This window comes from Coregonus lavaretus (genome assembly GCF_964263955.1).
Source record: "Coregonus lavaretus genome assembly, chromosome: 20".
Lineage (NCBI taxonomy): Eukaryota > Metazoa > Chordata > Actinopteri > Salmoniformes > Salmonidae > Coregonus > Coregonus lavaretus.
The window spans coordinates 40,438,838-40,499,785 of NC_140007.1; the positions used below are offsets into that span (position 1 = coordinate 40,438,838).

General features: G+C 43.6%; 3 protein-coding genes across 9 annotated transcripts in view; 1 reads left to right on the top strand and 2 right to left on the bottom strand.

Moving 5' to 3' along the window:
• Positions 1 to 11,198, bottom strand: part of LOC311147733 (rho-related GTP-binding protein Rho6) — a gene marked incomplete at its 5' end in the record, with an annotated part of 13,638 nt that extends 2,440 nt beyond the window's left edge. The window contains 4 exons of the mRNA XM_084184503.1: positions 188 to 322; positions 2,237 to 2,346; positions 10,483 to 10,570; positions 11,079 to 11,198. Coding sequence (XP_084040629.1) covers positions 188 to 322; positions 2,237 to 2,346; positions 10,483 to 10,570; positions 11,079 to 11,198 — 453 coding nt within the window. The remainder of the gene's footprint in view (positions 1 to 187; positions 323 to 2,236; positions 2,347 to 10,482; positions 10,571 to 11,078) is intronic.
• A 15,087-nt stretch (positions 11,199 to 26,285) lies between these two features.
• Positions 26,286 to 44,275, bottom strand: LOC311147729 (putative E3 ubiquitin-protein ligase DTX3). Of its 4 annotated transcripts, none has more exons than XM_084184492.1 (7): positions 43,788 to 44,275; positions 43,567 to 43,608; positions 41,742 to 41,932; positions 30,672 to 31,323; positions 30,298 to 30,511; positions 29,602 to 29,819; positions 26,286 to 29,259 (listed from the first exon to the last, which is right to left on the bottom strand). In XM_084184492.1, the coding sequence occupies exons 3-7, from the start codon at positions 41,764 to 41,766 to the stop codon at positions 29,184 to 29,186; spliced, it is 1,185 nt and encodes a 394-aa protein (XP_084040618.1). In that variant the 5' UTR covers positions 41,767 to 41,932; positions 43,567 to 43,608; positions 43,788 to 44,275; the 3' UTR covers positions 26,286 to 29,183. The 4 variants fall into 4 exon arrangements, with proteins under 4 accessions (XP_084040618.1, XP_084040620.1, XP_084040619.1 ...); XM_084184494.1 differs by having other exon boundaries at positions 41,455 to 41,932; XM_084184493.1 differs by lacking the exon at positions 41,742 to 41,932.
• A 1,661-nt stretch (positions 44,276 to 45,936) lies between these two features.
• On the top strand, positions 45,937 to 59,342 carry LOC311147730 (nascent polypeptide-associated complex subunit alpha-like). 4 transcript variants are annotated; one of them, XM_084184496.1, is made up of 9 exons: positions 45,937 to 46,000; positions 46,759 to 46,821; positions 48,622 to 49,110; positions 52,904 to 52,983; positions 53,729 to 53,806; positions 54,283 to 54,429; positions 54,734 to 54,865; positions 58,845 to 58,967; positions 59,155 to 59,342. In XM_084184496.1, the coding sequence occupies exons 2-9, from the start codon at positions 46,761 to 46,763 to the stop codon at positions 59,167 to 59,169; spliced, it is 1,125 nt and encodes a 374-aa protein (XP_084040622.1). In that variant the 5' UTR covers positions 45,937 to 46,000; positions 46,759 to 46,760; the 3' UTR covers positions 59,170 to 59,342. The 4 variants fall into 4 exon arrangements, with proteins under 4 accessions (XP_084040622.1, XP_084040623.1, XP_084040624.1 ...); XM_084184497.1 differs by having other exon boundaries at positions 45,956 to 46,000; positions 46,734 to 46,821; XM_084184498.1 differs by lacking the exon at positions 48,622 to 49,110 and having other exon boundaries at positions 45,960 to 46,000.
• The last annotated feature ends 1,606 nt before the right edge of the window (positions 59,343 to 60,948 follow it).

The following is a 60,948-nucleotide window of genomic DNA, read 5'->3' on the forward strand; positions in this document are numbered from 1 at the left end:
AAATGTATTTCCATCAGTGAAGAGGCTAAAAAGCTGATGTTTCGCAATGGATTTTTTCTCTTCTTCTCCCGGACAATTGGCCGACGGCAAATTTTTGCCAATTTATCGGCAAAAAAAAAAATTATATGCGGACAAAAGCCGTCTCTTACTGGCTAACGAAAACCCTGGCATGTCATCTCAGTCTCACCTGTTCATGGGTGATGGGGACCTGTTTCTGATTGGACAGCTCCATCAGGGTGCAGACATCTGTGCGCAGGTCGGTCTTACAGCCAATGAGAAGGATGCGTGTGCTTGGGCAGAAATCTACAATCTCTGTCTTCCACTGGAGAGACAACATAGCAGATATTTACCCACATGATAATGATGATGTGGGTAAATATCTCATAATAATGATAATGAACAATTCACGATTTGGGGTAGTTTACCAAATTACAAACGTAGTTTGCCTTATAAATACTTAGATAAATAGTCTAAGAACCTGGTAAATCACATAGCTACAGTGGCTTGCGAAAGTATTCACCCCCCTTGGCATTTTTCCAATTTTTTTGCCTTACAACCTGGAATTAAAATAGATTTTTTGGGGGGGTTTGTATCATTTGATTTACACAACATGCCTACCACTTTGAAGATGCAACATATTTTCTATTGTGAAACAAACAAGAAATAAGACAAAAAAACTGAAAACTTGAGCGTGCATAACTATCCCCCCCCCCCCCCCCCCCCACACCACAAGTCAATACTTTGTAGAGCCACCTTTTCCAGCAATTACAGCTGCAAGTCTCTTGGGGTATGTCTCTATAAGTTTGGCACATCTAGCCACTGGGATTTTTGCCCATTCTTCAAGGCAAAACTGCTCCAGCTCCTTCAAGCTGGATGGGTTCTGCTGGTGTATAGCAATCTTTAAGTCATACCATAGATTCTCAATTGGATTGAGTTCTGGGCTTTGACTAGGCCATTCCAAGACATTTACATTTTTCCCCTTAAGCCACTCGAGTGTTGCTTTAGCAGTATGCTTAGGGTCATTGTCCTGCTGGAAGGTGAACCTCCGTCCCAGTCTCAAATCTCTGGAAGACACCAAACGTGTTTGCTTATTTTTTTCTTTAAGCAATGGCTTTTTTCTGGCCACTCTTCCGTAAAGCCCAGCTCTGTGGAGTGTACGGCTTAAAGTGGTCCTATGGACAGATCCTCCAATCTCCGCTGTGGAGTTTTGCAGCTCCTTCAGGGTTATCTTTGGTCTCTTTGTTGCCTCTCTGATTAATGCCCTCCTTGGCTGGTCCGTGAGTTTTGGTGGGCGGCCCTCTCTTGGCAGGTTTGTTGTGGTGCCATATTCTTTCCATTTTGTAATAATGGATTTAATGGTGCTCCGTGGGATGTTCAAAGTTTCAAATAAAAAAAATTAACCCAACCCTGATCTGTACTTCTCCACAACTTTGTCCCTGACCTGTTCAGAGAGCTCCTTGGTCTTCAGTGGTCCTCTGTAGCTCAGCTGGTAGAGCACGGCACTTGAAACGCCAAGGTAGTGGGTTCGATCCCCGGGACCACCCATACACAAAAATGTATGCACGCATGACTGTAAGTCGCTTTGGATAAAAGTGTCTGCTAAATGGCATATTATTATTATTATTCAGGGTGCCGCTTGCTTGGTGGTGCCCCTTGCTTAGTGGTGTTGCAGACTCTGGGGCCTTTCAGAACAGGTGTATATATACTGAGATCATGTGACACTTAGATTGTACCCAGGTGGACTTTATTTAACTAATTATGTGACTTCTGAAGGTAATTGGTTGCAACAGATCTTATTTAGGGGCTTAATAGCAAAGGGGGTGAATACATACGCACGCACAACTTTTCCGTTATTTATTCTTTAGAATTTTTTGAAACAAGTTATTTCACTTCACCAATTTGGACTATTTTGTGTACGTCCATTACATGAAATCCAAATAAAAATCCATTCAAATTACAGGTTGTAATGCAACAAAATAGGAAGTACGCTAAGAGGGATGAATACTTTTGCAAGGCACTCTATAAACTAGAAAGCAACAATATGTTGCCTAGTCTCTGTTTTGAATAGCCCGTTTTGAAAAGCCCAATAAAAGCAAGATGATTTGAGCCTGATGGCTGGAGACATATGATGGCTGGATAGATAGAATCTCTGAGGACTTGCAGACCGTTATGAATACTGTTTAGAGAGAGAGAAATAGAGAGACAGACAGATAAAGTGAGAGATGGGGGCCATTACCTTCTTGAGCCCACAGTCGAAGGTGTCCGGGCGGCTGATGTCGAAACAGAGGAGCACTGCGTCAGAGTCACTGTAACAGAGAGGCCTAACGTTCTCATAGTAGGGAGAACCTAGAGGAGAGGAGAGACACTTGTTAACAGATGTCCAGAACAACATTCAGATGCAATAAAGGGAAGAACGTATAGTAAAACACAATAGTTTGGTCTAACACCCTCACCAAATACTGTCCAGGGTAAATTATAGTACACATCAGACATAAAGGAGACATCATATCCAAGAAGAAACAACATGTATTTGAGCGCAGTAGAGACAGAGAGAGTGAGAGAGACAGAGAGAGAGAGACATAGACATAGAGGGAGAGACAGAAAGAGAGGACAGAGACCAGGGATAATTTCTGAGGGGTATCACTTCTCATGCTGAGCTGAGCTGTGCTTTGCTGTCCCTTTCCCCTCTCCTCTCCTCTCCTCTCCTCTCCTCTCCTCTCCTCTCCTCTCCTCTCCTCTCCTCTCCTCTCCTCTCCTCTCCTCTCCTCTCTTCTCTTCTCTTCTCTTCTCTTCTCTTCTCTTCTCTTCTCTTCTCTTCTCTTCTCTTCTCTTCGCTTCTCTTCTCTTCTCTTCTCTTCTCTTCTCTTCTCTTCTCTTCTCTTCTCTTCTCTTCTCTTCTCTTCTCTTCTCTTCTCTTCTCTTCTCTTCTCTTCTCTTCTCTTCTCTTCTCTTCTCTTCTCTTCTCTTCTCTCCTCTTCTATCCTATCCTCCTCTCCCGTATTTGTGTTTCAGAGTGGGAGAAGATGACAATCAAGACACTAAATCCACATTTATCTTTTTATCAGTGGATTAAACAAGTGGAACAGAACGGTGAGGCTGGTTGGGGCAGCAGAGCAGGCAGACGCTCCCACTCATGTGCTCGGAATACTCAAGCAACACCCCCCTCTCTCTCCCCCTCGCCCCTCTCACCCCCTCTACACACCCCCTCGTCTTCCCTCCACTCAGCACAGTGTAATACCTCCGATCCCTCTACCGTTACCACAGCAACAGCCTTGGAATCCTCCATCTGCATCAAGCGTTCCTCCCACCCCTCCCTAAAGGCTGGCTGCAACTGCCAATCAATCATTTTACACACTGCTGCCCTACTGCCCACCTACCTACCTAGCTACCGCTCTACACAATTCTCTATTAAAACAATGTTGGGGGGGGCGCACACACATGCATGAAAACGCACGCAAACACGTATGCAGGCACACTCAGTCACACACGCACACAGCCTCATGCACACAGTCTCAAACACACAGTCACAGACACACAGTCACAAACACACAGTCACAGACACAAAGTCACAAACACACAGTCACAGACACACAGTCACAAACACACACCTTGGTTACCTGAGTCTCCTCTCACTCTCATTTATTGATTATATTTGGCCTTAGTGGAAGGTGATTCTCATATCTTCATCTAATTATAAATAAGAGGCTTAGAGGGATAATCATGTTACTGCTGATTAAAAATAACTTCCAATGGGTCTCTAATGGGTACAATCTATCTATCTTTCCCGTTATGGTTATGTACACCATATACACTGAGTATACCAAACATTAAGAACACCTTCCTAATATTGAGTTGCACCCCCCCTTTTGCCCTCAGAACAGCCTTGATTCGTCGGCGCATGGACTCTACAAGGTGTCGAAAGCGTTCCACAGGGATGCTGGCCCATGTTGACTCCAATGCTTCCCACAGTTGTGTCAAGTTGGCTGGATGTCCTTTGGGTAGTGGACCATTCTTGATAAACACAGGAAACTGTTGAGCGTTAAAAACCCAGCAGCGTTGCTGATCTTGACACAAACTGGTGCACCTGCCACCTACTACCATACCCTGTTCAAAGGCACTTAAATATTTTGTCTTGCCCATTCACCCTCTGAATGGCACATATACACAATCCATGTCTTAATTGTCTCAAGGCTTACAAATCCTTCTTTAACCTGTCTCCTCCCCTTCATCTATACTGATTGAAGTGGATTTAACAAGTGACATCAATAAGGGATCATAGCTTTCACCTGGATTCACCTGGTCAGTGTATGTCATGGAAAGAGCAGGTGTTCTTAATGTTTTGTACACTCAGTGTATACCACACTAGCCGACAACGTCACCATTCATTACATATTACATAACCAAGCTAATTGATTTACAATGTAATGTACAGAACAACACAGGAAAAAGGTACTGTACCACCGCCTCCAAAACAAAACAACATGTGTGTCTGCATATAGATCAGGAAATAAATAGCCAAGGATTCTCCACATTATCAAAGGGTCAGATTGAATGAACCAGCTGCTGTGTGGAATAATGACAAGCTGTGGTAGAATATCTGAGTAGTTCCATGTTCTGAATGTCAACAGAGAAGTTACTGTACAGGAACAATAGGACTATCTTTGTTGCATCAGGATGCACGTCTGTCTGGATCTATGCATTTAGAAAAGACAGCTTTCATCCTAAAGGTGTATTGTCAGCTCACTCCTGGCCAATGAGTGATGGAGAGAGCATGTAGTCTGAGCTACCTGTCCTGAACAATATCAAACAGATTCAAACATCATCTAGTGGACCTGGATCATCTACAGGAAACACAGTCAGTCTATCAACCCTATGTTAGGATGATATGACATTATGGCATTATCACATTATGGCATTATTACATTATGGCATTATCACATTATGGCATTGTGGCATTATACAATTATTACATTATGGCATTACTACATTATGAAATTATTACATTATCAGTCCTATATTTAAGCAATAAGGCACAAGGGGGTGTGGTATATGGCCAATATACCATGTGTAAGGGCTGTTCTTAAGCACGACACAACACGGAATGCCTGGATACAGCCGTTAGCCGTGGTATATTGGCCATATACCACAAATCCCCGAGGTGCCTTATGCATTTACATTTACATTTTAGTCATTTAGCAGACGCTCTTATCCAGAGCGACTTACAGTTAGTGCTATTATAAACTGGTTAGCAATGTAATTAGAAAATTAAAATGTGATTTTTTTATTCACACCCATGGTATACGGTCTGATATACCTCGGCTTTCAGCCAATCAGCATTCAGGGCTCGAACCACCCAGTTTATAATATCATTTAGAACAGACACACTAATAATATCAGACAAATGAACTAATGCAGGGGAGAGGGGCGATTATCATTATCATGATCAGTGTGCCAGTCGGTGTCTGCATGGAGGTGGCTAGCTTAGCATCCCTCTGCCTCCCAGGGAATATTAAGAGGTGTGTGTGTGTGTGTGTGTTGTGTTGTGTTGTGTTGTGTTGTTTGTGTGTGTGTGTGTGTGTGTGTGTGTGTGTGTGTGTGTGTGTGTGTGTGTGTGGTGTGTGGTGTGTGGTGTGTGTGTGTGGTGTGGTGTGGTGTGTTGTGTGTGTGTGTGTGTGTGTTGTGTGGTGTGTGGTGTGTGGTGTGTGTGTGTGTGGTGTGTGGTGTGTGGTGTGTGGTGGTGTGGTGTGTGTGTGTGTGTGTGTGTGTGTGTGTCCCACATGGTCAGGGAGAAGAAGGCCAGCCATGGGCTGAGGAGCCCAGGGTGTGACTGCATTAAACGGCCACTGATCTAAATGTACCAACCGATGGACATGATGCACACAGGGGGCCGGGGAGCCATTTCAATTCAATACTGACTAATTACTCTGGAGAAAGGGAGGAGGAGGAGGAGAGAAATGTCCTAAGGAATGACATGTTGTTATGACCAACTGAAGTTTGAACCTAGGTCTCGTGTGCAGAAAGACTGTATTAGCCGCTGAGCTAAAGCCTAGGTATCCTGTCCCCAGTAACTGGAGGAGGGAGGGAGGACAGGTGGGTGGATGGGTGGGTTTGGAGGAGGAGGGATAGAGAGAGGGATGGAGGGAAGGAGGGAAAAAGAGTGATGGAGAGAGAGGGAGTTAGGAGGGATGGATGGATGGATGGAGGGAGGAAGAAGGAGTGTGTCTGTCAGTGGCAGATCACAGTGAGACCTCCACTACCATTAATCCTTCACCACCCACAGCCTGACGTCACAGAAGTGCCACTTTTCCCTCCTCTCTGACAGCCTCTGCTCTGCTACAGGCTGACACAACACAGTGGAGCTATCCTCTCAGGCTACAGGCTGACACAACACAGTGGAGCTATCCTCTCAGACTACAGGCTGACACAACACAGTGGAGCTATCCTCTCAGACTACAGGCTGACACAACACAGTGGAGCTATCCTCTCAGGCTACAGGCTGACACAACACAGTGGAGCTATCCTCTCAGACTACAGGCTGACACAACACAGTGGAGCTATCCTCTCAGGCTACAGGCTGACACAACACAGTGGAGCTATCCTCTCAGGCTACAGGCTGACACAACACAGTGGAGCTATCCTCTCAGGCTACAGGCTGACACAACACAGTGGAGCTATCCTCTCAGGCTACAGGCTGACACAACACAGTGGAACTATCCTCTCAGGCTACAGGCTGACACAACACAGTGGAGCAATCCTCTCAGACTACAGGCTGACACAACACATTGGAGCTATCCTCTCAGGCTACAGGCTGACACAACACAGTGGAGCTATCCTCTCAGACTACAGGCTGACACAACACAGTGGAGCTATCCTCTCAGGCTACAGGCTGACACAACACAGTGGAGCTATCGTCTCAGGCTACAGGCTGACACAACACAGTGGAGCTATCCTCTCAGGCTACAGGCTGACACAACACAGTGGAACTATCCTCTCAGGCTACAGGCTGACACAACACAGTGGAGCCATCCTCTCAGGCTACAGGCTGACACAACACAGTGGAGCTATCCTCTCAGGCTACAGGCTGACACAACACAGTGGAGCTATCCTCTCAGGCTACAGGCTGACACAACACAGTGGAGCTATCCTCAGGCTACAGGCTGACACAGCACAGTGGAACTATCCTCTCAGGCTACAGGCTGACACAACACAGTGGAGCTATCCTCTCAGGCTACAGGCTGACACAACACAGTGGAGCTATCATCTCAGGCTACAGGCTGACACAACACAGTGGAGCTATCCTCTCAGGCTACAGGCTGACACAACACAGTGGAGCTATCCTCTCAGGCTACAGGCTGACACAACACAATGGAGCTATCCTCTCAGGCTACAGGCTGACACAACACAGTGGAGCTATCCTCTCAGGCTACAGGCTGACACAACACAGTGGAGCTATCCTCAGGCTACAGGCTGACACAACACAGTGGAGCTATCCTCTCAGGCTACAGGCTGACACAACACAGTGGAACTATCCTCTCAGGCTACAGGCTGACACAACACAGTGGAGCTATCCTCTCAGGCTCACAATGCCACACACCCTACAACACTGGGTGTGGAGGTCGTCTTTTTTTGGCAACCGTCAGAAGACTGCTATATCCTATTAACGATGTTCTTGAGATGGTCAACTTTTCTCCAGGCATGTGTGAGAGAGCAGACACACCATCTCCTAGCTATGGGCCACATGTTCTCTCTCTGTCGTACAACCAGATGCCTTTCTATTCCCCTCTGCCTCTTTCCTCACTACAACAGACTTTCTGATTCGTGAAACATGGATGGGGAGTATACAGTAAGAAGAAAAAATACAAAATAAAAAGGGAAAAATTGTCACCATTCCTATCATGGCTGGGGCTGAACTCAATCATTACCCAACGCCTGCAGTGGTGGGTCGAAGTGGAAAGTGGTCTGGAGGGAAGGAGATAAGAAGAGGACAGTGGGATAGGCCTGTTCCAATATCCACACTAGCCTAATACATAGTATGAAGCAATGCATTGTGGACATACATTCTAAAAGGTATACTAGTGTGAATATTGGAACATACAGGTGGTGGAGGGGCAGGGAAGCAGTCTACTTTGGGGTGTATTATATTATATATTATAGTTAAGCAATAAGGCATGAGGAGGTGTGGTATATGGCCAATATACCCCGGCTAAGGGCTGTTCTTACACGACTCAACGTGGAGTACAGCCTAGATACAGCCCTTAGCCGTGGTATATTGGCCATTTACCACAAACCCAGAGGTGCCTTATTGCTATTATAAACTGGTTACCAACGTAATTAGACCAGTAAATAGTAATTTTTTGTCATACCCGTGGTATTCGGTCTGATATTCTGCGGATTTCAGCCAATTCCATTTCAATTCAGTCAATTCAGGAAGTAAACTGAAATTCCAATTGTTTTCAATTAGGAACATTTGAATTTCACTTTATTTCCTGAATTTAAATGGAATTCACCCCAACCTATGTATTCCTCATATCCCCTGCTTCCCTATGAATGTGTACAGCAATGGAATCATTTGACATGTTCTATAATTTCTTAATGATGTTGCAATGTTTTACTAGCATAATGCAGATTGTCTATTCAGCAAAAAATGTCTGTGTACTGTAATATAGATGCATATATCAATTGAATGTGGGCGGCGCACAATTGGCCCAGCGTCGTCCAGGGTAGGGGAGGGAATGGCCGGCAGGGATGTAGCTCAGTTGATAGAGCATGGCGTTTGCAACGCCAGGGTTGTGGGTTCGTTTCCCACAGGGGGCCAGTATAAAATTTTTTTAATAATAATAATAATATGTATTCACTAACTGTAAGTCGCTCTGGATAAGAGCGTCTGCTAAATGACTAAAATGTAAAATGTAATGAATGTATGTATCGTACAGTTTAGCCTAATCATCTTATAATAAATCTTGACAATACAAAGCCTGGTATCAGCAAGTCCATTTAAAATACTCTCAATCACTCTGAAACAATGTGTGTGTGTGTGTGTGTGTGTGTGTGTGTGTGAGTGTGAGTGTGAGTGTGAGTGTGAGTGTGAGTGTGTGTGTGTGTGTGTGAGTGTGTGTGAGTGTGTGTGTGAGTGTGAGCGTGTGCGTGTGCGTGTGCGTGAGCGTGAGTGTGTGTGAGTGTGAGCGTGTGCGTGTGCGTGTGCGTGAGCGTGAGTGAGTGTGAGTGTGAGTGTGTGTGAGTGAGTGTGTGTGTGTGAGTGTGAGTGTGAGTGTGAGTGTGAGTGTGTGTGTGTGTGTGTGTCAGGGAGCGAGGGCAGCAGCATGGCGGGATAGCTTGGCAGGGCAGATCCAGGTTAATCGTTAGTCAGTTGTTTTCAAGTCAGTGGTTTAGAGTGGAGGGCCCTGGGGAGCTTTTACACCGACACCATGACCCTATGCTGCACTAAATTAGCATAACATACTGTAATATACAGTGTACTCACTAAATTAGCCTACCATACTGTAATCTACAGTGTACTAACTAAATTAGCATAGCATACTGTAATCTACAGTGTACTCATTCAGTTAGCATAACATACTGTAATCTACAGTGTACTAACTAAATTAGCATAGCATACTGTAATCTACAGTGTACTCACTCAGTTAGCATAACATACTGTAATCTACAGTGTACTAACTAAATTAGCATAGCATACTGTAATCTACAGTGTACTCACTAAATTAGCATAACATACTGTAATATACAGTGTACTCACTCAGTTAGCATAACATACTGTAATCTACAGTGTACTCATTCAGTTAGCATAACATACTGTAATCTACAGTGTACTCATTCAGTTAGCATAACATACTGTAATATACAGTGTACTCACTCAGTTAGCATAACATACTGTAATCTACAGTGTACTCCCTCAGCTAGCATAAAATACTGTATTCTGTAGTGTACTCACTCAGTTAGCATTTCATACTGTAATCTACAGTGTACTCACTCAGTTAGCATCATATACAGTGTAGTTAGCATGATAACATACTGCAGGCTACACAGTGAGTGTCAGTAGGCTACATAGACAGATAAATATTGTGGAACAAAATGATGGGACTGAATTTGTTTTCAGGCATTGCTATGATACAGTCATAATGCACAGTAGTGTATTCTACAGTCAGTAATGCATCAGTGCATAGCAGGGTCAAAGGTTACCTTCAAGTACCTTGGAAGCGAGCCAAATAATGACATTGTACACAATACCAAATGTTATATATTCTGTTCTCAAAAGCGAAGCTGGAAGGAGGGCCCCTCAACAAGGTTTTACTTTGGGCTACAAAAAGCTAGGCATAATGTAGGCCACTGTGGCGCAGTTCATATAGATCAATGATTCTCAAAATGTTTAATGTACCACCAAGTTCGTTTTGCTCAGCCCGGAGTACCCCTGAACCACTGATAGTGGATATCGGATGATGATATAGGATGGGAGGTTGTAGTTACCTGACGTGTCCCACAGACTGAGCTCCACGCGCTGCTCCTCTAGTTCCAGACACGCTGTGTAGTTCTCAAACACCGTGGGCACATAGGTCTGAGGAGAGGAACGACATAACAGTCTGTCAATATCCTCCCTGTTACCACTGAAGGAATTTATTTTCATAATTACATAAAAATGAAATACAGTCTTCTAATGTGAAAATAGTAAACATTTGAGTGTAAACTAATTAGCAGGCTAGACCAATAAAAAATTAAAATGAATGGAAAAAATGATGCATGATCCTATCTGGCTTATAAAACCAATTTCAATGTGATGTGATGATCAGAAGCCTACAGTAGAAAATATGATATAATCCAATGTGAAAGCTGTGAATTATTGGAAATGCGCATCATGTAGCAGCTAAAGGCAGCCTGGCCGAAGCGGAAGATGCTCCATTAGAAATGAATCCATCGTCAGTTTATTGGTAACTTTCAAAAGCCATTTATTAGGCTGATCAAATCCACAGAAACATGTGCTAAATCATTATGGAAGCTTTGCAGAACATATAGAATTTGTATCTTAAAATGTCAGTATTGCAACAGGAGAACAAATATTCGCATACCTCTGGATAACAATCCTTCGCGAGGACTTGCAACATCGCAGTTTTTCCACACTGAACATCCCCAACAAGAACCAGTTTACATCTCACCACCAACGGCTGCGGATTTCTCCTTTCCTTCATATTTGTAACAATCAAGAACACAATACTTTAAAGTAAAAGGGTAAAAACGCAAAACCTTGGTATCAGTAGAGCCACCGTAGCCTATTCCAAAACCTTGGTACCCAGTAGAGCACCGTAGCCTATTCCGAAGTGTGGTCTAGTCTTAGAAGGATGCTTGCAGTTGATGTGATGAGAGTCAACACTGCGGCTCTTTATACTGCGCTCCAGCAGCCAATGGGCGCGCGGTTTTCCTGACTTTCTTGCGTTCCTTTCACTGCCCTGGAGTTCTATTTTCCCAGACCGCTGAAATTAAATTGGTTATTTTGCCTTATGCCAGGTTGTTATAGAAATGCAACCTACAGTGCATTCGGAAAGTATTCAGACCCCTTAACTTTTTCCACATTTTGTTATGTTACAGCCTTATTCTAAAATTAATTAAATAGTCCCCCCCCCACCCCACCCCTCATCAATCTACACACAATACCACATAATGACAAAGCAAAAACAGGTTTTTAGATTTTTATTTATTATTTATTATTATTATTATTTAATATCACATTTACATCACTATTCAGACCCTTTACTCTGTACTTTGTTGAAGCACCTTTGGCAGCGATTACAGCCTCGAGTCTTCTTGGGTATGACACTACAACCTTGGCACACCTGTATTTGGGGAGTTTCTCCCATTCTTTTCTGCAGATCCTCTCAAGCTCTGTCAGGTTGGATGGGAAGCGTCGCTGCACAGCTATTTTCAGGTCACTCCAGAGATTTTCGATTGGGTTCAAGTACGGGCTCTGGCTGGGCCGATCAAGGACATTCAGAGACTTGTCCCAAAGCCACTCCTACGTTGTCTTGGCTGTGTGCTTAGGGTCGTTGTCCTGTTGGAAGGTGAACCTTCACCCCAGTCTGAGGTCCTGAGTGCTCTGGAGCAGGTTTTCATCAAGGATCTCTCTGTACTTTGCTCCGTTCATCTTTCCCTCGATCCTGACTAGTCTCCCTGCCACTGAAAAACATCCCCACAGCATGATGCTGCCACCACCATGCTTCACCGTAGGGATGGTGCCAGGTTTCCGGGCTCTGGTGTGTGCCTTTCCAAATCATGTCCAATCATGTCCAATCAATTGAATTTACCACAGGTGCACTCCAATCAAGTTGTAGAAACATCTGAAGGATGATCAATGGAAACAGGATGCACCTGAGCTCAATTTCGAGTCTCATAGCAAAGGGTCTGAATACTTTTAATTTATAATACATTTGCAAAACATTTCTAAAAACCTGTTTTCGCTTAGTCATTATGGGGTATTCCGTGTAGATTGATGAGAAGAAGAAAAATGTTAATCCGTTTTAGAATAAGGCTGTAACATAACAAAATGTGGAAAAAGGGGTCTGAATACTTCCCGAATGCACTGTAAAACCTAAATAATCCACATAAAATGATTATTACTTGGTCTATGTATAAGACAGTTTTTCTCTGGGGCTTAAAGTCTAGATGGCAATAACTATTCTGGAGAGATCCAAGTCCAACACAAATCTGAAAGAAAAAACACAACCTTTGGAACCACAAACCTCACTATTTCCAATGGCAGTTATTTTAGCCTACTTGTTCATTTGCATTTCATTACAGTCAAATAATATATGCAGGCTACAGTATTAGTATGATGGTCACTCATTAAATCAAGTTGGTACAGTGAGGGAAAAAAGTATTTGATCCCCTGCTGATTTTGTACGTTTGCCCACTGACAAAGACATGATCAGTCTATAATTTTAATGGTAGGTTTATTTGAACAGTGAGAGACAGAATAACAACAAAAAAATCCAGAAAAACGCATGTCAAAAATGTTATAAATTGATTTGCATTTTAATGAGGGAAATAAGTATTTGACCTCTCTGCAAAACATGACTTAGTACTTGGTGGCAAAACCCTTGTTGGCAATCACAGAGGTCAGACGTTTCTTGTAGTTGGCCACCAGGTTTGCACACATCTCAGGAGGGATTTTGTTCCACTCCTCTTTGCAGATCTTCTCCAAGTCATTAAGGTTTCGAGGCTGACGTTTGGCAACTCGAACCTTCAGCTCCCTCCACAGATTTTCTATGGGATTAAGGTCTGGAGACTGGCTAGGCCACTCCAGGACCTTAATGTGCTTCTTCTTGAGCCACTCATTTGTTGCCTTGGCCGTGTGTTTTGGGTCATTGTCATGCTGGAATACTCATCCATGACCCATTTTCAATGCCCTGGCTGAGGGAAGGAGGTTCTCACCCAAGCTTTGACGGTACATGGCCCGTCCATTGTCCCTTTGATGCGGTGAAGTTGTCCTGTGCCCTTAGCAGAAAAACACCCCCAAAGCATAATGTTTCCACCTCCATGTTTGATGGTGGGGATGGTGTTCTTAGGGTCATAGGCAGCATTCCTCCTCCTCCAAACACGGCGAGTTGAGTTGATGCCAACGAGCTCGATTTTGGTCTCATCTGACCACAACACTTTCACCCAGTTCTCCTCTGAATCATTGGCAAACTTCAGACGGCCCTGTATATGTGCTTTCTTCAGCAGAGGGACCTTGCGGTCGCTGCAGGATTTCAGTCCTTCTCGGCGTAGTGTGTTACCAATTGTTTTCTTGGTGACTATGGTCCCAGCTGCCTTGAGATCATTGACAAGATCCTCCTGTGTAGTTCTGGGCTGATTCCTCACCGTTCTCATGATTATTGCAACTCCACGAGGTGAGATCTTGCATGGAGCCCCAGGCCGAGGGAGATTGACAGTTATTTTGTGTTTCTTCCATTTGCGAATAATCGCACCAACTGTTGTCACCTTCTCACCAAGCTGCTTGGCGATGGTCTTGTAGCACATTCCAGCCTTGTGTAGGTCTACAATCTTGTCCTTGACATCCTTGGAGAGCTCTTTGGTCTTGGCCATGGTGGAGTGTTTGGAATCTGATTGATTGATTGCTTCTGTGGACAGGTGTCTTTTATACAGGTAACAAGCTGAGATTAGGAGCACTCCCTTTAAGAGTGTGCTCCTTATCTCAGCTCGTTACCTGTATAAAAGACACCTGGGAGCCAGAAATCTTTCTGATTGAGAGGGGGTCAAATACTTATTTCCCTCATTAAAATGCAAATCAATTTATAACATTTTTTACATGCGTTTTTCTGGATTTCACTGTTCAAATAAACCTACCATTAAAATTATAGACTGATCATTTCTTTGTTAGTGGGCAAACGTACAAAATCAGCAGGGGATCAAATACTTTTTTCCCTCACTGTATATTATTCCTCAGGACATACAGTATGGTCTGGTCTGTTGCTCTAGATGTTTTGTTTTTTTTCCTCCACCTTTATTTAACCAGGTAAGCCAGTTGAGAACAAGTTCTCATTTACAACTGCGACCTGGCCAAGATAAAGCAAAGCAGTGCGATAAAAACAACAACACAGAGTTACATATGGGGTAAACAAAACATAGTCAAAAATACAACAGAAAATATATATACAATGTGTGCAAATGTAGCAAGTTATGGAGGTAAGGCAATAAATAGGCCATAGTGCAAAATAATTACAATTAGTATTAACACTGGAATGATAGATGTGCAAGAGATTATGTGCAAATAGAGATACTGGGGTGCAAAAGAGCAAAATAAATAACAATATAGGGATGAGGTAGTTGGGTGGGCTAATTTCAGATGGGCTGTGTACAGGTGCAGTGATCGGTAAGGTGCTCTGACAACTGATGCTTAAAGTTAGTGAGGGAGACAAGAGTCTCCAGCTTCAGAGATTTTTGCAATTCGTTCCAGTCATTGGCAGCAGAGAACTGGAAGGAATGGCGGCCAAAGGAGGTGTTGGCTTTGGGGATGACCAGTGAGATATACCTGCTGGAGCGCAGACTACGGGTGGGTGCTGCTATGGGGACCAATGAGCTAAGATAAGGCAGGGATTTGCCTAGCAGTGATTTATAGATGGCCTGGAGCCAGTGGGCTTGACGTCGAACATGTAGTGAGGACCAGCCAACAAGTGCGTACAGGTCACAGTGGTGGGTAGTATATGGGGCTTTGGTGACAAAACGGATGGCACTGTGATAGACTACATCCAATTTGCTGAGTAGAGTGTTGGAGGCTATTTTGTAAATGACATCGCCGAAGTCAAGGACCGGTAGGATAGTCAGTTTTACGAGGGCATTTTTGGCAGCATGAGTGAAGGAGGCTTTGTTGCGAAATAGGAAGCCGATTCTAGATTTAACTTTGGATTGGAGATTCTTAATGTGAGTCTGGAAGGAGAGTTTACAGTCTAACCAGACACCTAGGTATTTGTAGTTGTCCACATACTCTAGGTCAGACCCGTCGAGAGTAGTGATTCTAGTCGGGTGGGCGGGTGCCAGCAGCGTTCGATTGAAGAGCATGCATTTAGTTTTACTAAATGCATTTATGCTTTACTGTCACCAATTAAATCATTAGATTGACTTAACTCTGCAAGATCAATAGATCAATACACTCTTTGAAAAAAAGGTGCTATCTAGAACCTAAAATGGTTATTCGGCTGTCCCAATAGGAGAACCCTTTGAAGAACCCTTTTTGGCACCAGGTAGAACCCTTTTGGGTTCCATGAAGAACCCTTTCCACAGAGGGTTCTAGTTGCAACCCAGAAGGGTTCTACCTGAAACCAAAAAGGGTTCTCCTATGGGGACAGCCAAATAACTATTTTCGAACCCTTTTGTCAAGGCACCAGGGCTGAGGACAATAGACTCAACAGACCCTTTCCACTGTTAGCTTTCATCAGCACCACAGGCTCCAATCACTGGGCAGAGTCTCAGGCTCGACTAAATCTAATTTGTCTGCAGAAATAATGACAGTGATTAGGTTTTCAAAGTAATCTAAACCATTACTTCCCAACCCTCTCCTCGGGGACCACCAGACATTTCACATCATTTTGTTGTAGGCCTGAACTGGCATACCTGATTCCATTAGTCAAGGGCTTGGTGATAGTTGCGTAATGAAATCAGGTATGCCAGTTTAGGGCTACAACTAATATGTGAAACGTCTGGTGGTCCCAGAGGAGAGGGTTGGGAATTAATAAACCATCGTCATATTTTTATAGATATTTTTTCAACGAGTAGTTTGAGCTCCAATCCTTGATTTCTCATCCACCTATTTAACTTTAATTGTCAACTTCTCAAAAAAAATAGCTGATAAGAGAAACCAATGTTAGGTTAGTCATGATGATCTGTTGACTCTTCCCAATAGATTCAATTTGCATTGACTCCTCCAGATTTGCATTGAAGCTCTGTGATCTAGGAGGTTGTGTATCATGGGGTGTTGTGGTCTTGGTATCGTTTGTCTATCTGACTGCAAATTATGTCGAATTTGACAAGTCGGATCTAATTGAGCTCAACACCTACAAACCTCCTAGCTTTATCTCAATAACTCATACCCATGGGAAACCGGCTCTTAGTTTGTCACAGTTGAATCGTTCAAATCCAGTGATGAAAAAAGCCATATAAAAAAAAAATCACCTAGCAATTGACTGTAATGGCTAACAAATTACAATTTGACCCATGTCTGTATTCAGTAGTTTGGTTAATTGGTACACAGAGGTGTGTCACGTGCTGTTTGACCAGTGGTGTAAAGTACTTAAGTAAAACTACTTGAAAGTACTACTTAAGTAGTTTTTTGCGGTATCTGTACTTTACTTTACTATTTAAAATTTTGACTACTTTTACTTTTACTTCACTACATTCCTAAAGAAAATAATGTACTTTTTACTCCATACATTTTCCCTGACACCCAAAAGTACTCGTTACATTTCGAATGCTTAGCAGGACAGGAAAAGGGTCCAATTCATGCACTTCTCAAGAGAACATCCCTGATCATCCCTACTGCCTCTGATCTGACGGACTCACTAAATACAAAGGCTTGGTTTGTAAATTATGTCTGAGTGTTGGAGTATGCCCTGGCTATCTTTAAAAAACAGGGTGCAGTCTAGTTTGCTTAATATAAGGAATGTGAAATGATTTTAACTTTAACTTTAACTTTTGGTACTTAAGTATATTTTAGCAATCACATTTAATTTTGATACTTAAGTATGTTTAAAACCAAATACTTTTAGACTTTTACTCAAGTAGTATTTTACTGGGTGACTTTCACTTTTACTTGAGTCATTTTCTATTAAGGTATCTTTACTTTTACTCAAGTATGACAATTGGGTTGTTTTTCCACCACTGTATTTGACTAGCTAGATAGTTGAGATAGTGAACTAATGCGAGAGGCTATAGGAGCAATGTCCCATGTCTGTATTCAGGATGCTGGTATTATATTCCGTGCCGTTTGAGCCGATCAGTAGATGTCAATTCTTTGAGATAGTGAGATGGTCACACAAGTGTATTCCATGCTATTTGAGTGGATGAGCAAATAACATTCTAGAGATAGTGAGATAATGAACGGCTATAGGAGGAGCCAAGACAGAGGTGTATTCCATGCTAGTTGGTTGGTTGAGCAGAGAAAATTCGGGGGAGCCACGACCCCTTGTAGGGGACCAGATGCTTCCAGGGGTCGAGTCAGAACTCAGAAGTATCACCTAATCATATAATCATTCCAGAGACAGACGTTACAATTCACACCTTAAGGTTATCCACTTAAGACAACTTACTGTAAATCAAAATACAAAAGTCAATTAATATAATAACCCTCCTCCCTAGTGACTAGGAAACAGTGTTCAAATCCGTCTCCAGCCTGTCTCCGCTAAAATACTGTATTGTGTTAGCCCGCGGAGCTAAAGCCTAGGCATTACACAAGCTTGGGGAGTTCGCACAAGTCTTTTTTTCTTTTCTTTTTTTTGTCATTTAGCAGACACTCTTATCCAGAGCGACTTACAGTTAGTGAGTGCATACATCATTTTTTTATTTTTCATACTGGCCCCCTGTGGGAATCAAATCCACAACCCTGGCGTTGCAAATGCCATGCTCTACCAACTGAGCTACATCCCTGCCTTAGACCACTGCGCCACTCGGGAAGTCTTCAGCCAGGTCTCAGGCAATGTTACTCATCGTATGAGCGTGGTTCACCGAACCACCTCTGTCACAGCTAGCCAATTTACTTATCTGTCAACAATTCATTCCCCTCCTGGTTTTATGGCTCTGTTGGGCCAAGACAATCTGCCTTTGTTCATATGAGTCACACAGTATTCATCCTCCTACTGACATTAGTCAGACTTTTACAGCCCAATACATCTTGTTTCCATCACACTGCTCTGATTGTAGATTTACGGTTGGCCAGTCCACTCCCTGGAAGACAAGTAGCAAACGTTGAGGAAAATAAATAAATAGGGACAAGGTAGGTATCCCTCATCGTGATTGTTGCACAGCATTTGTCATGACGCAGTCAATACGGATGCCTACCTGTACTTGTCTATCACACATGAGGTTAGCTATACATAATGACCTGTACTAGCATCACAAAATATAATTTCAGTAAAGTGAAAGACAGTGAAACATGTTCTGCTACACAGTGATATATGTCTGGGGTCCTGCTACACAGTGATATCTGTCTGGGGTCCTGCTACACAGTGATATCTGTCTGGGGTCCTGCTACACAGTGATATCTGTCTGGGGTCCTGCTACACTGTGATATCTGTCTGGGGTCCTGCTACACAGTGATATCTGTCAGGGGTCCTGCTACACAGTGATATCTGTCTGGGGTCCTGCTACACTGTGATATATGTCTGGGGTCCTGCTACACAGTGATATCTGTCTGGGGTCCTGCTACACAGTGATATCTGTCTGGGGTCCTGCTACACAGTGATATCTGTCTGGGGTCCTGCTACACTGTGATATATGTCTGGGGTCCTGCTACACAGTGATATCTGTCTGGGGTCCTGCTACACAGTGATATCTGTCTGGGGTCCTGCTACACAGTGATATCTGTCTGGGGTCCTGCTACACAGTGATATCTGTCTGGGGTCCTGTGTTATCTGTCAGGGGTGCTCCAGTACCTTGAGGATGAGGAGGAGGAGGAGACAAAGCAGATAGAGGCAGGGGGGGAGAGGAAGGGAGAGAGAGAGAGAGAGAGAGAGAGAGAGAGAGAGAGAGAGAGAGAGAGAGAGAGAGAGAGAGAGAGAGAGAGAGAGAGAGAGAGAGAGAGAGAGAGAGAGAGAGAGAGAGAGAGAGAGAGAGAGGGAGAGAGAGAGAGAGAGACAGGCAGGGAGAGGCAGGAAGGGCGTGAGTGAGAGAGACTGGCAGGCAGGCTTGCAGACAGTGTGCCAGGGCTCTCCTCTCCCCACAGCCTGGCCTAGTCTAATTAAAGAGCTCAGTGGAGATAGCAGGAGAGAACCCTACTGGAAAACACACACACATGCAGGCAGGCAGGCAGGCACATACACACCTTTCTCAAATTCCTCTAAAATATGAAAAAAGACAGTCTGCACCGTGTTCCCCTGCTGGCATCAAACCTGCCAACTGGATTTGGGCTGGGTGGTACAGACACAGGAACAGGCTCTGAACTGTCACACTGACTTTTCAGTCATCTCCGACCTGTCTGGTGACTGTTTGAGTAGCTCAGCCCAGCCAGATTATATCATGGCACTCATTATAATGATACCCCAGTAATTGACACATTTTCACTGAGACTGCCGTGGGGCCGATGTCTTGATCATTGAGGTGTTGCTAAGTTACTCAAATCAGTTCTGTTACGACACATTCTCCCTAGTCTGAAATGAATTATTCCTCAGACTGCCACGGTGGTCTAATCAGTCTGCCTGTCAACAAACTCCTTGTCTGCTCATTGGAAGCTTGTTCACGGCATGGAACACGCTTTCACAAGGATCAGTCCATTGTGTACACGATAGCCTACTGTAGCCTACTCTATTCTGGACATTGCATTCATAACACACTCACCAACAATATTACTCTACTCTGCATATACTCTATACATATTTCTATTTCTGGCTTCATGTCAATAATTCTGTCCTCAGAAGGCACAGATGGATGACGACAGGGGGTGAAAGTGCCTGGGTTGGGCAGGAGATAAAAGATGGTAGAGAACAGAGGAGAGGAGACTGAAGACAAATCAAATCCCCACATACAATTTTAATACAAACTGCATGGGGACTCAAAGCCCTGTATTCAGTTTGTGCTCTTAAAAAGTAATAGAGTTGAAAAATAGATATTATACAGAACATATTCAGAATTATATTCAGATCATAAGAAATGAATGTTTAAGTAACAGATAAGCCATTGGAATTAAATGTATTTGTCACGCCCTGGCTCTGGGGACACTGTTATGTTGAGCCAGGGTGTGTAGATTTCTGTGTTGTAGGTCTAGTTGTTTCTTTTCTATGTTGCCAGTGTGGTTCTCAATCAGAGGCAACGAGTGTCAGCTGTGGCTGGTTGTCTCTGATTGGGAACCACATTTAAGCAGGCTGTTTTCCCACAATAGTTGTGGGATCTTGTTCTAGTTGGTTTGTGTTAGACCGTGGACTGGCACGTTATCGTTTTGTTATTTTGTCGTATTTCGCTAATAAAGAGTATGTTTGCATTCAACGCTGCGCCTTGGTCCTCCTCTCTTACCGACGATCGTGACAGAAGATCCCACCAAGACTGGACCAAGCAGCAAGTCCAGGAGCCATCGCCTGGGAGATCTCTAGCGGATCTCCTTCGCCTCCTCGACTGGGTCAAGCCATGTGAGGAAGAGAGGGGCTTGACGTGGAAGCAGAAGGGCGAAAGGCTGGCAAAAAGTATGGAGACCTGGTCCACGGGTAGGAGTGAAGCCCATAACATTTTTAGGGGGGGGCTAACGCCGTGGACGACGGGCCAGCAGGAGACTGCGACAGAGCGGCCCAGCGGGTTGGCAGAGGAGGCCGCCAGGTTACGGGGGCCACTGGTCGAAGAGGGGATGGAAGGTGTAGAGGCACGGCGAAGGGTACTGGGGTGTGTTACCAGTCCGGTCCGGCCCGTTCCAGATCCCTGCGTAGGGCCAGTGGTGTGTGTCCCCAGTACGGTCCGGCCTGTTCCTGCTCCCCGCACCAGGCCAATGGTGCGAGTCTCCAGCCCGGTCCGGCCCGCTCCTGTTCCCCACACCAAGCCAGTGGTGCGCATCGCCAGCCCGGTCCGGCCCGCTCCTGCTCCCCACACCAAGCCAGTGGTGTGCGTCGTCAGCCCGGCACGGCCCGTGCCTGTTCCCCACACCAAGCCAGTGGTGCGCATCGCCAGCCCGGTCCGGCCCGCTCCTGCCCCCCACACCAAGCCAGTGGTGTGCGTCGTCAGCCCGGCACGGCCCGTGCCTGTTCCCCACACCAAGCCAGTGGTGTGCGTCGTCAGCCCGGCACGGCCCGTGCCTGTTCCCCACACCAAGCCAGTGGTGCGCATCGCCAGCCCGGTCCGGCCCGCTCCTGCTCTCCACACCAAGCCAGTGGTGTGCGTCGTCAGCCCGGCACGGCCCGTGCCTGTTCCCCACACCAAGCCAGTGGTGTGCGTCGCCAGCCCGGCACGGCCCGTGCCTGTTCCCCACACCAAGCCAGTGGTGTGCGTCGTCAGTCCGGCACGTCCCGTGCCTGTTCCACCGGTGCCTGGTCCGGCACCGGTCAGATGCTTCACGCCGGAGCTAGAGCAATCCGCTCCACCAATGTGCAGTCCAGCTCCGGCCAGCGGGGCCAGACCGGACCAGGGGTACTTTGGGGGGTTGGAGAGGGAGCGGGGATCAGGCCCGGAGCCGGATCCACCGCCTAGGCGGAGTGCCCATTCGGTCCCTCCCCTGTGGTATTTGGTTGGCGCGGTCGGAGTCCGCGCCTTTAGGGGGGGGTACTGTCACGCCCTGGCTCTGGGGACACTGTTATGTTGAGCCAGGGTGTGTAGATTTCTGTGTTGTAGGTCTAGTTGTTTCTTTTCTATGTTGCCAGTGTGGTTCTCAATCAGAGGCAACGAGTGTCAGCTGTGGCTGGTTGTCTCTGATTGGGAACCACATTTAAGCAGGCTGTTTTCCCACAATAGTTGTGGGATCTTGTTCTAGTTGGTTTGTGTTAGACCGTGGACTGTCACGTTATCGTTTTGTTATTTTGTCGTATTTCGCTAATAAAGAGTATGTTTGCATTCAACGCTGCGCCTTGGTCCTCCTCTCTTACCGACGATCGTGACAGTATTAGAGATAGAAAGAGGGGTTTGGGAAGTCAGATTGGGGTGGTATTTTAGTCTTTCAAATGTAATCTTTTGTGTTAAAATGTAGGTTGGCTACCACTGCAATGAAAATGGATTCTAGGTAGCCATGTTATGTTTGTATTAATTCATGGTTACTACTACGTACTGTATATGTGTAACAGATCATATGGACTCTGCAATGAAATGTGTGAAAGCGCACAAGCAATTATAGTATCATTACCCATTCTGTCTATATTTGAGGCAATTTATAGATAATGCCAGTTTATAGATATTGACGAGAAAGGTCGGGGGAATTGGGAGATGGGGGGGGGGAGGAAGGGAGAGAGAGATGCTATGAGGGAGGGAGAGAGAGATTAAATGAGGGAGGGAGAGAGAGATGATATGAGGGAGGGAGAGAGGAAGGGAGAGAGAGAGATTAAATGAGGGAGGGAAAGAGAGATGATATGAGGGAGGGAGAGAGGAAGGGAGAGAGAGAGAGATTAAATGAGGGAGGGAGAGAGAGATGATATGAGGGAGGGAGAGAGGAAGGGAGAGAGAGATTAAATGAGGGAGGGAGAGAGAGCTGATATGAGGGAGGGAGAGAGAGATGATATGAGGGAGAGGGAGAGGAAGGGAGAGAGAGAGATTAAATGAGGGAGGGAGAGAGAGATGATATGAGGGAGGGAGAGAGGAAGGGAGAGAGATGATATGAGAGAGGGATGAGGGACAGATTGATGGAGAGAGATATGATTGAGCAAAGAGATTGAGCAATAGATGGATGGATAGATTGAATGAGGGAGGGCGAGGGAAAGAGAAATGGACAGAAGGATGGAGGAGATGAATGATGGACGGAGGAGATGATTGATGGACGAATAGATAAATCGAGGAGAAAGGATTGGGTTGACCAGAACAGATGGGCATGGCCCAGCTCTGAGAGAGCAGCAGATGCCACATAAATGCCCCCAGCATCTCGGTGCCAGCCAGGCCATATACTCTACGATGCCCCTACTCTACTCTACCCCAACCCCTCCATCCCACACACACACACACACACTCTTGCATGCATGTACGCAAGCGCACGCACACACACACACACACACACACACACACACACACACACACACACACGCACACACACACACACACACACACACACAGGTCAGTGAGCCTTTGTGGTTGGGTTATGTAGTGGATATAGGGTCAGTGACCAATCATAGTTCAGCATATGGGAGCAGGCGTGCCAGTTTCCCTGAGAGTCTTTTGCTATAGACTGCTATATGGCATTCATGCCAGGTCATAAGAGAAGGGGTCTGAGTGGATGGATACAGGTGGTGATGTCACTCTTCTATATTTTTCAGACAAGTCTATTTAGTAACTCATTGGATATGATAGTGGTCCGCTGTGTTTCAATTGGTTTTGGTTGGACATTTTCATATTTGTTAGATTTCCACTATTTGCCAGAATCTCTCGTTAATGAACATCAGCAGTCATTACCGAGACATTAAGTCACATTAACCTTACAAGCATAGAAATCCTGTATAAATATTACATTTTTAAATCAAGAAATTGTATCAACTACACAATATTATGACATTAGAAGGGGGTGTCCATAGTGATACATAAAATGTATGTTCTATTTAATTATACGGGGGAAGGGTTGCACAATTATAGTAACTTTTCCAAAATCCCCAGATCTTCCAGAAATCCTGGTTGAAGGATTACCGGATTTCCTGCTTATTCATTCCTGTTTCTGGGAATCTTCCAACCCGGGATTTCTGGAAAACCAAGGAATTGTGGGAAAATTACTGGAATTTTGCAACCCTATATGGGGGTCTCTGTGTTGGTCTCATAATACAGATGCTAATGCTAACGCTGCCCTGAGCCACATAGAAACCCATGACTCATACAATACTCTCTATGGCAGATGCTGTGCTCTTCTCCATCACTTTGGGCTATGGAGACTGGGGTGTGGGGGGGGGGGCACTGTTGTATAGTGTTGTAGAGAGTGGGTTTGGCGCTGGTGAAGCTGCATACCAAGCACGCTCCTGTTGTTTTGGAGGAGAGTATCGCCCTCTGGTGGGGTAGGAGAATGGCATGGAGGTATGGATTCTGTCATACCCAACAAGGACATTCTGTACATTGAAACAATTAATTAACAGATTTTATTGACTGCTCAATAAACAGTCATATACTTTAGATGAATTAGTATATATATATATATATACACACACACACGTTGCCTTCGGAAAGTATTCAGACCCCTTGACTTTTTCCTCATTTTGTTACATTACAGCCTTAATCTAAAATGGATTAAATAAATAAAAATCCTCAGCAATCTACACACAATACTACATAATGACTAAGTGAAAACAGGTTTTAATACACTTTTGCATATGTATTAAAATTACAAAACATAATTATCTTTTTTACATAAGTATTCAGAGCCTTTGCTATGAGACTCGAAATTGAGCTCAGGTGCGTCCTGTTTCCATTGGTCATCCTTGAGATGTTTGTCAACTTGATTGGAGTCCACCTGTGGTACATTCAATTGATTGGACATGATTTGGAAAGACACACACCTGTCTTTATAAGGTCCCACAGTTGACAGTGCATGTCAGAGCAAAAACCAAGCCATGAGGTCAAAGGAATTGTCCGTAGAGCTCCGAGACAGGATTGTGTTGAGGCACAGATCTGGGGAAGGGTACCAAAAAATTTCTGCATTATTGAAGGTCCCCAAGAACACAGTGGCCTCCATCATTCTTAAATGGAAGAAGTTTAGAACCACCAAGACTCTTCCTAGAGCTGGCCGCCTGACCAAACTGAGCAATCGGGGGAGAAGGGCCTTGGTCAGGGAGGTGACCAAGAACCCGATGGTCACTCTGAAAGGGCTCCAGAGTGCCTCTGTGAAGATGGGAGAACCTTTCAGAAGGACAACCATCTCTGCAGCACTCCACCAATCAGGCCTTTATGGTAGAGGGGCCAGACGGAAGCCATTCCTCAGTAAAAGGCACATGACAGGCCGCTTGGAGTTTGCCAAAAGGCACCTAAAGACTCTCAGACCATGAGAAACAAGATTCTCTGGTCTGATGAAACCAAGATTAAAAACTCTTTGGCCTGAATGCCAAGCGTCACGTCTGGAGGAAACCTGGCACCATCCCTACGGTGAAGCATGGTGGTGACAGCATCATGCTGTGGGGATGTTTTTCAGCAGCAGGAACTGGGAGACTAGTCAGGCTCGAGGGAAAGATGAACGGAGCAAAGTACAGAAAGATCCTTGATGAAAATCTGCTCCAGAGCGCTCAGGACCTCAGACTGGGGCGAAGGTTCACCTTCCAACAGGACAACGACTCTAAGCACACAGCCAAGACAACGCAGGAGTGACTTGGGACAAGTCTCTGAATGTCCTTGAGTGGCCCAGCCAGAGCCCGAACTTGAACCCGATCGAACATCTCTGGAAAGACCTGAAAATAGCTGTGCAGCAACGCTCCCCATCCAACCTGACAGAGTTTGAAAGGATCTGCAGAGAAGAATGGGAGAAACTCCCCAAATACAGTTGTGCCAAGCTTGTAGCGTCATACCCAAGAAGACTTGAGGCTGTAATCACTGCCAAAGGTGCTTCAACAAAGTACTGAGTAAAGGGTCTGAATACTTTGTGATATTTCAGTTTTGTATTTTTTATATATTTTCTAAATTTTCTAAACCAGTTTTTGCTTTGTCATTATGGGGTATTGTGTGTAGATTGATGAGGGAAAAAATACAATTTCATCCATTTTAGAATAAGGCTGTAATGTAACAAAATGGCAAGGGGTCTGAATACTTTCCGTATGCACTGTCACCCGTTGCTCCTAGGCCTACTGTACAAGCATGCTACAATGAAACACAAATAAAATAGTCTTGCTATAACTTTAGCTGTATAATGGGGTGAAAAACATGATCATAAATGTAATATCTTTACAATGTGATGCTATTTACATAGTAATAAATAATACACAATGAATACCACCAACAGAACACAACCTTTATTCAAGTATTAAAATGTAAACCTCATTATTTTTGAATATCAACAGACTCATAAAATACGAATCAACACAATTAGAAAAGCAAAACTTGAACTTTCGTTTTAACAATCAATTTGCAATGTGAAATTCTTTTCAGTATTTATTTATTCCCCTGTACCCCAACACCCAGTTCACTTAGTTTACTGCATAGAAATATTTGCACGGTAGCTTGATTTTAAACTACTATTCATGTCTCCCAAAGATATTTCAGTTGGTCCCTAAACGAAAAATACAAAACAGAGGTGATGGGAAAAAAGGTCTACGTCCCAAATGGCACACTATTTCCTAAATAGTGTACTTATGACCACCCTATTCTCTATATAGTGCACTAGTTTTGACCAGAGCCCTATAGCGCACTCTATAGGGAATAGGGTGCCATTTGGGATACAGCCAAGGAAAGGGATTTTTAATGAATGTATGGGCATAGTATATTCTTTCACATCTGACTGCAAACAAATTCATAGGAGACGTTCACACAGACTACAGTCACCAGACCAGGGCTCTCAAACACCGTTCCTGGAGAGCTACCGTTCTGTAGGTTCACGCCAACCCTAATCTAGCACACCGGATTCTAATAATTAGCCAGTTGATAAGCTGAATCAGGTTAGTTACAACCTACAGGAGGGTAGCTCTCCAGGAACAGGGTTAGAGAGCCCTGCGCTAGACTACCTATATGCATATTCTTCTCATCAAAAGATCACTTTGCAAAATGACTCTTTCACACACAGCTTGATCATTTATGAGTGAGGCTACGTTGTTGGACTACATTGACTGTTTATAACTGAAAAACTCATGCAGATACACATCAGTATACATATTATATATATATATATAATAATACATATATATATATAGACCCTCCAAATAACAATTTGACAGTCTACTAAAGACATACTTATCATGAATTAATATCAACATGATCCACTGCCTTCAAACTTGAATAGACAATTAGATAAAAGTATCAAAACAAGGGAACTAAATACATCACCGACAATACCGCTATAAGGGACTTCAGGATTGTCCTCAACATTTTCATATTACGGGTACCTATTTTGTTCATCCTAGATTATTCCTTTAGAAGACAAATGTGAATTACAGCAGATAGATACCTCATTATTTATGAGACAATCATCAAACAACGTCTCCTGGTAAGAGAGGGCTTGCGTCCAAAATGGCACCCTATTCCCTACACTACATTGGACCAGAGTCCTATGGCTCCTATATAGTGCACTATGGGCACTTTTGCACTATATAGGGAATAGGGTGCCATTTTAGACACAGCCAGGGGCAGAGGTAATAATTATACAGCCCTATTGTGCATTTGATTTGGTTTAAGTGGTTCGACATCACGCCCTTCTCCTTTGACATCATCAAGTAAATCTGGTCATTAGAAAATGAGGAGTGCTGACTGGCTGACTGACTGACTGGACATCAAACTGAACTGAACTCAGGTCAAAACCTGCTCTCCTATTCATTAAGCTTCTCAGAGTCTGAGTGCTGATCTAGGATCAGGGTCTCTACTAATTCATTATGATTTAAAAAGGCCACACTGATCCTAAATCAGCACTCCTGCTCTGAAACACTTTGTGAATACAGGCCCTGGTCCTGGGAGGGATAACGTCTTAGAGTAGAGAAACAACAGAGGAGAGAGAGCGCAAGGGACGGTCAGGAATGACAATGAACCTCATACTTAGTAGTCAGTCTATCTGGACATTCCTGCATCATCAGCTAGAACCGAACGGTGCAGCAGAGACATCAAATAGAAAACATTCTTCCCATTTAAGTAAAAAGGAGAAGAAATCAAAGGAGAGGAAGATCAAAAGGGAAATGAAGGGCTCTAAGCAAATTGACATCAACTTATAGCTACCAGGCTATTAGCTTCACGACTGCTAACGACTAACGCCTGCCTGGCTTTGCTCAGAGCACTCTTCCATCGACCAGTTCCCTGAAGTGGAAGCAGAGAACCATAGAATTAGAATGATCATTCTAATTCTAAAGGATCATTCTTATTCTATGCAGAGAACAACTCGCCCTCCAATACTGACTGAACAACTGACAGACTCACTCCCTCCTTGCCAAAGTGCCTGAGTGCTTTAGATTGCAACGCATTTTAGAGAAATTACATTATTTATTTCGAAGCTTTCTATTGAAGCAGACAGTACTATTCTGCCTGCCACCAACTATCTCGGGTACTGTCTTAATACAGTGTAAGTAACAGGTTATCATTAACATAATTATATAAAGAAAAATATAATTATTCAATGAACGTACTGGACAGACCACAAATCATGTGTGCTTTTAACAGGTAAATAAAGAACGTGTGTCCCAGCATGGGAATAAGCATTAATATAGGTTTCCAAATAATATTTAAGTAGTATGTACCTCCACATTATGAATCACTATATGATAAATACCCGGATGAGTGCAGCCAAAAACAGCTCACATAGAGAATGCACTGCACTCATTTGAATGTTTTCTTCCACACAAAGTGCTGCTGGGTTGAGCTGAACTCAGAAGATACATAACTAACATAGGAACATAAGGGTGGAGCCTAAATTCCACTTTAGACACATTTTCATTTCCACTTCAGTCGAATGGTCTCCCATTGACATCAATGCATGATTAAGTGAACATTCGACTGAAGTGGAAGTTAGGATTCCCCCCATAAAGTGGGCCTCCACTGGGCCGTACTCCTGTGGCTGCTGTGGGGCCCAGTCACATCTCGTATTCATCCGCTGCCCTGCTGGGTCTAGGTCAAGGAGCCTGCAGCCTAGCATCCATCAGCAGCGGGACAGGACAGGACAGCCAGAGGTTCCTAGAAGAATCATTCTAGAATCTGTAGGTTCAGTCTGCAGTGATGCCTTTCTCTCTGAGTTCCTCGGTCACTCTCACCAGGTAAGTGGGGTCTGGGTAGCCAAAGCTGTCAGGAGAAATTAACCATCAGCAGGTCATTGAGAGTTGCTGTAGTCGCTGGAAAAGCGATAGTGCCTTCTAGGAGCAAATGCACAACAGTAATCACAATTTAACCTCACACCACATGCTCAAAACATGGATAGCTTTCTATTGATATAAAATTGAAAAAAATATTTTTCTGTTACATCTCATTAGAACAAACTAAAGCCATATGATTCTATTTGACTTCTGTGTGTGTTGCAAGCAGTCATCGATAGCTTTTTTCACAAAAATATAAACACCACTTGTCACATCTCACAAACATACTTAAATTTCCATTAGCCTTCAGTAAAGACATCTGTTTCCATACCAGTATGTTCCGCCCCATATGGAGGTCTTGTGGTGGATGTCGTTCCAGGTAATGACGTTATGCATTCCTGTGGTCATGGAGGTCCCAATGGTGAAGATGAGGCGCTGTTCGAAGGCCCGGCGGAGCAGGCCCAGGACCCGGTTCCCCTCTGGACTGTCTGGGAGGTAAGCCACGCGGTACGTCCCAGGGTACCTCACGCCCGGGTTAGGGTGCTCTGGCTGCAGGACCCAGGCAGAATTCAGAGGAATGTTAGAAAAGAACAGGAACAATTATATCCACAAAAATGAAGTAAAGTGGTATAGACATTCAATAACATTACTTCAAGCACGGACTGTTTCATTGAAAGATCCAAGTATAAAAATGGAGAGCTGGGATTTGCAAACATTGCTGTATTCGACACAAATAAAAATGTGTTACATAAAACACTAAAGAGTATACTAAAGAGAGATGGTTAGCAATGTAAATACTGTGTCAGAGATAGCAAAACCCTGGAAGTGGACGTCACCAAAACCCTGGAAGTGGACGTCACCAAAACCCTGGAAGTGGACGTCACCAAAACCCTGGAAGTGGACGTCACCAAAACCCTGGAAGTGGACATCACCAAAACCATGGAAGTGGACTGGAGCAAAACTTCTTACTAGTTCCCATTTATATACATACCCTTCCTTGTGTCTTTAGTCATATACACACACTCACCGCCTGTAGACCAGGTGGGAAGCTGTAGATGATGCAGATACACCCGTAGCCCTCGTGTCCCGGCAACTCCAGATCTGGCTCTCTATCCACCATCATACTCCCGGTAGCTGGCTGGTTCCCTATGAGCTGGCCGTACACCTGACGACACACAGGACACGCTCTCTTCACCTTGAAGGCCTGGTCCAGACACAACCGGCAGAATGCGTGGCCACACCTGGGGGGGGAGGGAGTGAAAGAGAGAGACACAGAAAACACTTTCACATATCATTTTGAAAACATTACATATCATCAATAGCAATGAAGGCTGACACATTTCATCGTTTGTAAAAACCTTGAGAATTACTGAACACAAAAAGTTAAATAAGTAGCTATACCTCTCCAGCGTCGTCCTCTCCACCATGTCGCCCATGCAGATGGAGCATGAGGTGTAGTCATCTGCTTCACTGTGGGAGTGGTTATGAGAGGAGGCCATCATACTGCAGCTGACCTCCATGTTGTCCTGCTTCCTTTGTCCTGATGCATTGTGGGACATGGAGTTCATGGAGTTGGAGAGGACCATACAGGCCTCATCCTCCACTGGCTTCTTATACCTCTGTTGCTGCCTCTGAGAGCGTCTAGGCTGGGGAGGCTGAGGTGGTAGCAGGCTGCCCTCTCCATCCCCCTCCAGGACCCCCACCCCAACACAGGGCAGCAGGGACCTCTTCCGCTTAGGACCCGTCTCCTGTTTGCTCATCTCTTTCCGGGCGCAGCGGCATAAGTCTATGAAGGCCTTGCGGGTCTCGTTGGAGATTGGTCCTTCGTCCATCATCCTGGGTCCTCCCCCAGAACGGGATCCCTCTACGGGCCGTAGCCGCACCGCGCAGCAGCCTCCCCGCTCCCCTCGGCGGATGATGCCGGCACTCAAGCCCTGCTTGTCCTGAAAGTCTATGAGCCAGGGCTGGCCGGCGGCGGCCAGGTAGTCCCACACCGCCTGGGACACCAGCACCTCGTCACCACCCTGCCCCCCACTCATCTCATCCGATGAAACTGAATAGGGAAACACAAGAGAAACCATTAGACACGTATTCAAGCCCCACATCAAAGGAAAATGTGTCATGCTAAACTTATTGCACCGGGAGGAAAATGTACAGGAAACACAGAGAGACTAACATGTCACATAATGCAGCGATTGCAATTGTTAACATTTGCATGATAAACAATGTTACAGAATCCCCCTGCCGAGGACGCTGTGGGACTAAGTTCCAGCGTGCAGTGTTGCCATGTTCGCTGCAAATTGGGCTACTTTGAAAACGATGTCGCGGGTGAAAATGTACAGTGAGGGAAAAAAGTATTTGATCCCCTGCTGATTTTGTACGTTTGCCCACTGACAAAGAAATGATCAGTCTATAATTTTAATGCTAGGTTTATTTGAACAGTGAGAGACAGAATAACAAAAAAATCCTGAAAAACACATGTCAAAAATGTTATAAATTGATTTGCATTTTAATGAGGGAAATAAGTATTTGACCCCCTCTCAATCAGAAAGATTTCTGGCTCCCAGGTGTCTTTTATACAGGTAACGAGCTGAGATTAGGAGCACACTCTTAAAGGGAGTGCTCCTAATCTCAGCTTGTTACCTGTATAAAGACACCTGTCCACAGAAGCAATCAATCAATCAGATTCCAAACTCTCCACCATGGCCAAGACCAAAGAGCTCTCCAAGGATGTCAGGGACAAGATTGTAGACCTACACAAGGCTGGAATGGGCTACAAGACCATCGACAAGTAGCTTGGTGAGAAGGTGACAACAGTTGGTGCGATTATTCGCAAATGGAAGAAACACAAAAGACCTGTCAATCTCCCTCGGCCTGGGGCTCCATGCAAGATCTCACCTCGTGGAGTTGCAATGATCATGATCTCAAGGCAGCTGGGACCATAATCACCAAGAAAACAATTGGTAACACACTACGCCGTGAAGGACTGAAATCCTGCAGCACCCGCAAGGTCCCCCTGCTCAAGAAAGCACATATACAGGCCCATCTGAAGTTTGCCAATGAACATCTGAATGATTCAGAGGAGAACTGGGTGAAAGTGTTGTGGTCAGATGAGACCAAAATCGAGCTCTTTGGCATCAACTCAACTCGCCGTGTTTGGAGGAGGAGGAATGCTGCCTATGTGGTCCTCTGTAGCTCAATTGGTAGAGCATGGCGCTTGTAACGCCAGGGTAGTGGGTTCGATCCCCAGGACCACCCATACGTAAAAATGTATGCGCACATGACTGTAAGTCGCTTTGGATAAAAACGTCTGCTAAATGGCATATAATAATTATAATTTAACACCATCCCCACCGTCAAACATGGAGGTGGAAACATTATGCTTTGGGGGTGTTTTTCTGCTAAGGGGACAGGACAACTTCACCGCATCAAAGGGACGATGGACGGGGCCATGTACCGTCAAATCTTGGGTGAGAACCTCCTTCCCTCAGCCAGGGCATTGAAAATGGGTCGTGGATGGGTATTCCAGCATGACCATGACCCAAAACACACGGCCAAGGCAACAAAGGATTGGCTCAAGAAGAAGCACATTAAGGTCCTGGAGTGGCCTAGCCAGTCTCCAGACCTTAATCCCATAGAAAATCTGTGGAGGGAGCTGAAGGTTCGAGTTGCCAAACGTCAGCCTCGAAACCTTAATGACTTGGAGAAGATCTGCAAAGAGGAGTGGAACAAAATCCCTCCTGAGATGTGTGCAAACCTGGTGGCCAACTACAAGAAACGTCTGACCTCTGTGATTGCCAACAAGGGTTTTGCCACCAAGTACTAAGTCATGTTTTGCAGAGGGGTCAAATACTTATTTCCCTCATTAAAATGCAAATCAATTTATAACATTTCTGACATGCGTTTTTTCTGGATTTTGTTGTTGTTATTCTGTCTCTCACTGTTCAAATAAACCTACCATTAAAATTATAGACTGATCATTTCTTTGTCTGTGGGCAAATGTACAAAATCAGCAGGGGATCAAATACTTTTTTCCCCTCACTGTATTGGTCGCGGGTTTTTGGGCTACTTCTAAATTGCACCGCCAAGGCATGCATACATACATACATACATGTTGAAGTCGGAAGTTTACATACACCTTGGCCAAATACATTTAAACTCAGTTTTTCACTATTCCTGACATTTAATACTATAAGAATTCCCTGTCTTAGGTCAGTTAGGATCACCACTATTTCAAGAATGTGAAACGTCAGAATAATAGTAGAGAGAATGATTTATTTCAGCTTTTATTTCTTTCATCAGATTCCCAGTGGGTCAGAAGTTTACATACACTCAATTAGTATTTGGCAGCATTGCCTTTACAATTGTTTAACTTGGGTCAAACGTTTCGGGTAGCCTTCCACAAGCTTCCCACAATAAGTTGGGTGAATTTTGGCCCATTCCTCCTGACAGAGCTGGTGTAACTGAGTCAGGTTTGTAGGCCTCCTTGCTCGCACACGCCTTTTCAATTCTGCCCACACATTTTCTATAGGATTGAGGTCAGAGATTTGTGATGGCCACTTCAATACCTCAACTGTCGTCCTCAAGCCATTTTGCCACAACTTTGGAAGTATGCTTGGGGTCATTGTCCATTTGGAAGATCCATTTGCGACCAAGCTTTAACTTCCTGACTGATGTCTTGAGATGTTGCTTCAATATATCCACATAATTTTCCTTCCTCATGATGCCATCTATTTTGTGAAGTGCACCAGTCCCTCCTGCAGCAAAGCACCCCCACAGCATGATGCTGCCACCCCCGTGCTTCACGGTTGGGATGGTGTTCTTCGGCTTGCAAGCTACCCCCTTTTTCCTCCAAACATAACGATGGTCATTATGGCCAAACAGTTCTATTTTTGTTTCATCAGACCAGAGGACATTTCTCCAAGAAGTACTATCTTTGTCCCCATGTGCAGTTGCAAACAGTAGTCTGGCTTTTTTATGGCGGTTTTGTAGCAGTGACTTCTTCCTTGCTGAGCAGCATTTCAGGTTATGTTGATATAGGACTCGTTTAACTGTGGATATAGATACTTTTGTACCTGTTTCCTCCAGCATTTTCACAGGGTCCTTTGCTGTTGTTCTGGGATTGATTTGCACTTTTCGCACCAAAGTACATTCATCTCTAGGAGACAGAACAAATCTCCTTCCTGAGCGGTATGATGGCTGCGCGGTCCCATGGTGATTATACTTGCGTACTATTGTTTGTACAGATGAACGTGGTATCTTCAGGCGTTTGGAAATTGCTCCCAAGGATGAACCAGACTTGTGGAGGTCTACAATTTGTTTTCTGATGTCTTGGCTGATTTGTTTTGATTTTTCCATGATGTCAAGCAAAGAGGCACAGAGTTTGAAGGTAGGCCTTGAAATACATCCACAGGTACACCTCCAATTGACTCAAATGATGTCAATTAGCCTATCAGAAGCTTCTAAAGCATGACATCATTTTCTGGAATTTTCCAAGCTGTTTAAAGGCACAGTCAACTTAGTGTATGTAAACTTCTGTCCCACTGGAGTTGTGATACAGTGAATTATAAGTGAAATAATCTGTCTGTAAACAATTGTTGGAAAAATTACTTGTGTCATGCAAAGTAGATGTCCTAACCGACTTGCCAAAACTATAGTTTGTTAACAAGAAATTTGTGGAGTGGTTGAAAAACGAGTTTTAATGACTCCAACCTAAGTGTATGTAAACTTCCGACTTCAACTGTACATACATACATACATACATACATACATACATACCTACCCAGTCAAAAGTTTGGACACACCTACTCATTCAGGGGTTTTTCTTTATTTTTACATTGTAAAATAATAGTAAAGACATCAAAACTATGAAATAACACATATGGAATCATGTAGTAACCAAAAAAGTGTTAACCAAATAAAAATATATTTTATATTTCAGATTCTTCAAAGTAGCCACCCTTTGCCTTGATGACAGCTTTGCACAGTCTTGGCATTCTCTCAACCAGCTTCATGAGGTAGTCACCTGGAATGCTTTTCCAACAGTCTTGAAGGAGTTCCCACATATGCTGAGCACTTGTTGGCTGCTTTTCCTTCACTCTGCGGTCCGACTCATCCCAAACCATCTCAATTGGGTTGAGGGTGGGGGATTGTGGAGGCCAGGTCATCTGATGCAGCACTCCATCACTCTCCTTCTTGGTCAAATAGCCCTTACACAGCCTGGAGGTATGTTTTGGGTCATTGTCCTGTTGAAAAACAAATGATAGTCCCATTAAGCACAAACCAGATGGGATGGCGTATCGCTGCAGAATGCTGTGGTAGCCATGCTGGTTAAGCGTGCCTTGAATTCTAAATAAATCACTGACAGTGTTACCAGCAAAGCACCCCCACACCATCACACCTCCAAGCTTCACGGTGCAGAGATCATCCGTTCACTTACTCTGTGTCTCACAAAGACACGGCGGTTGGAACCAGAAATCTCAAATTTGGACTCATCAGACCAAAGGACAGATTTCCACCGGTCTAATGTCCATTGCTCGTGTTTCTTGGCCCAAGCAGGTCTCTTCTTCTTATTGGTGTCCTTTAGTAGTGGTTTCTTTGCAGCAATTCTACCATGAAGGCCTGATTCACGCAGTCTCCTCTGAACAGTTGATGTTGAGATGTGTCTGTTACTTGAACTATGTGAAGCATATATTTGGGCTGCAATCAATTGCCGGTTTCTGAGGCTGGTAACTCTAATGAACTTATCCTCTACAGAAGAGGTAACTCTGGGTCTTCCTTTCCTGTGGCGGTCCTCACGAGAGCCAGTTTCATCATAGCGCTTGATGGTTTTTGCGACTGCACTTGAAGAAACTTTCAAAGTTCTTGAAATTTTCTGGATTGACTGACCTTCATGTCTTAAAGTAATGATGGACTGTCTTTTCTCTTTGCATATTTGCGCTGTTCTTGCCATAATATGGACTTGGTTTTTTACCAAATAGGGCTATCTTCTGTATACCACCCCTACCTTGTCACAACACAACTGTTGGCTCAAATGCATTAAGGAAAGAAATTCCACAAATTAACTTTTAACAAGGCACACCTGTTAATTGAAATGCATTCCAGGTGACTACCTCATCCTCCCGAGTGGCGCAGTGGTTCGAATCCAGGCTCTGTCATAGCCGGCCGCGACCGGGAGACCCATGGGGCGGCGCACAATTGGCCCAGCGTCGTCCAGGGTAGGGGAGGGAATGGCCGGCAGGGATGTAGCTCAGTTGGTAGAGCATGGTGTTTGCAACTTCAAGGTTGTGGGTTCGATTCCAGTATAAAAAAATAAAATGTATGCACTCACTAACTGTAAGTCGCTCTGGATAAGAGCGTCTGCTAAATGACGTAAATGTAAAAAAAATGTATTCATGATGCTGGTTGAGAGAATGCCAAGAGTGTGCAAAGCTGTCATTAAGGCAAAGGGTGGCTACTTGAAGAATCTCAAATATAAAATATATTTTGCTTTGTTTAACACTTTTTTGGTTACTACATGATTCCATGAGTTATTTCATAGTTTTGATGTCTTCACTATTATTCTACAATGTAGAAAATAGAAAAAAAAATAAAGAAAAACCCTTGAATGAGTAGGCGTTTCCAAACTGTTGACTGGTACTGGGTGGGTGTGTGTGTGTATATGTATAGATATCTGTGACCTGCTGCTGACTATCAGCTAGTGAGCAGGCTGTTACTGAGTGAGTGAGTGAGTGAGTGAGTGAGTGAGTGAGTGAGTGAGTGAGTGGTGGAGAGGGGGAGAGCCATAGGGGTGTGTGTGCGTTGAGAGACTGCTGCAGCAGAGGCAGCTGAGTCAAGAGGAGCATTCGCGCACTTCATGACAACTGTTGACCAGTTGTAGTTAGGCTATTTAGATTGGTCATTATGGAGACACCCCTTTTCCATCAAACATATTAACGCGATATAACTGATATAATGGCGACAAAGCATTGGAAAACGACTTTAGGCACACAAGAGCTCTTTAGATAAATTTAACTGCATTCTAATGCCGACTTTTCTCCTCCCACAGCAGACAAGATCAGGACACGCAGGTTGAAATATCAAAACGAACTCTGAACCAACTATATTAACTTGGGGACAGGTCGAAAATCATTAAACATTTATGGCAATTTAGCTAGCTAGCTTGCTGTTGCTAGCTAATTTGTCCTGGGATATAAACATTGGGTTGTTATTTTACCTGAAATGAACAAGGTCCTCTACTCCAACAATTAATCCACAGATAAAATGGTACACCAAGTTCAGGCTTCCTTCAGGCTTCTCCTTCTTTGGACTTTATATGTCGGTTGGCAACCAACTTTAAGATGCATTACCACCACCAACTGGACTGGAGTGTGGACCTCAGTTCATCTTTCAATCACCCACGTGGGTATATGCTCCTAAAAACCAAATGGGGAGAGGCAGGACTTGCAGCGCGTTGAGCGTCACAATTAGAACCGATTTCTATTTTAGCGCCTGGCCACGCAGACGCTAGTTAAAGGGCACGAGCAGTGTGGGTGCAACGATTGAATAACATGTATGTGGCCATGTTTAGTTAATTAAATTAGAAGTTATTAATTGTGATCATGGTCACAGCTCTATTGCAAATGTATACTTCTCCACATTTAATGTCAGTTTCATTGTGGACTTTTCCCTGAAATGAGATGTTGGCATATCAGGGGCTATAGGCTACCTGCATCTTGCTCAGTAAACCATGGCAAAATTGAATTGCAATTATAAACCCAGATTTTAGTCAGTAGCCTATGTCTATTGAAATAACAAGTAAATCTCGCAAATATGCCATTTATAACGGTTTGTAGTCTCAACATCTAGCACGTAACGGCACAATTGCCAGAAAAATAGCCTAACATTTGTTTTTTAATGTTCTTCCAAGTGTTTCTTGCAAAGAGATTGAGATCCTCTGTCCAACTTGCATCACTCACACTCTCCTGTGGGATTTATCTATAGTTATGCACATGTGCAAACAGGATTTATTTACAATTATAAACTGGGTGGTTTGAGCCCTGAATGCTGATTGGTTGAAAGCCATGGTATATCAGACGTGTACCACGGGAATGACAAAAAGGTACTTTTTAATGTTCTAATTACGTTGGTTACCAGTTTATAGTAGCAATAAGGTACCTCAGGGGTTTGTGGTATACAGTGCTGTATTTGCCCCCTTTCTAATTTTCTCTACTTTTGCATATTTGTGATACTGAATGTTATCAGATCTTCAACCAAAACCTAATATTAGATAAAGGGAACATAAGTGAACAAATAGCACAACAATTACATATTTATTTCATTTATTTCATAAACAAAGTTATGCAACACCCAATTCCCCTGTGTGAAAAAGTAATTGCCCCCTTACACTCAATAACTGGTTGTGCCACCTTTAGCTGCAATGACTCCAACCAAATGCTTTCTGTAGTTGTTGATCAGTCTCTCACGTCGCTGTGGAGGAATTTTGGCCCACTCTTCCATGCAGAACTGCTTTAACTCAGTGACGTGTGGGTTTTCAAGCATGAACTGGTCATTTCAAGTCCTGCCACAACATCTCAATTGGGATTAGGTCTGGACTTTGACTAGGCCATTCCAAAACTTCCAATTTGTTGCTTTTGAAACATTTTCATGTAGACTTGATTGTGTGTTTTGGATCCCTGTCTTGCTGCATGACCCAGCTGCGCTTCAGCTTCAGCTCACAGACGGATGGTCTGACATTCTCCTGTAGAATTCTCTGAGACAGAGCAGAATTCATGGTTTCTTCTATTAAGGCAAGTCGTCCAGGTCCTGAGGCAGCAAAGCATCCCCAAACCATCACCACCATGCTTGACCTTTGGTATGATGTTCTTACTGTGGAATGCAGAGTTTGGTTTTCGCCAGGCATTACTGGAACCATGTCGTCCAAAAAGTTATACTTTCATCTTTCCATAGAACGTTCTTCCAAGAGTCTTGATGATCATCCAGGTGCTTTTTGGCAAACTTGAGTCAACTTTTTGGACGAGATGGATCCCAGTAATGCCTGGCGAAAACCAAACACTGCATTCCACAGTAAGAACATCATACCAAAGGTCAAGCATGGTGGTAATGGTTTGGGGATGCTTTGCTGCCTCAGGACCTGGACGACTTGCCTTAATAGAAGAAACCATGAATTCTGCTCTGTCTCAGAGAATTCTACAGGAGAATGTCAGACCATCCGTCTGTGAGCTGAAGCTGAAGCGCAGCTGGGTCATGCAGCAAGACAATGATCCAAAACATACAATCAAGTCTACATGAAAATGGTTCAAAAGCAACAAATTGGAAGTTTTGGAATGGCCTAGTCAAAGTCCAGACCTAATCCCAATTGAGATGTTGTGGCAGGACTTGAAACGAGCAGTTCATGCTTGAAAACCCACACGTCACTGAGTTAAAGCAGTTCTGCATGGAAGAGTGGTCCAAAATTCCTCCACAGCGACGTGAGAGACTGATCAACAACTACAGAAAGCATTTGGTTGGAGTCATTGCAGCTAAAGGTGGCACAACCAGTTATTGAGTGTAAGGGGGCAATTACTTTTTCACACAGGGGAATTGGGTGTTGCATAACTTTGTTTATGAAATAAATGAAATAAATATGTAATTGTTGTGCTATTTGTTCACTTATGTTCCCTTTATCTAATATTAGGTTTTGGTTGAAGATCTGATAACATTCAGTATCACCAATATGCAAAAGTAGAGAAACTTAGAAAGGGGGCAAATACTTTTGCACAGCACTGTATGGCCAATATACCACAGCTATGTCCTAAGAACAGCCCTTAGATGTGGTATATTAGCCATATACCACACCTCCTCTGGCCTTATTGCTTAATCATAGTGTAACCGGTGTGAAATGGCTAGCTAGTTAGCGGTGCGCACTAGTAGCGTTTCAATCGGTGAATTCACTCGCTTTGAGACCTTGAAGTAGTTGTTTCCCTTGCTCTGCAAGGACTGCGGCTTTTGTGGAGCGATGGGTAATGATGCTTCGAGGGTGACTGTTGTCGATGTGTGCAGAGGGTCCCTGGTTCAAGCCCAGGTAGGGGCGAGGAGAGGGACGGAAGCAACACTGTTACAATAGCAGTCTAAACAAGTTAAATCGACATCCATTGATGGACAATGATCTGGAGAGTTTAATAAGGGCGATTTATATTTTCTCTTGCGACATTCTTAAACTCGCAATAATTATTATTTTGATGGAAAACCACATTTTACTTCTTAGCCTACGTCGTAAAAAATTAAAGTCGATATTCCTTCTTAATTCACTCGATAACGTTATGGAAAAAGGGTTTATTGGATAAATGTGGCAACGCCTCTCTTGCTGCGGAAAAGAATGTTGGGCTAGTTTTCAGTGGGTTGTCAGAGGTCAACGGGCTAGACATTTTAGCTAGACCTGGCAACCCTGCCAGTGTGTGTGTCTGTTGTTTAGACTGAGTGTACAAAACATTAGGAACATGCTCTTTCCATGACAGACTGACCAGGTGAAAACTATTGATGTCACCTGTTAAATCCACTTCAAATCAGTGTAGATGAAGGGGAGGAGACAGGTTAAAGATTGATTTTTAAGCCTTTAGACAATTGAGACATGGATTGTGTTTGTGTGCCATTCAGATGGTGAATGGGCAAGAAAATATTTAAGTGCCTTTGAACAGGGTATGGTAGTAGGTGCCAGGCGCACCAGTTTGAGTGTGTCAAGAACTGCAACGCTTCTGGGCTTTTCACAGTCAACAGTTTCCCGTGTGTATCAAGAATGGTCCAGCACCCAAAGCACATCCAGCCAACTTGACACAACTGTGGGAAGCATTGGGAGTCAACATGGGCCAGCATCCCTGTGGAACGCTTTCGACACCTTATAGAGTCCATGCCCGGACAAATTGAGGCTGTTTTGAGGGCAAAAGGTGTTCCTAATGTCAGATGCTCATAGCTAGCCTTGCACTGGTCAGACAGGTCCGTTACACGCTCCCGCAAGGGAATAAATATTACCCTGAGCCTGACAGTGTTATCGTGGGTGGCATTATGTGCATGGGATGAGTGTACACAAAGTTGTAGTTGTTGTTTAACTTGGCTTTGTGTGAGTCTATAAGTAGTCATAATTTAACAATTACTATGTTATGCATGTATGCTGTCTCCTTTAATTGTAGCTCTGCTTTAGATGACTTACCTTCATGTAAACACAGTCCTTTCTTACACTGCCATTGTTTATTCCTTGTTAGCAAACATGCTAGTCATTAGCCCACTGTACAATGTAATATATGCTTAGTAGATACAGTCCTTGATATTAAGTATTGCTGTGTAATAACCTACTGTTTATTGCTGCAGTGTATTATCATATGGAGTCCTTCATATTGTGCTATTGTACTTCTATGCAATTACATGGTTCTAGCGCATTCATGTCCATTCACTGCTCTATCCATTGTATGTGAATATTCATTATTCCTTTCTCTGCACCTTTCAGAACCATCCCCATGTTCATCTTCTCCTGTGTGTGAACACAAATTCCCTGTGTGTCAACTCTTGGGCTGCTTTATTCCACTCTAACCGGGGGCGGTGTCAGTCAGTCACAAACCAGTAAAATACGTAGAGCCGGGTTGCTCTCTTTCAAACAAAGTTTCTAATGTGTTTCATCTTCTGTTGAAAAACTGCATAGGAGACACAGAGGACAGAGAGAGAGAGACATTTTCATACAGCCCCCTCATAATCAACAGTGGCTTGTGTTCAAGGCAAGCCACTCACAAAAATAAAACATGTTAAGTGAAATACTGAACTTAAATAGCCAACATCAGAAAGATCCTTTAATGGGATCAGTGAGTTTGGCTACTCTCATATTCTAAATGACTCCAACTTCAGTTCATCAACTTTAAATGGACATAATGTAATTGACTCCCCCTACTCTTTACCTAAATCTGAGCCATATCAGTGTAACAATGCAATACAGTGTGAGCTTACTAGCCTACTACGACAATCGTGAAATCATGACAAAGTAATGAGATATGAGAACCCCACGCATTGCCTGTATGCAACTTCCAATCAGTGCGCATATATGGACTGTTAGAGCAAAAATTAAGCATGCAGCCAGGTCAAAACATTGAATTGTGGATGTTCTCGGAACTGTTATCTGATAGAATCACTTATTTCTGCTGGTACCTCGCTGCTATTCGACCTATGATGCATGGAGAAGGGTGCAATTGGGGGCGTTCCAGCATGTGGGAATTCCTGTTTTTGTAGGAACCCCTCTTTATACTTCATTTTTAAGCTAGGACAGGCAGGAGGGTGGGGCGCTCCAGGACATTAGGGGTTCGGCAGGCGGGAGCGAAGGACACTGTCTATCGGTGTTGCCCCCGCTAGCTAGTAAGGAGGTCTGGTACATAGAAGCCGGGATGTGCGGCGAAAAACTGACAATTCCACAGACAGAAGGGAAAATCCAGATACGTCACAGGGGCTATAAAGCTGAAGCATCCATTTAGAACGTTTTCTCACTACCAAATATGGTAGTGAGAGGAAGTCCAGTCGCGGGTAGTGGGAGAGGATGGAACTAGGTGAAAATGGGCCAACATTCTGCACATTTTCTCATCTATGAAACATCTAATCTCAATCAATTTCTGTTCCCAAAACTAGAATATGTTACCAACACAGTGCACTGTTTTATAGACTTCGCGCTTTGCCAAAGTTTTAAAAAATGGCATTGTTTAGAAGGAGTGCAAGGTCCTAACGGAAATATGCAAACACATGCTACAATGCACCAATAGGATCTCGCTAACTCCTGCTTGGCTTTTTTTTATTTAACCTTTATTTAAGCTTTGCACACCTCCTTGCTTGTTCTGGCCACTATACTTCATTTGCTCCCACTGTAAATAACACACAAACTATATTGGGTTAGTTATAAATATCTTTGCAAGGTTCATGCACGGCTAGGCAACAGACCTGTTAGAACGTTGGAATATCGCTAGTCGCAAACCGTTACAAAGTAACAACTGTGTAGCTAACGTGTTTGTTTCCATATGGAGAGTGTTATCATTCTGCTAAAGAGTGTGTGTTTGGTGTCAGTTGTCGCAGGACACATCAAAGCTACAACAGGCTGGCAGACAGTAGTAATCGCGGCACTGCTGAAAGGAACGTATCCGCTGTTCTGAAACACAGACTGGGTAAACAACGGAAACCGTGACTAGCTCAATCCGATACTCTTATCTATCAACACGTTTGGCTGTTGGCTACATTTTACCTCTGACAGTCATATGAAACAAGTGTATATAAATATGATTTATTAGATAGTTACCTTGCGATCCCATATATTCCCTTCAATCGAGAAAATATCCCGCTGTTGAAAACAGAGAAAAACTGAAGTAGTAAACGTGGACACACGTCAGATTACAAGACAAACATTCGCTCACATTAGAGTTCCGCAGCGATGAACCAAACGATTCTGTTCAAATTCCAAAGTGGAACGTCCATAATCATTTTACTAAATAGAATACGGCGTGGGGTAAATTGTCTCACCTTTTGCCGTAGCTGTCAGATGAGGTTTAGCGATTACGGAACTAGCTACACCATCTTCCATTGGACGAGGCCTGAAAATCGTGTGCTGCAGTGGATATGTTTATAAGTATTTTCTAGTCAAGACATACTTGATATCCACTCTAAACTATCCGTAATGTTAGCTAAAAATTAATCGAGTCCCCTTCTCGCTCGCTACTCGAGTTTGTCTTCCCCGTTTTACGTCCTTGAGACAGACTACTACAAAATCAACCCCTATACTTACACACTAGGCTACGCTTCCACGTTAGCTGTTTCATTCGGCTTATGACAGCTGCGTACTCAAGGCAAATACTTAAACAATTGTTAGCACTTTTAAGCCGTCTCAGCCTTTAAAGTCCATGGCCGTGTTCGAGAGCATCAAATCAATGATGCATTGTGGGTAAATGGTGGCCGATTGACTGATCTACAAATAATAATGAGTAGTTATTTATGATGCAAGGTGATTTGTAGACCAGTCAGTCCGTAGTCGTCTGCAATGTCGAAGAAGCCCAATGTCCAACAGTTTAATGACGAGAAAAACATAAGCAGGAAGTTCGTCATAAGAACCCTCTGTGATTGGTCAAATCTTATTGAGTGATCCAGGGAAATCCACAGACACACTTCTAAGCACACATACTGTAGCACATGCAATACCTGAGTGAAACGCCATGGACTGGAGTTTGATTGTACAACCAGTAGTGGAATTCTCTCACTCACTCACATGCACGCACACACACGAGATAATTGGCGCCATTCTGAAAGGAAAGGGGAAAATTAAAGAAAGTTTGCTGGATTGCTCAAGAAGATGATTCAGTCCCCCCAAATCCTTGCCACTAATTCATTTGTATTGAGACATGAGAAAGTCAGGAGCTAGGATCTAACTACAGACCTCACGGTGCATTTATAAGACAAGTACACCATGCCATTAGGTTCCAGACCCCAAGGTAGAGGTTGTGGCATGAACCAACTACTATATCTATAGGCCTTCAGAAAGGTCTCTCTCGCAATTCAATATTGTAAATCCCTCAAGTAAGTTCACCTCACCTTGTAAATCCCTCAAGTAAATTCACCTCACCTTCGGGATGAAACAAGGTGAGCGAGGCCTGAAAGCCGAGGCTAATCCCTCTAACACTGATGTATGTAGCATATGCAGGGGGGTAGCTAGTCCCGAAGTGGCAATGTTTTACAATGTGTACGGCATAGCCATTCACATTTACAAACACAAAAAAAGCTATGTCCCTTGTCACGATAGTTGAATAAAATTATATTTGAATTTACTCTGCTGATTGTCCTTGTGGTTGGTCCTTCAGCTGGTCGAAATTTGAGACAAAATATCTACAGGAAAGTATTATTAAACCAACTTCAAAACCAGCGGTGTAAAGCACCTAAGTAAAAATACTTGAAAGTACTACTTAAGTAGTTTTTTTTGGGTATCTGTACTTTACTATTTATTTTTTTGACTACTTTTACTTTTACTACACTACATTCCTAAAGAAAATAATGTACTTTTTACTCCATACATTTTCCCTGACACCCAAAAGTACTCGTTACATTTTGAATGCTTAACAGGACAGGAAAATGATCCAATTCACACACTTATCAAGAGAACATCCCTGATCATCCCTACTTCATCTGATCTGGCGGACTCACTAAACACAAATGCTTCATTTGTAAATTATGTCTGAGGGTTGGAGTATGCCCTTGACTACCTGTAAATTAAAAAAACAAGACAATTGTGGCGTTTGGTTGCCTAATATAAGTAATTTGAAATGGTTTATACTTTTACTTTTGATACTTAAGTATATTTCAAACCAAATACTTTTAGACTTTTACTCAAGTAATATTTTACTCGTTGACTTTCAATTTTACTCGAGTCATTTTCTATTAAGGTATCTTTACTTTACTCAAGTATGACAATTGGGTACTTTTTCCACCACTGTTCAAAACGCGGGTCTCTGTGTGTGGCAATCAAGATGTGTTTGCTCATGACCTAAGGCACATGCACAATATGGAAGTACATGCACTAAATACATGCATACTCACCAGTCTTGGGCGTTTACATGGTCGCTGTATTCTAATTCTAAGAGGGTTATTTGCATAAATCCGGAAGTTGAGTGAGTTTTGTCTTGCAGCCAGGCGTTCTGGTACTTGTAGTTCTTTTTTTACACCCATCTTAGATCTACACTCCTATCACAGTAAGTTTTTCTCGTGACAATCTATCAACATCTAACTTAGAATTGTGTGCCATTATATGTGGTAGTTATCGTAAATAGGTCTTCTTAAGTTTGGTATTACTGAGGAATTCACATTTAATGGTTATTATCTCGTATGATTTCGCTAGCAAGCTAACTAACGACGCCAGTCTCTTGTCTCGAAACCAACGTGAGCTAGGTAGCTAGCTGTGTTTCTGTTAGCTAGTGTCCAAATAACATTTGTACATAATACCCTATTAAACATTCCGTAGGGTGTGGGATGGCCATCTACTTAAATGTGCAACAAGAGTGTGAATAAAGTGAGATAGCTAACTAGTAAGCAAACAAGTCAATTTGTTAACAAGCCAACCAGCCAGTTGGTTAGCTAGCTAACACAACAAACCAGCAAAGTTTGCCCCATACCTTGTATTGCGTCATGAAATTCTAGGTTGGAATCCAGGCAGTTCTAACATTTTCATTTAGAAGACCGCTATAGTTACTGTAGTTAGCTATTTTAGTTATTACCTCTGCAGTGCCCTATCATGTTCATGTATGCCACAGACACAGTTGCTTGTACTGTAGCTCAAGTTACACCGTTTAGTTGTTCCATATTTCGCGGCTTGTCATTCAAGGGTCATGTCTTGGCTTTGCCCATCCAAACACAGCGTTGCCAAACCTGTTACCCATTTCAATCACATTCACATTTAGACATTATTACACCCTTACCTCTGACCAGAGGTTTTGTTTTGTTTTGTTGACAGACATGCCAGGTGAAACCACTGCAGAGACAGGCCCAGCGATGGAGCTGCCACAGGCTGAGACTGGTTAGTATCTTATTTATATTTCTCAATGTGTCTGTACTGTCCTTTAGGCAGTCTGTTGACCTGGCATGATATGTTTTTCCACATATGGGGTCCTGGAACTCAACAGCAAAATTAGTAAACAATCGGTTTTTATTTTGTCAAAATGGCATTTCTTTACTCTGATCATGCTAGACCTAACCTTGTGTGTAATCTCAATTAAACTCTAACATAGAATCCAACAGGGTTTGTTTTTGTTTCCAGGACTCTAAAACATCTACCGTACTCACCTGTACTGTATGAGGTTTCTTTCTACTGTACTCACCTGTACTTTGAGGTTTCTTTCTACTGTACTCACCTGTGCTGTATGAGTTTTGTCTTGGGACTGGGGTGTAATGGACAAACTAATACGCCATTATACTTTTTCTTGTGGTGTCTTGCATGGAACATAATCTGTCCCCCAGAAATATCTGTCGTGAATGCCTATTCAAAAAGGCAATGAGAAAGCATAGTGATGTCCTCACGAATGAGTTTTCAGAATTTGAGCTATTACATTTACCGGTGAGAAATATTTGCTAAATTACTGGATTATTTTTCTGTTCAATATGCTATACGATGCTTGGATTACCAGTGGTCATTATCCATTCACAATAATGGGCGAATTATAATCTGAATCTGATGTAGGCCTAATGTTAAATGTAATCTGTCATGTTTATAAGTAAAATGGCTTGTGAATCACTAATCTACTGGAATTGTTCATGCTAAATGAAAATGCTCAACTCAAAGGTTCCTCAACTGCTGTACATTCAACTACATCTTTCATCAATCTTAGGGTGTGTTCGTAAATTCAATTTGTGAGTGCGCTCTGGGCGTTTTGTAAATTCAGAGCGTTGTCAGATTGTCAGTTTGTAAATTCAGAGCATTTTACTTGCCCTTGCAGAGCTGGTTAGGCTGTTTTCAAGTTATCTAGAGCATTGGCGACTGTAACTGTGCTGCTGGCAACAATTTAAATACGTTTTTTTTTGCCGACGTTTACTGACACCGGCCATATTCAACGGGTGTTGAGCGTTCGAAAATTAATCAGTTATTCTGCACTCTGGCACACTCAGACGAGAGTGCTCTGAAATCGGAGGAGATGGCCAGAGTGAATTTACGAACGCGCCCTTAATTTCCTTCCACTTCCTGTCTGATCTAGCCTAAATATTACTCAAGGTAAAGCATGTTCGATTAGTCTCCTCCTTCACTTCCTTAGAACATCTCTTGAATGGTAAACCTAATAGACTCTATATTTTGTACTCGCTTCTTCAGTCTGTGTACTGAAAGATGATGGGTCCCAAGGGGTTTCACTTGAATGCGGGCACTGCATGATAAGACTGGCAGGGGAATACAAATATTCACTATCTCTGTAACAAACACTCTCACAAAGACTCCTGTTTATACTGTCACGATTAGACTCACATTGGGATCATCATGCACAACTTGGTGGTCTACATTTTTACTGTTCTTCTGTGTGTAGAAACAGTACGTCTTGTAGTTCCGTTAGTACATGTTGGAGGAGTTGTTTCTCAACAGTAGTATTGGTTTCTCCAATTTCTTGTTAAGATGAATTTGGACTAAATTCAGCCCCGGTCTTGATTCGCCTATAGTTATTCTTAAGGAGAGAGAATCTCTCACTCCCTAGTTTGGAACAGTATCCCACTTTTTTATAACATTTGTATAGATATGTGTTCCCCAACATGGGTTGCAGCTTTTAATGTCGCTGTGACTCCCCCCCTACTCTTTCAACTTCCCCTTTCTACTCCTACTCTTTTCCTGGATTCCCAGTGTTGGGAGTCGATGGGAGTTGTATCGGCAAACCAGTTTCACTACCCGAGGTAACCAAGGAAATGGCTGATCCATGCCCCACTGTAGCTGCCGAAGCAGTTCAAGATCACACTGAGAAGGTTAAGGACAAGCTGAATGAAGAAGAGATTGCTAGTCCTGTTAAAGAAGAACCAACAACCCAAGACCAAACTGCTGCTGTGCCAGAGGAAGACCGAGTGACCGCTGAGGAGCCAACTGTTGAAGCACCGGAGGTTGCTGTTGAAGAACAAGCTAGTCAAGTAGTGGCAGTTCCTGAAGCCACCACAGAAGAGCAAGAAACTGCTTCAGAATATCTTACAGCAACTGTGGCACCTGAAGTGGTTGAAGCCCCTGAGGTTGTGAGCGTTGCGGTCCAACAAAACGAAGTGGCCACTCAGAGCGAGGAACCCAAGGTGAAGGTCCGGACTAAGGATGTTAATGGTCATTCCAGGTCATTTGCTATTCATTCAGGTGGGTTATATGTGTTTGAACTTAATGAAAACTGTCCCTCCCTCTAGGTGCTTTTCTTATGCCAATTTGGTTGGTTAAAATTTTAAATGATGTTTGCGCTTTAGTGCTAAAGGAATCAACAATGACCTTAGTCTTCTTTCTGAAAGGGTCACCTTTTTCGGTCTAAAGTTGGGAATTTCAATGATCACTAACTACACAATTTCTAAATCACCTTAACCATCTGTCAGGTTCGTGCCAGTCTGGCACAGGGTAGTTTTGACTGTGCTGTGCTGTGGCTGCTGTGGGTCTATAGAACCATTTTTTTTTTTTTTTAGAAGCTGGTTGTCCTTGCTAGTAGTTTGCGTTGCAGTGCACAATAACCTGTGTGTTCTTTGCCTGTTGACAGTGTGCTTTCTTTACTGTAACATTTGTATGCTAGTTAAGTGTAACTAACATGCATTGTCACTTAAAGAAACAATTCCCTTTGCCACTCCTTATGCCCCCCACCCCCCACCCAAAGCCTTTCGTGAACTAATACTCGCACTTGACTCCCCCCCCCCCCCCCCCCCCCTTACTAGCTGACTTTATTGAGGGAAAATGTACTTACTATGACTGTGATGTGGTTGTCCTACCTAGCTATCTTTAGATGAATGCACTAACTGTAAGTCCCTCTGATAAGAGCGTCTGCTAAATGACGAAAATGTGAATAATGTAGTGACTGTAGTTCTTGAGATTGAACATGCTCTTATGTTGTTGTCAATCGCTGTATAGTGTGACAAATCTTTTGCAACCCCTTTTTGCACCGACTAGTCAGGTTTTGTCATTGACATTTGTATTTATTATGGATCCCCATTAGCTGCTGCCAGTCTACTAGAGCTGACATTCAACATTCTCTTATGACATTGCCACTTGTCAGTCACTGTTATCCAAATCCAACTGACATCCTGTCTTTTCTTTAGACTCTGCTTCCAAGGTGCTCTCCTCCTTTCCCCCGTGCTGTTCTAACAGACCCCCTATCCCCCTAAAAACTGGGACCACGCCTCCTCTGTCCTCTTCGCCCAAAGCTGTGCCTTCTTTCACCACCAAGCGCCCATCTCCAACCAACCCTACCTCCTCTCCTAAGTCTCCCTCCACTCTTTACTGCTCCTCCACTCCCCCCTCTTCACCCCTGGCCTCGCCCCCTGTCGGCTCTCCTCTTGGTGGCACCGACAAGCACCAGGCCACCCCACAACCCAAGGTAATAAAAGCCGTGGAGCCAGGGAATGCTGAGAGTTTTACTAGGTCCAACGTACAACTAGAGCCTACTAAACCTAAACCTGCCCCTCTGGCTGACGCTCCACAGCTGCCAGCTGAATCTAACAATATTGCGCTGTTACCTGAAGCTCTACAACCAACCAACTCTAACCCCGCTGCACCAGTTAATGCCAGGCCATTGCCTCCCACCATGTCTGGTGCTGCTTCACACCTTCACAAACCCCCTGCCATTCCTATTCTATCCTCAACGGAACTATCCTCTGCCTCGTACGCTCAGCAAGTGGATGTCACTGCCGCCGCCTTCCTAACTGAAGATGCTGTCCTCTTTTCCCCAGCCCCAGCAGCTCCTTCCATAGCTGTAGTAGCCACCAAGGCTGAAGTTGTCCATCCTGAGGATTCCACAACCACTAAAGCTACTGCCTTTCCAGCTCAGGTCTCATTGTCAGAAGTGACGGACGTTCCATTGGCTACGTCGCCTGTTAAAGCCTGCCCCTTCTCTTTTAAAGTGTTCTGCGAACATGCTGCTCCTGCACCTATGTCGTTCTCCACTGCTTTGCCCCCTCGGAGAGCTACAGAAGGTCAAGCAAATGACCAGGTGCATAAGGCTATAGCTGTATCTGCTGAGGCTTCTGTTGTGAAGGCTGAGCTGCCCTGTGAGTCTGCAGCAGTTGACGACCGAGCTGAACAGGTGTCCGTAGACGTGGCTGCTAAAGCGCCAGCTGAGAAGCAGGATGATATGCCTGCTGCTGCCACTGTTGCCCCTCTCCAAGCTTCTGCTGCTGAGCGTCCCGCCGTTGAAAATATTCCCACCACTGTATTCCAGTCTCCTCCATCTCCATTCGAAAAGGAAACCCCTCCAATTCCCTTTACTGCCCCCGCTGGTGTGGAGGTGTTTGTCCTTCCTAAAACACCAGCACCTCGAGCGGCTTCTCCTCCCAGGCTATCCCCTGTCCCTGTCACCCCACTGATTCCACTAGACGAACCCGGCGGCGGCACACCCGTATTCCCCCGTCCACCCACACCAGTGGAGTCTCCCTCACCCCTCAAACCCTCCCCCCCTCCTTACCTCACCTCCATCTTTATCACTGAGCCTTCACCAGATCCAGAGCCCATTGTGGTAAAGCCAGTGGTCAACAACAACAACAAGGGTATTATGAATCCACATTGGCCTGCTTCGCATGACAATTTTTTAAAATGTCACTAACAATATTAGTATGCATAATTTAGGGTCAGGTAATTTCTATCTTCATCGGATACATTGGGGTAAAATGTAAGTATTTGTTCAGTCACTAACATAGCACTAACAGGATTTTTTTTTTTTTACAGCAGGTAAAATATAGACAATTCTGACTATTTGGGATGGTCTCTTTTTTTGAATGGTTGTCTAACTATGTTTATTCCTACAGTCTATGTTTGGTTCATCCTCACTCTAGAAAATCCACCCTTTGCTTGGCTTCTGTAGTGGCAACCATTAGTGCTGACCAAAACCTGACCAATGGCAAAATGTGTATTTGACTTGCAAGCTCTCACAGTGGTTAAGATGTAAACGTGTGTTAAGAAATGAGTTCACCTGTGCTGTATGTTACTGTTTCAGTGGTGCAGTCTTCAGAGTTCCTATGGACAAAGACCTCTCACATCTTGATTGGCGATAACATAAACCAGCAGTCAGACTTCGAATGTCGTCAATGACCTGCACACACCTGTTTTGACATTTGATCTTTAACACAACAATGTATATTTCGGTCCAGTCACTAATACAGGGGTTCTCAAACTTTTTTTGGGGCCACGACCCCATTTTGATATCATTTATACAATTTTATTTGGGCTATGACAGTCTATTACAAATCAGTCTGACAGTATTTTTGACAGTATTTCAATCTGAAGGAAGCATTGTTTGAAGTGACTGAAATGCATTAGAAAGGTATTTGGAAGTTCAGAAGATCATCAGGCAATAATTTTGTATGATCTGTGTAGAAAAGAACGCCATTGATGTTATTTTCCCACCAGTCTGATTAACTGCCTGGTCTTGTCCACTCTGTTCTAATGAGTCCTGCAGCTTGTGGGCATTGTAGAAGGAAACAGAAGACACGTCCGTGTTCCTGAGAATCGTATCTTTCAGTGACGGGGTCATAATATTTTTTTTAGCTTAAATCGTTCAAAAGAGAGCCACATTTTTCTGAAGAAAACAGAAACCGATCTGTGTATCACAACCACATCTAGTGGCTACCGGAGGTTACTGACGTAACCGCGGATCTATGAACCAAGCCCAATGTTTTTTGTTTTGTTTCTCTCGCGACCTCATTTTCAAATCGGCGAGACCTCTAGTTTGGGAAGTGCTGCACTAATACAATGTCCTTTAACTGTCCCAGGGAACTGTATGAGTGTATTTGAATGTGATTGTAACCAAGTTGACTCCTTATATCACCACATAATTACCTTCCCTTAGATGCCTTTTCTGCTTAATGTAAATTGTTTTGTTTACGTTATACTAAAGAACTGATTGTGTGGTATTTTGTGACCATGTGACATGTTCAAATGGAATGTATCTGATGGTGTCTAGGGTCTGGCACAGATTCCGACAGTGATGAGTCCGTACCAGATTTGGAGGAGCAGGACGCAACACAGACACAGCAGGCACAGGTACAGTATGGCCAATGGCCACCAGGGGGTGCTGCTCCCCTACACTCAGGGGCCACCAGGGGGTGCTGCTCACCTACTCCCAGGGGTCATATCGAGGGAGGAGGGGGGGGAATCCCTCTTGTAAATAAAAAGGACATTGTGTGTCCCCTTTTTATTAACTTGATTTTGACCCTTTTTTTTTTTTTTGCAGAAGCTCTTATCCAGAGCGACTTAGTTTTAGTGAGTGCATACATTTTCATACTGTGTTAATATACTTAACACCCTTCCCCGTTAACGCAACCACCTATTAACCCCTGTCTCCATCAATTGTTTATTAGTTGTACAGTATGAAAAATGTATGCACTCACTAACTGTAAGTCGCTCTGGATAAGAGCATCTGCTAAATGACTAAAATGTACAGTTGATAAATGGCAGGTTGGCGTTTGTCATGAATCTTGCCCTGGAGGCAGAACTGAGCGATTTCCGCTAGATGGACCAGCTGCAAAGTCAAAATTGGCTATATCGTAAGAATTCCTGAAAAGAAAGTGCTCATTTAATTTAGGGTTAGGCATTAGGGTTTAGTGTGGTTGGGGTTAAGGTTAGGTTTAAAGTCTGATTGTATGACTTTGTGGCTGTGCCAGCTAGTGACCTCTCGCAGAGCTGCCTCCACTACATGAGTCATGACGATAAATAACAACCTGCTGATTAATGTGTCCAGCTTACAGAATAACTGATTTTTACAAACCTGTTATTGTTCTCTCCTCAGCTTGCTGCAGCAGCTGAGATCGATGAGGAACCAGTCAGCAAAGCCAAACAAAGCAGAAGTGAAAAGAAAGCTAGAAAGGTCAGTTATGTTAATTCAAATGTTCCTAGAGTACATTTAATTGCCCCTGAAGTACCACAACAATCAGTTACTTTTTCCCTAGAACCCATTGAAAACTCCAAAAGCAATGTTCTCAACATTTGCTCCATGGACCAGCTACTTCTCCGAATGATTTGCTAAATCAATTACTTGTTTTGCTCTGAGGTTGTGCTGAAAATGAGCTGCTATACTACACAACATTGTTTTGAACTACCATCATAATGAAAAGTTCATGTTTGGGGAATGATGCCATAAGGACATCATTTCTTAAGTCTAAGGGAAATTCTTATATTTTTTTACCCAGTGTAAAAACACAATTATATGCTAAATGGTTCAGTTGTAATGACTTTCAGTTCAGTTTCCTTTGGACAATATGTTTCCTACAGACAATATGTTAATTGATTAGCTACTATAGTGTCCTATGGACAAAATATAATCATCTTCTCTGTCAACACCAGGCCATGTCCAAGCTCGGCCTCCGTCAGGTGATGGGTGTAACCAGGGTTACCATCAGGAAGTCCAAGAACATCCTGTTTGTCATCCCAAAGCCAGACGTCTACAAGAGCTCCGCCTCCGACACATACATCGTCTTCGGAGAGGCTAAGGTAGGAATCTACGCAATTTTATATCAGACACGTACATTGTCTTCGGGGAAGCCAAGGCACGTGATGCTATTTTAAGTGGTTACCAGAAATACTAGCAGAATCATTAATCAATTTAATCTTGGTTGGATCTGACAGTGCAGCTTTTCATTTCAGATGGGACATGCAATACTTAATGGTTTATAAATGCCTTATAAGCTATTTATTTCACAAGTATGTATTTTAAGTTCTCTATGAATTATACAAAGATATGCTCAAATTATTCTTGCGATGCTGTTTTCTGAAAGTGAATTTCCTTTTGTTCCAGATTGAGGACCTGTCCCAACAAGCTCAGCTGGCAGCAGCAGAGAAGTTCAAGGTCCAGGGAGAAGACAGAATGTCCAGCATCCAGGAGAACACACAGACACCCACAGTACAGGAGGAGAGTGAAGAGGAGGAGGTGAGGGTCAAGGAAAACATTTACTTACTGTGATGTGTGGTTGTCTCACCTAGCTACACTGTGCCTTCGCAGAGTATTCAGACCCCTTGACTTTTTCAATATTTTGTTAGGTTACAGCTGTATTCTAAAATTTGTGAAATTGTTTTTTTCCCCTCATCAATCTACACACAATACCTCATAACAACAAAGCAAAAACAGGTTTTTAGTATTCAGACAGTTTACTCAGTACTTTGATGATGCACCTTTGGCAGCGATTACAGCCTTGAGTCTTCTTGGGTATGACGCTACAAGCTTGGCACACCTGTATTTGGGGAATTTCTCCCATTATTTTCTGCAGATCCTCTCAATCTCTGTCAGGTTGGATGGGGAGCGTTGCTGCACAGCTATTTTCAGGACTCTCCAGCGATGGCTGTGTGCTTAGGGTCGTTGTCTTGTTGGAAGGTGAACCTTCACCCCAGTCTGAGGTCCTGAGCACTCTGGAGCAGGTTTTCATCAAAGATCTCTCTGTACTTTGCTCCGTTCATCTTTCCCTCGATCCTGACTAGTCTCCAAGTCCCTGCCGCTGAAAAACATCCCCACAGCATGATACTCTAAGCGGCTGTCATGTGCCTTTTACTGAGGAGAGGCTTCCGTCTGGCCACTTTACCATAAAGGCCTGATTGGTGGAGTGCTGCAGAGATGGTTGTCCTTCTGGAAGGTTATCCCATCTCCACAGAGGAACTCTAGAGCTCTGTCAGAGTGACCATCGGGTGACTAAGGCCCTTCTCCCCTGATTGCTAAGTTTGGCCGGGCAGCCAGCTCTACGAAGAGTCTTGGTGGTTCCAAACTTCTTCCATTTAAGAATGATGGAGGCCACTGTGTTCTTGGGGACCTTCAATTCTGCAGACATTTTTTGGTACCCTTCCCCAGATCTGTGCCTTGACACAGTCCTGTCTCAGAGCTCTACGGACAATTCCTTCGACCTTATGGCTTGGTTTTTGCTCTGACATGCACGGTCAACTGTGGGACCTTAAATAGACCGGTGTGTACCTTTTCCAAATCATGTCCAATCAATTGAATTTACCACAGGTGGACTCCAATCAAGTTGTAGAAACATCTCAAGGATGATCAATGGAAACAGGATGCACCTGAGCTCAACTTCGAGTATATTTGCAAAGATTTCTACATTTACATTGACATTTTAGTCATTTAGCAGACGCTCTTATCCAGAGCGACTTACGGTTAGTGAATGCATACATGTTTTTTATTTCTTTTTCATACTGGCCCCCCGTGGGAAACGAACCCACATCCCTGCCGTCCAAACCCTCCCCTACCTTGGACGACGCTGGACCAATTGTGCGCCGCCCATGGGTCTCCCGGTCGCGGCTGGCTGCCACAGAGCCTGGACACGAACCAGGACCTCTAGTGGCACAGCTAGCACTGCGATGCAGTTAGCTTCTTCAATTAGATGCCAACTAATATTCATACATGGACAATAGGTGGGGCAGGAGGGAGAATGGTGTTCTTGATTTTGAGAAGAATTCCCCTTTTCTTTAGAGCTTCAAATTGAGATTGTTATCGTAAGCAACAACAAAAAATCTTCAGCGGTGCCACTCTGGATTCTCCAAGGGGAATACTCCCTCTATGCTCCACGAGAGTTGTAGAGTTGCTTTTGCTGGGAATTGTCCACTGTTGGCATCAATTTACTTGGTCCCAAAAATAGTGTGTGGAGGATTTCCTTTGTCTAGTTTTATGAGTCCCCAGCTGAAATCCATAAGGTTCATTTAAAAGTTTCTAGAAAGATTAAGTCAATTAAAAAAGGCCCTCCTGACATTTCAGCACACTAGGCTTCTTCAGAGGGGTTAGGGTTACAGTTAGATATAATATGCCATTTAGCAGACACTTTTATCCAAAGCGACTTACAGTCATGCGTGCATACATTTTTATGTATGGGTGGTCCCGGGGATCGAACCCACTACCCTGGCGCCATGCTCTACCAATTGAGCTACAGAGGACCACATAGATGTATGTATGGATAGATGGTTACCTGCTGGGCATCTCTGTCTGCCTGTCGCACCTCCATCAATGTAGGCCAGCTACAGGTCATCAGCTGCCTGGGAAACACCACTTGTAAATGTTTCCCAGTAGGCTGACATTTCCTGGTGGCAGAGCAGTGACAGGAAGGTCGCATTTAGGAGACTCTTAATACACACACACACACAGACTTCACACACAGCAAGATTGGTGTAGTTCATTTTACATCCAACATGTTTTATTGTTCTCCAAGTTGAACAGTTTACCCTGTCTTGGCCTTTTCCACACGCCCAAAACAACATGGCATCATTATACATGGCATTTGTTAAGGTAGCAGTGGAGGCATACAAGGTCTAATTCTCATACAGAGAAACCAACCAATGTAGAGAGGGCATATACAGGATCTCTCCACAGTCAAACCAATGGAGAGAAAGCATACATGATCTCTCCAGTCAAACCAATGGAGAGAGAAACCTGTTTTCGCTTTGTCATTATAGGGTATTGTGTGTAGATTGCTGAGGATATTTTTTTTTTAAATCCATTTTAGAATAAGGCTGTAACGTAACAAAATGTGGAAAGTCAATGGGTCTGAATACTTTCCAAAGGCACTGTATATAGAAAAGTATGTGGCCACCCCTTCAAATTAGTGGATTTGGCTATTTCAGCCACCTTTCCAACAAGTCAGTTCGTCAAATTTCTGCCCTGCTAGGGCTGCCCTGGTCAACTGTAAGTGCTGTTATTGTGAAGCGGAAACGTCTAGGAGCAACAACGGCTCAGCTGCAAAGTGGTAGGCCACACAAGCTCACAGAATGGGACCGCCGATTGTTGAAGCGCACAGTGCGTAAAAATAGTCTGTCCTCGGTTGCAACGCTCTCTACCGAGTTCCAAACTGCCTCTGGATGCAACGTCAGCACAATAACTGTTTGTCGGGAGCTTCATGAAATGGGTTTCCATGGCCGAGCACCCGCACACAAGCCTAAGATCACCATGCGCAATGCCAAGCGTCGGCTGGAGTGGTGTAAAGCTTGCCGCCATTGGACTCTGGAGCAGTGGAAACGCGTTCTCTGGAGTGATTAATCACGCGGATGCCAGGAGAACGCTACCTGTCCCAATGCATAGTGCCAACTGTAGTTTGGTGGAGAAGGAATAATGGTCTGGGGCTGTTTTTCATGGTTTGGGCTAGGCCCCTTAGTTGAAGGGAAGTCTTAAAGCTACAGCATACAATGACATTCTAGACAATTCTGTCCTTCCAACTTTGTGGCAACAGTTTTGGGAAGGCCCTTTCCTGTTTCAACATGACACTGCCCCCGTGCACAAAGCAAGGTCCATACAGAAATGGTTTGTCGAGATCGGTGTGGAAAAACTTGACTGGCCTGCATGGAGCCCTGACCTCAACCCCATCGAACACCTTTGGGATGAATTGGAACGCCAACTGCGAGCCAGGCCTAATCGCCCAACATCAGTGCCCGACCTCACTAATGCTCTTGTTGCTGAAAGGAAGCAGTGGAGGCTGTTATAGCAGCAAAGGGGGGACCAACTACATATTAATGCCCATGATTTTGGAATGAGATGTTCAATGAGCAGGTGTCCACATACCTTTGGTCATGTAGTGTACCTTAAGATGAATACACTAAAACTAAGTCGCTTGGATAAGAGCGTCTGCTAAATTTCTTAAATGTAAGGGTCGAACTCGTCTAATGGTCAGGTCTTCGCGCTGGTTCCAACCTAGCCTGGTCCCAGATTGGTTAGCTCTGTTCTGTCAGATTTAGGACCAGGCTTGTTCCAATTTACATCCTCTGACGTTTACTCAACTTTTATCATGAAACATTAGTAATGAATAAATGTATGGCGTCAGGAGTTTTCACTTCCTCATTGTGCTCTACCAATATAATGATAATCCATTCTAAGTGATTGACTTATTAGAACTTCCTCCCAATTCACTTCTGCGTTCCATCATGCTTTGCAGGTTGATGAGACTGGCGTGGAGGTGAAGGACATTGAGCTGGTGATGTCACAAGCCAACGTATCTCGAGCGAAGGCTATACGAGCACTCAAGAACAACAACAACGACATCGTCAATGCCATCATGGTAAGTATATTTAATTGGTTGTCACTTATGTTGTGAATGTACTATCAGTTGTAATTGATGTTTACCTTTGATTGCTATGTTCTAAGCTTATGACAGGCACAGTTCCATCTGAACAATAAAGTTCTAGATTCTATTCAATGTTGGCACCTCCTTAGATACAAACCACTTTTTGTTTTCTTCTTTGCAGGAGCTGACCATGTAGATGCCATGAGGACCAGGTCCAGTCCAGCATTAAACCCTAGTAGACGTTGTCTATTCAATTAATTCCAAGGATAGAAATAGAAGTTGTGGATTAAGGGGATGGAATATTTATTCTTCTTCTGTTTACCGTTTGTTTTCCCATTTGTTGGTAAATAAAATGTTTTCCTCACATTATTTCTGTTTGTAAGATTGTGCTTACACTAAAATCAGCGGTGGGTGTTGTGCCATATAGGCAAGGGAACACCAACAACAAAAAATGTAAATGACGTCATAATTTCCTCAATCAAAGTTTGTACCGACAGATGTAGGCTGTTGAATAATATCATTCTATATCGTTATAAATATGCATAAAATGCATCCTCTAATTGAATGCATCATTCCTTGAATGTAAAATGCATCCTCCGTCTGCCTCTATACCCACACATATTGTATCAAGAAAATGTTATATTTTTAATACCCTCAATCACTAAATTAGACATACCTGATTTCAAAATAGGCCATCATCACTGTCGATCTTGAATGATAATTATTTGTTTTACCAGTGAAACTTCCAAACTGCCTCTGCATGCCAATCATTTGATTGATCTCAATCAGTTTCAATGGAATTTAAGGAGTAGGTGTGTCCAAACTTTTGACTAGTACTGTGTGTATATATGGCTTAATATCATTGCACTCTGCGAGGAGAGCTTTAGTTGCGAGTAGGCAATTCATTGTAACTTACACTACACTGTATGATTTAAACTTTGATTTGATTAGCTTGAACACCATAGTTACAATATACCCTATTACAGAATAAATGAACACCGAGATATGAACTATCAATTCATATAATTTATTTGCATAGATTAAACATGCTCTCAAATCAATTGACCAAGTAGTGAACACAAAACATTGCAATGTACAATTACAGGAATTTAGTTTTAAAACAGCCATAAAATCAAGCTTGTGGTGTATTCATGCATTTCAATAAACTATAACCTTAATGCATTATTACCTTCAACATGGCCCAATTCACATTTCCAATTGCCCACCCTGACATACCAAGCTAGAATGTGCCCTGCGTCTCAACCAATAGCCAATATTGGCTAAATATCCCAAGCTGGGCGCAGGGCTACAGAAACTTCCAGAGAGAGTCAGGCTCCTTGGGCTTTGCAGTGGCCACTCTGGTTTGGGTTAATCGGCAGAACGGTGTTGCTGTAACCAACTGGTCACATATCGTTCTGGGTTCCACTGTGCAAGAGGGGGTCCGTGGAGTTTTAAGAACATCAAGGCAGACATACAGTGAATTTGGATCCTAGATCTCGTTGGTGTGATAAAGATCATGTGGCTAACCCTCCTCACACTCGCAACGAGCAGCAGGGAACAGTGCTTGACTTGGACTGAAATAGGTTACGGTACTCATTTTGGGTGCTGAACAAGTTACATAAGTTGAATGGACTCACTCTGTGTGCAATAATAGTGTTCACTGTGATTTTTGAATGACTACCTCATCGCTGTACCCCACACATACAATTATCTGTAAGGTCCCTCAGTCGAGAAGTGAATTTCAAACACAGATTCAACCACAAAGAAAGGCAACTATTGGTAAAAATGTAAAAAAGCAGATATTGAATATCCCTTTGAGCATGGTGAATTTATTAATTACACTTTGGATGGTGTATCAATGCACCCAGTCACTACAAATATACAGGCGTCCTTCCTAACAGTTGCTGGAGAGGAAGGAAACCGCTCAGGGATTTCACCATGAGGCCAATGGTGACTTTAAAACAGTTACAGAGTT

Coding starts and splice junctions, on each gene's coding strand:
- LOC311147730 (XM_084184496.1), top strand. CDS start 46,761: ATGCCAGGTGAAACCACTGCAGAGACAGGCCCAGCGATGGAGCTGCCA. Junction 49,111..52,903: donor GTCATTTGCTATTCATTCAG/GTGGGTTATATG, acceptor GATGGTGTCTAG/GGTCTGGCACAGATTCCGAC. Junction 54,866..58,844: donor AGGAGAGTGAAGAGGAGGAG/GTGAGGGTCAAG, acceptor CATGCTTTGCAG/GTTGATGAGACTGGCGTGGA.
- LOC311147729 (XM_084184492.1), bottom strand. CDS start 41,766: ATGAACATGGGGATGGTTCTGAAAG. Junction 31,324..41,741: donor CATGGGGATGGTTCTGAAAG/GTGCAGAGAAAG, acceptor TTCCCTATTCAG/TTTCATCGGATGAGATGAGT. Junction 29,820..30,297: donor TCCCACCTGGTCTACAGGCG/GTGAGTGTGTGT, acceptor TGGGTCCTGCAG/CCAGAGCACCCTAACCCGGG.